Raw genomic sequence first — 61,720 nt, 5'->3', positions numbered from 1 at the left:
TGGAATGCCAGGGCCCGGGTTGCAAGTGTGACCTTTGTGATCCTGGAAGTTCACCCACTGGTGTCAGTAGTTTTTTATTTTTTGGTGTTTTAATTGTATTATTTTTTATCATTTTATTTTATTTTTTTACAATGTCACTGACTATGACTCTGTCCATTCAGAAAAGGAAGGAGCTGGTAAATTACATATTTACCGACCCCTTCCTGGTTCTCTATTGTGACACATCCCCTGCAGCAGCCGGCAGGAGAGGGGATGGAGCACAGTGTGTGTGTGTGGGGGGGGGGGGGGGGGACCAAGGAGTGCACAGGGGCTCAGAACACAAGTGAACTGGATAGGAGGAGTGGTGGGGGCAGCATACAGAGGAACCAATCTCCTCCATTTTCCTCCTGCAGCTACAGGAGGAAAAAGGAGGACAGTGATTTCTCTATATGCTGCCCCCACCGCCCCTCCTATCCAGGTGTACGGGGGAGCCGCACAGGCCCCCGAGAGCATGGGGCCCGGTTGCAATTGCAATCCCTGCAACCCCTGTAGTTACGCCCCCTGGCACATAGCACTTTATCCTGTCTTTCTAGTTGCTGCTGAACCTGAGCATCATGGTTAGACAGCACACAGCCCAATGCAATCCCTATGCAGGAATGAGGCAATATGACTTATGTTCTATGTCTTTGGGTCAAAAAAACATGCTGTTCTGGTGTGCACAAAAAAAAAAAGTAGGACCTGTTGCATTTTTGGCGTGTTCTGTAGCACAATAACGCATTGCATCATGCTGCAGCACATAAGAATCAGATACAGCTGAGGAAAAAAGATCAAGCACTGCAATGCATTTTAGGGAGGTTCACACTTTTGCGTGTCAGAGAACATGCGCAAACATTGCACATTTTCCTGACGTAGACAGAAAGGAGCTAAAATTTAGTAGAAATCTGTCTGACCATTAAAGCTAAGTTCACCCATGAATGCACTTTTTTATACATGTTTTTGTGCGTGCATTTGTTCTACACACACATAGGGCAACCCATTTATTTCAAATTGCAACAAAGGCGCCGAATTTGCTCATGTACCGTTTTGGGCGTTGAGCTTTGCGCATTTCTTATCTACGCTTTTTGATGTTAGTTGCACATTTGGAGGCATGCTTACCTTGTTTGGGGTGCCATTTATGAATGTCATCGCAAGTGACTTTTTGCATGTTTCATGTATGCATGCAAAAATAATTGCGCTTTTTGCGCACAAAACGCTCATTTTTGAATGCAGCCTAATTATAATTGGTGTGCCCATGCGTCTGCAGGTCAGGGAATTCTTTTCCACATTTCTCGCCCATAGGGCAGCCTATTAAAATTAATGGACTGCCCTACACATGACGTGTGGGAATGCGCCCGCGCTCCGTTGCACCTGTATGGTTTGAACCTGCAGCTCAGTCCATGTTCACAATGCACACAATGGTGCACGTTGTGAATTGTGATATGTGAATGAGCCATAAGTACCCATTTGCCTGCTATTTGGAGGTGATGGGAGGAGTAGGAGGGGGGGGGGGTCTGTTGTCCCGGAGTGATCTGGAGATTGGGTTTCAGCCGTAAAATAGCGTTGTGGTCAGAATGACACTGACAGCGGCTCAGCTATGTCAGGCAGCTGTTCACTGGCATTCCGAGAGGCCCTCAAATGTCATAAACATATGACAAAGACACCCAACGTCCAGCGCCCCGCGTCCAGCCTTCCCCGTCCACCGCGGCTGGTCGAAGCTCCTCCGGACCATGGCTGAAGAACAATCTTATTATGAGGAGAAGATCTCCAAGGATATTCTGACCAAAGAAATTGACTTAGTGGACCGGGACCCCAAGAAGATCAACCAGGACGTGGTGAAGGTCTGCCTTTCTTCCCCTGCTTGTGGTGTGCCTATAGGCGTAGACCCCTGGTGCCCAACCTGCAGCCTGAGGGCCACATGCGGCCCTTTAGTATATGATGTGTGGCCTTCGGACCTCAGCAGTTTTTAGTGGGAATATTAATTAGTGTAATAGCATTAGTAACATTTTTTATAAACATTTTTCAGACAGGAGATAGAGAGATACAAAGTAACTTTATATATAAACATTGATTAGACCGGCGATAGGGAGATACAAAGTAACATTGTTTATAAATATTGATCAGATTGGAAACAGAGAGATACAAAGTAACATTGTATATAAACATTATTTAGACCGGCGATAGATAGATAGATAATAAATACAAAGTAATTTTAGATACAAAGTTAGATAGATAAAGATACAAAGTAACTTTATTTATAAACATTGATCAGACAGGAGATAGAGAGATACAAAGTAACATTGTTTATAAATATTGATCAGACAGGAGACAGAGAGAAACAAGGTAACATTATTTATAAACATTGATCCGACAGGAGATCGAGAGATAAAAAAACAGCATTGGAGGAGATTTACTAAACTGGAGAATGCAAAATCTGATGCAGCTGTACATTGTAGCCAATCAGCTTTTAACTTCAGCTTGTTCAATTAAGCTTTGACAATAAAACCTGGAAGCTGATTGGTTTATATGCAGAGTAAATCAACCCCATTGCTTTTAAACATTGATCAGACCACAGATATAAAGATACAATGTACCATTTTTTATAAATGATGATCAGATCGGAGATAGAGAGATACAAAGTAACAATTTTTATAAACATTGATCAGACAGGAGATAGAGAGATACAAAATGACATTATTTATAAACATTGATAAGACCAGCGATAGGAAGATTCCCAAAGTAACATTGTTTATAAACATTGATCAGACGGAGATAGAGAGATACAAAGTAACATTTTTTATAAATATTGATCACAACAGCGATATGGAGATTCAAAGTAACATTGTTTATAAACATTGATCAGACAGGAGATAGGAAGAAAAAAGCAACATTGGGGGGGATTTACTAAAACTGGAGAATGCAAAATCTAATGCAGCTGTACAAGGAACTAGCGCTTCCTTCCAGAGTGGCCAATCAGCTTCTAACTTCAGCTTGTTCAATTAAGCTTTGACAATAAAACCTGGAAGCTGATTGGTTTATATGCAGAGCTGCACCAGATTTTACACTCTCCAGTTTTAGTAAATCAACCCCATTGTTTATAAACATTGATGAGACCAGAGATAAAAAGATACAATGTAACTTTGTTTATAAACATTGATCAGACCGGTGATAGAAAGATACAAAGTAACATTGTTTATCAACATTGATTAGATCAAAGATATAAAGATACAAAGTAATGTTGCTTATAAACATTGATCAGACCGGTGATAGAAAGATACAAAGTAACATTGGTATCTTTCTATTCACTCTGTTTTAGACCCCATTCAGACTAGCGCGACTTGTCTCGGTCGCTCGCCATTGATTAGCACAGGACCCGTTCTAATAGGAGCGACACAAGTCGCTCCGACTTAGAAAAAGGGTCCTGTACTACTTTGGGGCGACCTGGGAGCGACTTGCATTGACTTCCATTATGTGAAGTCCCTGCAAGTCGCGCCGAAGTCGCAGTGCACAGCACAGGTCGCCCCTCGAAGTCGGATCGCCTCAGTGTGAACTGGCTCTTAATCTCCTGCAAATCAAAGGGATGAGTTTTCATCTGGTGTCAGTTAAAGCCTTGGTGCCCAACATGCTGCCCCTTGGTATGTGATGTGCAGTCCTCGAATCTCAGCAGTCTGTAGTGGGAACATTGATTAGGGGAATAGCATTGATCCCTACCAGCCTCATGTAACATGTTCTCAATGTCGTATTGTCTTCTGCAGAATATCCCCAGCCAACAATGTATCCTTTACTCACTCTCTGACCCTCATCTCCTCTATTAGGTCTGCAGTTTCTGACAGTGCTCTCAAGCATTACATACTGTATATTGTGTGGCACTTTGGTGATGTCAGGGGCCGCATTTGAGGCCCCCTTTACCTCGTAGGTTGACAACTACTGGTTTAGACAGTGTAGAGAGGTCTGGCTTGGATGCTTCCTTCCCCCAAACAGTGCCTCCTGCCCTCCAAGCCATTCCAGATCACTCCAAAAACCAAGGTCCTTGGACAGTCTCCAGTATATCCTCAGGCCACCGTAGCCAAAGCCTTCCCTCGGGCTGTCGTCTGCTGTCCATGGGCACACTTGGGCTACATACCAGCGGAGGGCTTTGTAGTTCTCGCCCAGCCGCATCTCTGCCTGGACCAGCCTGCTTAACTCAGCTTTCCATTCCTTGTGCAGTTGTTTCCCCAACAAGAGGATTAGGACTTCATACTGCGACCAGTACCTTTCCTGGACGGAAGGGAGAATTTTTCCCTTCCGGTGCTGCTTACGGACTAGCGCTTCCTTCCAGAGTTGCCGGCAGGCAGAATCATACCATTCCAGCAGGACCTGCTCTGACACTGGTTCCCTGTGCTCAGGGGCGTACATAGAGTATTTGGCACCTGGGGCGGATCCTATATCTGGCACATAACCCCCCCCCCTGGTGGGCAGGCGATGCATCGCACATACTATGTGCTAGTATGTTTAACATACTAGCACATTATTAAAGACTTACCTTGAAACAAAGCCTTCCAGCAGCCTGCTGTCACCACTGCAGAGGCTTCCATCTTCATCTGGTCTTTCTTCCAGGTTTGCGGGCTGTGGCAGCTTAAATGGCCAAGCCACAATGAGTCACGGCCACGGCACAGAGCTCAGAAGGAATGGCACGAATATGTCGTTCCTTCAGAGTGCATGCGAGGTCACATCACCGGCTGCTGCTCACTTTAAATTACAATATGGTTTGTGTAGCAACTGTATATGCTATTTTTTTTTTTTTTATCTGGTATATGGTGATTAGGTACAATGTAACTGGTGTGGCGGTGATTACAGACACTGTAACTGGTGTGGTGATGATCGGGGACACTGTAACGGTTTGGTGATGATCAGGGACACTGTAACTGGTTTGGTGGTGATCAGGGAAGCTATAACTGGTGTGAAGGTGATTGGGGACACTGTAACTGGTGTGGAGGTGATCAGGGACACTGTAACTGGTGTGGAGGTGATCGGGGACACTGTAACTGGTGTGGTGGTGATTAGAGACACTGTAACTGGTGTGGTGATGATCGGGGACACTGTAACTCGTTTGGTGATGATCGGGGACACTAACTGGTTTGGTGGGGATCAGGGACACTATAACTGGTGTGAAGGTGATTGGGGACACTGTAACTGGTGTGGAGGTGATCAGGGACGCTGTAACTGGTGTGGAGGTGATCGGGGACACTGTAACTGGTGTGGAGGTGATCGGGGACACTGTAACTGGTGTGATGGTGATTAGGGACACTGTAACCGGTGTGGCGGTGATCTGGGACATTGTAACTGGTTTCAGGGTGATTAGAGACACTGTAACTGGTGTGATGGTGATTAGAGACACTGTAACTGGTGTGGCAGTGATCAGGGACACAGTATCTGGTGTGGCGGTGATGGAGGACACTGTGACTGGTGTGGCGGTGATCGGGGACACTGTGACTGGTGTGGTGATGATGATCAGGGACATTGTAACTGGTGTGGCAGTGAACAGGTACACTGGTACTGGGGTGGCGGTGATTAGGGACAATATGACTGGTGTGGCAGTGATTAGGTACACAGTAACTGCTGTGGCGGTGATTAGGGACAGTGTAACTGGTGTGGTGGTGATCAGAGACACTGTAACTGGTGTGGTGGTGATCAGGGACACTGTAACTGGTGTGGTGGTGATCAGGGACACTGTGACTGGTATGGTGGTGATCAGGGACACTGTGACTGGTACTGGTATGGTGGTGATCAGGGACACTGTGACTGGTACTGGTATGGTGGTGATCAGGGACACTGTGACTGGTGTGGTGGTGATCAAGGACACTGGTACTGGTGTGTTTTATGATTAGAGCAGAACCTGTTATAATTTATTGAATTTTTTTTTCTTTTTTACAGATAGCACAAAATATCTTAATTTTGCTTGTTTTTTTCAGAGTTACTAAATGAACACAATATAATCTTCTGGAAAGTAAAATATCTCTGAGATACATTTTGTGGTTCTGATTTTGAGCTTGTCGCTTCATTTGGACTTTTAACATGTTTTTTTTCTATTCATAGCCATGCAGTTGCTGAGATGATAACATATTTTTTCCCCTTTTATTGGTTGAACTAGATGAACCTTTTTCAACCAGACTATCTATTTAACAATGTAACTATGTTATATATGGGTTCAGAATAATGAATCTGGGGAAATAATGAATTTGGGGAAATAATGAATCTGGGGAAATAATGAATCTGGGGAAATAATGAATCTGGGGAAATAATGGCAGCGATGACCTTGGTGCAGCTGCAGAGCTTCTCTATGATTAGTGAGCTGCGCCAAACTAACAAGAACCCCTGAAAAGCTGAATGACCTGAACATTGCTGAATCAACCAGAAGAGCAAATGTAATGAAACCAGCACATGCAGTATTAATTTCATAGACTAAAAAAATTTCATCGACTAAATCAACACTATTTTAGTCGACTAAAATACAACTCAAACTAAAACAATTCAGATGACTAAAATATGACTAGCACTAAAATGACATTTTAGCCAAAAGACTATGACTAAAAGTAAATAGAAAATTTACATCAAAATGAACCCTCCTCTGCTGGCCATTTCTAAATCGCCAACACAATTCCATCCAGAGCCTGTAATAATCGCACATTAAAGTTTAACCACTTGCCGACCAGCCGCCGTAGTTTTACCTACCTGTACCTCGCTTCGAGGGACCACTAGCTGAGGAGTGCGTGCGCGACTATTCGCCACAGGGGAAGCTAATCAGCGTGTCCGGCGGCCGTGATTGCTGCCGGGCACCAGCGATCGCTCCCCGTGGAAACAGAACGGCGGTCTGCCATTTCCAGATCCTCACTCAGAGGAGGAAAAGTTATTGCAGTGGCGGCCCATCCATTGGGGGCGCAGGGGCACTGCCCCCCATCCATGCGTCCGGCCCCCTAATCTACATGCAGGGCGCCGGACGCATGGAGTTCAATGGGTTTTTTTTTTTTTCGAAGCACGTGATTAGAGCCAGAGGTTCTCACAGGTTTCAAACAAGGGTGGGCTTGGGGCACAGAGCATTGCGCCCCGAGCGCACCCAGTTGAATATTCGCTATTGTCACACGGATCCTCCTCCTGGCCAACTAGGAAGCGGGTCCTGAGACCCGTTTCCTGATTGGTCAAAAGGAGAAGTCATACCATTTGCCATGGAGGAGGAGGGAGGAGATGCAGGAGACTGACGGAGAAGAAGCCACCGCTGCTGCCGCTGCCTGCCCTCCCTCCTTCCACATGTCCAGGCTGGGTGAGTGAGCCGGTGACGGGGGGGGGGGGATTGGTGTTGTCCGGGGGGGGGTATGGTGTGGCCACCCCCCTCAGCCCATGGAGCACCAGCCGCCACTGAGTTATTGCATTCTCTTGATGTAATGCATGCATTTAAGTTTTACTTGGAAAGATTAGCTCAGATTCGTAAGTCCGAGAGCTTTTTTTATGCTGCCAGAAGGGCCCAAGAAGGGGTAGGCAGCACCTAAGTCTACGATTTCTTATTGGATTCGCCAGGTTATTACCCAGGCGTATGATTTAGAAGAAAAGGTTCCACCTTTTCCTGTAAAGGCACATTCTACCAGAGGAGTAGGCGCCCCCTGGGCACATCGCCATCAAGCCTCTAAGGCTCAGATTTGCAATGCCGCCACCTGGTGGTCAGTGCATACGTTCACTTGTTTCTATAGAGTGGATGTTGGGAACCCAGAAGGAACCTGCATTTGGCCCCAGTGTTCTGCAGGCAGCGGTGTAATCCTTTTTGTGGTTGGATGGCGGTATTTTTTTGGTGTCCCCCTCCCCTCAGATGCATTGCTTTGGGAAATCCCTTATGTTATGATTTATGGCTCTGTGTCCTGTGATGTACGAAAAGAAAAATAGATTTTTTAATACAGACTTACCTGTAAAATCCATTTCTTGAAGTACATCACAGTACACCGAGGTCCCTCCCCTCTTATATGGGGCCTTTATTGCTTGCTACAAAACGGAGGTACTTCCTGTGTGGGAGGGGTTATATAGGGGGACATCCTTTCTGATTGGTTGCCAGTGTCCTTCACCTGTAGGTGGCTATATAACTCATATCTTATGATTTATGGCTCTGTGTTCCGTGATGTACTTCAAGAAATGGATTTTACAGGTAAGTCTGTGACTCGGGGTTGATTTTTCATTGCAGGATCGGTAACCCCGAGTCACGCTCGGGGTGGATTGCAGAGAGCGCAGCGGAGCTTCTCTTACCTTATCCTGGCGATCCAGCGATGATCTCTCATTGCTGCGACCGCCAGCCGAGAGTCCCGCCGCTCCTCCGTCCCTCCGTCGGTACGATCACTTCCTAGTTCCGTTCCCTGCAGCAGCAATGCTGCATGGGAGCGGAACTAGGGAGGGAAATTCAAAAAAAAAAAAAAAAAACGTTGCACAAAACACACTTTATATTATATTATATATATATATATGCATATATATATATATATGCATGCATATATATATATATATATGCATGCATATATATATATATATATATATATATATATATATATATGCATATATATATATATACACCGGTATATATATATATATATATATATATATATGCGTATATATATATATATATATATATATATATATATATATGCATATATATATATATATATAATATGCACACACACACATATATATATATAAAATTATATTATTGATTCAATTATAATTCATGCGTTATATATTATATATATATATATATGTGTGTGTATATATATATATATATATATATATACACACACACACACACATATATCTATATATAATGCATGAATTATAATCTAATCAATAATATAATTTTATTATATATATTATATATTAAATAATAAAATAATATTATTGATTTGATTATAATTCATGCGTTTGTGTTTCAAATTTATCACATCTGGGATGTCTACTAGAGTCTTGTTTTGGTCAGGTTTAAGTCAGTAATTACTAAGAATTGTAGGCCTATAATACATAACGCCAAATTTCCATGAAAAGAATTGTACCGCTTTTGGTATGTAATTCCAGACATAATCATACCGCCAGGGAGGTTAAAAAATCAATTTTTTTCTTAGCGTCGCAATAAAAAAAAAAGTAAAATTATTTAAAAAAAAAAGAAAAACTTTTTATTTTTTAATAACTGCAATATTGTGTACCAAAAATATAAAATTAGTTGCATTTTAGACAGAACAAAGTTTAAAATTAAAAAAATATCATCTACAGTAACATTTTTTTTTTTGTTTGATTTTTCTTTAACAAAATCTGATCTAAGTGTTGTTCTGGTCATGGAATGCATAAAAAAAATAGAATAGTTTTTGCAAGACAATATCGCCAAATGAAAACATAATTTTTTCTATAAAAATGTATTACTATGTTATCTTACATAATGACCAATTACTGCTGAATAAACAGGCCTTTATGGGAAACTTAAAAAATTGCTCTGGTCTGGAGGGATGGGAACTGGACTGGAATTGCTATTTAATGAGGTTGACTCCCCCCCCCATTCCACCCACCACCATTAGATTGCTCCATTCTACACATTCCATTTTAACAGTTTTCAGAAACATGAGATGGGCTGTAGAGAGCCCTGCTATGTACAAAGCTCCTTCCTCCCATCATCCAGAAAGCTGATTGAATGTTTCTTCTGAAACTTTACACTGCGGTACTCAGGAGGTCCGACAGTTAGTGTTCTGTAAGTAAGTGCGAAGTTCTAGAACTTCATAAAGTTGATCAGAGTTATAGTAAAGGTCAGCTGGAGAGTCAAACCCAGGTCACAGATCCATCAGGGTCTCATCCATGAGTTCCCGGGTCTGTACACCTGCTGTGCCCATTATAAGGGGTTCCCACCATTCCTGTGCGGAGTTCACAGGTCTGTACACCTGCTGTGCCCATTATGAGGGGTTCCCACCATCCCTGTTCTGAGTTCCCGGGTCTGTACACGTGTTGTGCCCATTATAAGGGGTTCCCACCATCCCTGTGCTTAGTTCACAGGTCTGTACACCTGCTGTGCCCATTGTGAGGAGTTCCCACCATCCCTTCACTGATACATAGACTTCAAAATACAGATCAGCACTGAAAACACACCACAGCCTTCCTTTAAAGAGACCCTGCCACCAAACGATTCATTTCAACAGAAATCTTCCTATAAGAATATTATCACATTTACCTCATTTTTTACATATTATTTACCTTTAAAAAGCCTCCCTTATGTAGACATCTGCGGGCACCGCCAACTTGGAGGTGGTGTCAGCAGCCCCAGCAGTCTCAAGAGCTATCATTCAAGTGACACTCTATAGAATTCCCCTTCGCTCCTTCTACAGCAGCTACATAAAATGTTAGGTAGGGAGGTTGGGAGAGAGGTAGAGGAGCTGGGCCAGCACAGACAATAATTAGACACTCCCAGAAAAGGAGCTGTTATAAGGAATTGATGTTTCCTGGAATGCTCTTATTTTCTGGGAACCTTCAAGTTGATGACAGGGACTCTCTAATGATGTGTCTTACCAAGAAGCGTGTTTAAAGGGCCGCTTCCACTTTCAGCGGCTGTCCTACTGGGGATTCGTCATCTGTCAAATATCTGCATTTACTTAAATGGGAACATGTACATTGCAGCTAAGCGCTTGTTACGCGTATGATCTCACCCAGCTGGCCGTTCCAATAAAAGAGCCGCCAGCTGTCAGATGAGTGCGCCAGTCTCCGAGGACGTGGCCACTTATAACCAAGTGGGTCTGTTGACTCTATTAGGCCAAACACGCAGTCCGATTCCTTATATACAGTATTCCATCAGGAACCAGTTCCAGCCGGCTCCGTTCAGATAGATTCCTAAGCGCAAAGAATATTTCTGGCTATTAACCATTTGGCTCCCACAGCCATTTTTTTCCATTCTTGCACACATGTTAAACCGCACATTTTAGGCCGGAAGTTTAGTAACCCCCCCCCCCCCCCCCCTCCCCAAGTAGTATATATTGTATATTCTCAAAAAGAAAAAAAAAACAGAAAATAAAATGGTGGTTATAGTGGTTTCCTGACACCATAGGTGTGCGCAGAGGGTGTGCCAGGTGTGCCTGGGCACACCCTAATCACCCTGTGCAGTGCCGATTCCCCCTGCTTCCCGTCTCCCCTCAGCAGTGCTGCCAGCTTTCCTCCTCTCAGGAGCAGGGAAGGGGCTGGTAAATCTTTCACTAACCTTCCTTTACTGAATGAACACAGTGATTGATCTGTACCAATCGCTCCTGTCTAAATTCTTAACTGAAGCATAGTAATATATATAGCATAGTATATATTACCAAAGTATTGGGAAGCCTGCCTTTACACGCACCTGAACATCCCAGTCTTAGTCCATAGGGTTCAATATTGAGTTGACCCACCATTTCCTCCACTCAGGGCCGTCTTTTCCACTGGGCATGCCCGGCGGTTGCCCGGGGGCCCCACTTGCCAAGGGGCCCCACATGGATGGTAGCATGTCCCTGGTGGTCTAGGCCCCCCCCCCCCGTTCCGTTGTCCGCCGGCCCGGGCCCCCCCCCTTATTGCTTCCTCCCCTCCGGCGGCGGCCGTGGCTCGAGTCTGCACTGCAGTGCACACTGGTTGCTAAGGCCAGCCCGATTGGCATCTAGCAACCAGTGACGTGAGCAGAGCAGACCCAGGATGCACAGCGCCGCAGCGGAGGACTCGGAGGAGGATCCTCCTCCTTGTCGGCTCTTCCTCCTCACTCCTCTCCTCCGGCTCTGTCTCGACCCTAGAAGACTGGCTCCGCCTCCGCCTCCGCCTCCACCCACCTCCTCCCATGTGCAGCCATTGTAAAGGTAAGGCTGCCACAGCCTGCCAGGCTGATTGATTAAATTATATATTTTTTTAACTCTCTCATGGCAATGATGGGATCGAATCGATGACACAAGAGACAGACAACTACCTGTCCTGGCTGGAGAATATACCTTACTATATATTGGTCCCTGGCCTGTAATATGTATATAGTAAGGTATATATCCTCCAGGTAGTAGTTGTACTCTCTTGTAGTATAGTGTTCCCTGTAATGTGTATATAGTCTATATACATATTACAGGGAACACTATATACTACAAGAGAGTACAACTACTACTTGGAGTATATACACAGTATACCTTACTATATACATATTACAGGGACCAATATATACTAAAAGAGACAACTACCTGGAGGATATACCTTACTATATAAATATTACAGGGAACACTATATACTACAAGAGACTCTTGTAGTATATAGTGTTCCCTGTAATATGCATATAGAAAGGTATATACTCCAGATAGTTGTACTCTCTTGTAGTATATATTGGTTTCTGTAATATGTATATGGAAAGGTATATACTCCAGATAGTTGTACTCTCTTGTAGTATATATTGGTTTCTGTAATATGTATATGGAAAGGTATATACTCCAGGTAGTTGTACTCTCTTGTAGTATATATTGGTCCCTGTAATATGTATATAGTAAGGTATATCCTCCAGGTAGTAGTTGTACTCTCTTGTAGTATATAGTGTTCCCTGTAATGTGTATATATTCTATATACATATTACAGGGAACACTATATACTACAAGAGAGTACAACTACTACCTGGAGTATATACCTTACTATATACATATTACAGGGATAATTTGCATTTTTATTCTCGTGGGTGATTGTGTAGGCAGGGGGCCCCAGTGCACTGCATTGCCCAGGGGCCTATAAGGCTCTTAAGATGGCACTGAATCCACTCCAAACTCGCCCATCCATGTCTTTATGGACCTTGCTTTGTGCACTGGTCCAAATCATTTGGTGGAGGGGGGATTATGGTGTGGGGGTGTTTTTCAGGGGTTGGGTTTGGCCTCTTAGTTCCAGTGAAGGAAACTCTTAAGGTGTCAGCATACCAAGACATTTTGGACAATTTCATGCACCCAACTTTGTGGGAACAGTTTGGGGATGTCCCCTTCCTGTTCCAACATGACTGCGCAACAGTGCACAAAGCAAGGTCCATAAAGACATGGATGAGCAATGAGCAAGTTTGGGGTGGAGGAACTTGACTGGCCTGCACAGAGTCCTGACCTCAACCCGATAGAACACCTTTGGGATGAATTAGAGCAGAGACTGCGAGCCAGGCCTTCTCTCCAACATCAGTGCCGGACCTCACAAATGCGCTTCTAAAAGAATGGTGAAACATTCCCATAGACACACTCCTAAACCTTGTGGACAGCCTTCCCAGAAGAGTTGAAGCTGTTATAGCTGCAAAGGGTGGACCAACTCAATATTGAACCCTACGGACTAAGACTGGGATGCCATTAAAGTTCATGTGCGTGTAAAGGCAGGCGTCCCAATACTTTTGGTAATATAGTGTATCCTTACTGCAGAGAAACAAGGAGAACGCTGCTCCAGGTGAAGTGATTGGGCTCCATGAAGGGGTGCAAGCCCTGACTCGCTTCCATAAAACTGGTATCAAAGAAAGAAATGGCTGCCTAAACCTGAGTCCATTTATTGAAATTCCAAAGTGACCCACACTGGACAGAAGCAAATACAGATGGTTGACGCGTTTCACACAAGAATACTGTGCTTATTCATAATTGTCCGGTGCATTTTAGGGGCTCTGAATTCCTTTGTCAGGGATTTGCTTCCAGAAATGATTGAGGATAAAACTAGACAAAATGATTGCAAATAATAAATCTTCCAATCATAGGATCTTTCTTTTCTCCCCATGTCTCTCTTTCTCTCTCTCCCTGTCTCTCTTCTTCTCTTACTTTCTATCTCAGCATTCTCCCGGCCCTTTCTTTCTCTCTTTCTTTCTTTCTTTCTTTCTTTCTTTCTTTCTTTCTTTCTTTCTTTCTTTCTTTCTTGGTTAAATGGTTAAATACATTTTGAGCATACTCTTCTTTCTTTCTTTCTTTCTTTCTTTCTTTCTTTCTTTCTTTCTTTCTTTCTTTCTTTCTTTCTTTCTTTCTTTCTTTCTTTCTTTCTTTCTTTCTTTCTTTCTTTCTTTCTCCCTCTACGTCCCTCCAGCTTTTTCTATATCTTTCTTTCTCTCTCTTTCTTTTTCTCCCTGCCTCTCTCAGTCTCAGGTCTTTTGCAGACTCCATCAGGTTTTCTTCCAGAATGGTTCTGTATTTGGCTCCATCCATCTTCCCATCAATTTTAACCTTCTTCCCTGTCCCTGCTGAAGAAAAGCAGGCCCTAAGGTGGAGTCTGCTGGGCCCTTGATCCCTCTCTAATAATGTTAAACCAGATTAAGGTGATCAGAATATCGAAGTTGAGTCTGGTGACACCTTCCTGACCACACCTGCATTTAATGGGTGGGGCAAGGGAGGGGTTAATAGCCAAATGGTGTTTCTGGCCAGATTGTGCTAACAGTGGGAGGGACCTAAAAGAGGTATGGTTAAATACATTTTGAGCATTCTTTCTTTCTTTCTTTCTTTCTTTCTTTCTTTCTTTCTTTCTTTCTTTCTTTCTTTCTTTCTTTCTTTCTTTCTTTCTTTCTTTCTTTCTCCCTCTACGTCCCTCCAGCTTTTTCTATATCTTTCTTTCTCTCTCTTTCTTTTTCTCCCTGCCTCTCTTCATCTCTTACTTTCTATTTCAGCATCCATCCCCCCCCCCAGCTCTATATTTATTTTTCTTTATTTCTCGCTCTTTTTCTTTCTCCCCGTATCTCTCTTTTTCTCAAACTTTCTCCCTCTTCTTTCTTTCTTTCTTTCTTTCTTTCTTTCTTTCTTTCTTTCTTTCTTTCTTTCTTTCTTTCTTTCTTTCTTTCTTTCTTTCTTTCCTTGTTTCTTTCCTTGTTTCCTTCCCTTCTCTCTCTCTCTTCTTCTCTTTCTTTCTATCTCAGCATCCCCCCCCCCCCAGTTTGTTCTTTCTTTCTCTTCTCTCTCTTTCTTTCTTGATCTCTTTCTTTCTTCCCATGTCACTCTTTCATATACTTTCTCCCGCTGCATCCCTCCAGTTCTTTCTTTCTTTCTCTCTTTTTCTCCAAGTCTGTTTCTCTCTTTCTTTATTTCTCTACATCCCTGCAGCTCTTTCTTCTCTTCTCTTTCTCTCTCTCTCCTTTTTTCTCTCTCTCTCTTCCCCCCCCCCCCTTTCTTTTTCTCTTTTTTTTCTCCCTTGGCATCCCTCCAGCTTTTTCTTCTTTCCTCTCTTTCTCTGTCTCTCTCTTCCCTCTCTGTCTTCTCCTCTCTCTCCCCCCTCTCTCTCTTTCTCTTCCCCTCTCTCTCTCCCCCCTCTCTCTCTCCCTCTTCCCCATCTCTCTCTCTCCCTCTCTCTCTTCCCCCCTCTCTCTCTTCCTCTCTCTCTCTCTTCCCCCCCTCTGTCTCCCCCCCTCTCTCTCTCTCCCCCTCTGTCTCCCCCCCTCTCTCTCCCACTCTCTCTCTCTTCCCTCTCTCCCCCCTCTCTCTCTTCCCTCTTTCTTCCCTTTACCTCTCTCTCTCTCTCTCTTCCCACCCTCTATCTCTTACCTCCCTTTCTCTCTCCACTCCCCCCCTCTCTCTCCCCCCCCCCTCTCTCTCCTCTCTCTCCCCCCTCTCTCTCTTCCCTCCGCTCTCCTCTCTCACTCCTCCCTCTATCTCTCTCTTGCTCCCCCCTCTCTCTCTCTTCCCCCTTTCTCTTCCCCCTCTCTGTCTCTCTCTTTCCCCCCTCTCTCTCTCTCTCTCCACCCCCCCCCTCCTCTCTCTCTTTCTGTTTATATTATAGGGATGTATTCTGGCTTTGATGCTCATACAGGATTCCCCCATCTGGTAATGACATGATTATTTGCTGTGTATCGCATCCGATCTGATTGGCCCATCTCACCTCCTTCCACATCTTTGATTATCAGAACAATCCTGGTGATTGAGGCTGTGCCTGGCACAGGGCCATGATGGAGGCAGTATGACTACATTCCATCTGGATTGTACTGGGCCGGCGTTTTATCACTGCCAGGCGGACAGAACAGAAAGGTGCACCTGCAATCTAGAAGGGAGAACATTACATACAGATGTTTCCAATACAAATATACAGCAATAACCTACAGCAATAACCGTCCATCAACACAGGTTTTCCCTTACTGTTCCTCTGTGCCATAGAACAGCGAACCTGACGCCTTATACCGCAACGGCCATCAATCTGACGCCACTTACAAGTCACATCTGCTCCCGCTTGGAGCTACTCCCGAATTCAATGATTCATAAAAATAAATCTTAGAGTCTTTAATACCCAAATAAATTCTTTAGAATGCTGGGAAGTAGAAATGTGCGGTGGGGTGAAATTCTACCCTAATTTCTTCAAATTCTGAAGGTTTTGTTTTAAAAACAAAACTCATAAAACTGCATATAAGAGAGGAATTCCATATACAGTGCCTTACGAAAGTATTTGGCCCCCTTGAACTTTTCGACCTTTTGCCACATTTCAGGCTTCAAACAAAAAGATATAAAACTGTAATTTTTTGTGAAGAATCAACAACAAGTGGGACACAATCATGAAGTGGAACGAAATTTATTGGATATTTCAAACTTTTTTAACAAATAAAAAACTGAAAATTGGGCGTGCAAAATTATTCAGCCCCCTTAAGTTAATACTTTGTAGCGCCACCTTTTGCTGCGATTACAGCTGTAAGTCGCTTGGGGTATGTCTCTATCAGTTTTGCACATCGAGAGACTGAAATTTTTGCCCATTCCTCCTTGCAAAACAGTTCGAGCTCAGTGAGGTTGGATGGAGAGCGTTTGTGAACAGCAGTTTTCAGTTCTTTCCACAGATTCTCGATTGGATTCAGGGGTGGGACTTTGACTTGGCCATTCTAACACCTGGATATGTTTATTTGTGAACCATTCCATTGTAGATTTTGCTTTATGTTTTGGATCATTGTCTTGTTGGAAGACAAATAAATCTCCGTCCCAGTCTCAGGTCTTTTGCAGACTCCCATCAGGTTTTCTTCCAGAATGGTTCTGTATTTGGCTCCATCCATCTTCCCATCAATTTAACCATCTTCCCTGTCCCTGCTGAAGAAAAGCAGGCCCTAAGGTGGAGTCTGCTGGGCCCTTGATCCCTCTCTAATAATGTTAAACCAGATTAAGGTGATCAGAATATCGAAGTTGAGTCTGGTGACACCTTCCTGACCACACCTGCATTTAATGGGTGGGGCAAGGGAGGGGGTTAATAGCCAAATGGTGTTTCTGGCCAGATTGTGCTAACAGTGGGAGGGACCTAAAAGAGGTATGGTTAAATACATTTTGAGCATACTCTTCTCTGGGTCAGGAGTGCATAATGCACAGGGTGCAGGGGCCAGGAGTAAGTGAAACACAAATTAAAAGATCAGGAGTAGGTATTACACAGAGTGAAGAGGTCAGGAATAAGTAATGCAAAGGATGCAGGGTTCAGGAGTAACTAATTCACAGAGTGAAGAGGTCAGGAGTAAGTAATGCACAGGATGCAGGGTTCAGGACAGAGGCGTAACTAGAACCTTCAGGGCCCTGATGCAAGAAACCATGAAGGGCCCCCCAGACCCCTGGCCGGGGGCCCTTACCTTCAAGCCCAGGGCTCTTCCCACTAATCCTGGGGCTCTTTACACTTGTTGCATGGCCTTTTATTACGGTCCCGCAGCAGGATTCTTTCACAAGTTCTGAAGTGGGCCCCCTTCCTGCAATCTTGTGGGCCCCCTTCCTGCAATCTTGGGGCCTCCCCACAGTGGTGCAATGCCAGGGTCCAGTTGCAAGTGTGACCTTTGCGATCCTGGAAGTTCACCCACTGGTTTGCTACCGGGCCCCCTGGAGCATGGGGCCCGGTAGCGATTGCAACCCCTGCAACCCCTGTAGTTACGCCCCTGGTTCAGGAGTAACTAATGCACAGAGTGAAAAGGTCAGGAGTAAGTAATGCACAGGATGCAGAGTTCAGGAGTAACTAATGCACAGAGTGAAGAGGTCAGGAGTAAGTAATGCACAGGATGCAGGGGTCATGAGTAACTAATGCACAGAGTGAAGAGGTCAGGAGTAAGTAATGCACAGGATGCAGGGGTCAGGAGTAACTAATGCACGGAGTGAAGAGGTCAGGAGTAAGTAATGCACAGAGTACAGAGGTTATGAGTAATTAATGCAAGGAGTGAAGAGGTCAAAAGTAGGCAAAGCATATACCTCCCACGTATCTCCCAAGTAAAATGTTGCCAGGCAGATTATACCACAGCCCATAAACCAGGGACACCATCAGATGCCAACTGAGGACAATTCCGGGGAAACTTTTTCCCCAGGGACAACTGTCTGAAATCAGGTCTGCCTCCGGCAACCAGGGACATCTGGTCACTCTATACTAGATTATATTTGACTTTTGTTTGTTGAAATTGAATGTATAGGTGATCAGTTTATGTGATTTTTCTCTTTCAGGTAGATTTTGAAGATGTCATTGCAGAACCGTACGGCGTTCACAGCTTCGATGGCGTCTGGAAAGCCAGTTACACCACGTTCACCATCACAAAGTACTGGTGTTACCGGCTGCTCTCGGCTCTGATTGGCATACCCCTGTCCATCATCTGGGGGGTCCTCTTCGCTCTGATCTCCTTCTGTCACATCTGGACGGTGGTGCCGTGTGTCAAGAGCTACCTGATCGAGATCCAGTGCGTCAGCAGGACGTTTTCTCTCTGCATCCGCACCTTCTGCGACCCGATTTTTGAAGCCTTGGGAAAGGTCTTCAGCGCCATCAAAGTTACCCTGCAGAAAAACTGACTGCCGTGCAAACTGCACCGCGAAGACCAGAGATCGCACCAGATGGAGGGGACAGCAAAAACTGCAAAGATTCATTCAGATTTTCATTTTATAAGCTTTTTTTTAACCATTTTCCACTAATAAGCTTTTGAGAGAAAAAAAAATGTTCCTATAGCTTTTCTCTGTCTTTTTGTGTAATTTGAGTGAAAAATCAAAAAATATGGAATTTGTTTAATTTGATTGTTTTTTAAAGTTTTTCCACTCACCTGTCAGCCTGCCGATCAGGCATTTCACCTCTTTTTGAAAAATATAATCTTATCAAATTGCTTCTATTGTGTCTACCTATGAGCGGAACTGATTTGCATTCATACTGATATTTCCTTCAGGGTCCATTTTTGAGGGGTCTGTGCTGGGGGTGAGAGATAGTCCCAAGGGGTCTGTACTGGGGAGGAGAGATTTTACTAGGGGGGATGACTGGTCTGAGGGGTCTGTACTGGGGGGGGTCTGTCATTTGTCCTGGGGTGTCTGTACTGGGCGTGGGTGAGTGACCTGAATGTTCTGAGCTGTCTGTACTTGGGAGGGAAGTCAGCCCGGGGAGGGGGGGGGGGGTCACTGGGGTGGGATGACTATTCTGAGGGGTCTGTACTGGGGGGGTGACTACTCTTGGGGGTCTGTACTGAGGAGAGAAGTCTGTACTCAGGGGTTGTTACTGGGGAGGGGAGTCTATACTGGGGAGTGACTGTTCTGAAAGGTCTGTACTGGGGGGGGTGTCTACTCTCAGGGGTCTGTACTGAGGAGAGAAGTCTGTACGGGGGGGGGGGGGGGGGGGACTGTTCTCAGGGGTTGTTACTGGGGAGGGGAGTCTATACTGGGAAGTGACTGTTCTGAGGAGGAGTGACAGTTTTGAGGGCTCTGTACTGGGGAAGGGAGTCTGTACTGGGGGGATAACTGTTCTGAGGGGTCTGTACTGGGGAGGGTGTTCAGTCCTGGGAGGGGGTCTGTACTGGGAAGGGGTGACTATCCTGAGGGGCCTGTACTGGGGGGGTGACTGTTCTGAGGGGTCTGTAGTGAGGAGGAGTCTGTACTTGGTAGGGAATTCTGTACTGGGGGTAGACTATTCCAAGGGGTTGTTACTGGGGAGGGGAGTTTATACTAGGGAATTACTGTCCTGAGGGGCCTGTACTGGGGAGGGAAGTCTGTACTGGGGAAGGGAGATTTTTCTGAGGGGTCTGTACTTGGCCGGGGGGGGGGGGGGGGGTTGTCATCAGTCCAGGGGGTCTGTACTGGGGAACGGAGTCTGTACTAGGGGGTTAATGTTCTGAGGGGTCTGTGCTGGGAAGGAAAGTATGTACTGGTGGATACTGTTCTGAGGGGTCTGTACTGGGGAGGGGAGCCTGTACTAGGGGGTAACTATTCTGAGGGGTTTGTACTGGAGAGGGAAGTCTGTACTGGGGGGGCTGTTTTTAGGGGTCTGTACTGGTGAGGGGAGTCTCTCCCGGGGGGATCTCTACTGGGGAGGGGTAATTGTCCTGAGGGGTCTATACTGTGTGTGTGTGTGGGGAGGGGGCGTCTGTACTGGGGGAGAATGTTCTGAGGGGTCTATACTGGGGAGGGGAGATTGTACTGGAGGTAGGTGACTGTCCTAAGGGGCAGGGTCTGTACTGTGGAGGGGGTTTCTGTACTGATGGGTGACTGTCATATGGAGTCTGTACTAAGTGGGGGGTGTTTAAATTGGGGATCTGTACTGGGATGCTGTGTGGTGGGGGCGGGGCTGTACTGAGGGGTCTGTGCTGGATTTGTATTTGAGGGTGACTGTCCTGAGTGGGCTGTACTGGTGTGCTGTGGCGGAGGGGGGGGGCCTAGAGGGGAGATTTAGAGATATTAGAGGATATGGCTTTGGGGGGGGGGGGTAAAAAAACTGTGGCATATGTGTGCTGTGTATAGGGGGAGAAGGCTCAGGTTTGATATAACCACGCCTAATTCCCATCGTTAGTGCAATTTGACTCAAAATTTGGTGCGCCAATTTATGACTTCGGGACATTTTTTTAGGAGGGTGTCCAAAACAATTATTGGCCCTGAGTGTAACCTAGGTACACCACTGGTTACCGCAATGCAAAAATACACACACACACTACTAATGCCAACCTGGCCTATGATAGCTATTGCCCCCTCTATACCCTCTATGATGGGTAGTCTCTGGTTTCAGGACATTGAAGTGGGACAGGTATGGAGATCTAAAAAGTCGAATCAGAACGTCCGACCTTTCTACCTGTCCGAAATCAGTGACCTAAAAAGTAATGAAGCTAGAGGATCACAATGACAGCTAGAGCTCCGGTATTCTCAACAGGAGAGGTCAGCAACAGACAGGGGAGGACTGGGCCAAGGGGTAGGGGAGCAATTGCCCCCTGGGCCGCTCTGATTCCCCATATAAAGGCTGCACTGCTTCTGCCACAGACATGTCTAAAGGATTCCCGGTGGAGGGAAGTAAAAAATCACCGCCACTGACCTACTGAGTGCGGGATGAAGAAAAGGACAGAGCGCAGACCTACCCCCAGCATGGATGGTGTAAACTGTGTCTGAGCAGAGGCCAGTTCCATGCCCCACTGGAGGCTCTTCTCCAGTGGTGGGATTCAGCCGGTTCGCACCGGTTCTATGGAACCGGTTGCAAACTTTCTGCAAGTTCGCAGAACCGGCTGAATCCCTCTAAGCTGGCGGCCAGGGAGCAGCAGAGCAGTGCGCCCGACCCGCCCATTCTGTGACAATAGCGAATGAAAATTCGCTATTGTCACATGGATCCTCCTCCTGGCCAATCAGGGAGTGGGTCCTCCTGCTTCCTGATTGGCCAAAAGGCAAACGCCGTGCCATTGGCCGAGGAGGCGGGAGGACTGAGGAGACGCGGGGAGCAGGCGACCGAAGAGAAGCTGCTGTGATGACCGTCCGTGAGGTAAGTAAAGGGGTCTCGCGGGAGGAACGCTGGCACTCTGCAATGATTGCGGGCAATGCTGTGGGCAATCTGCAATGATCATTGGGGGCAATGCTGTGGCGCTCTGCAATGGTTGGGGGCAATGCTGTGGACACTCTGCAATTATTGGGGGCAATGCTGTGGGCGCTCTGCAATGATCATTGGGGGCAATGCTGTGGGCACTCTGCAATGATCATTGGGGGCAATGCTGTGGCGCTCTGCAATTATTGGGGGCAATGCTGTGGGCACTCTGCAATTATTGGGGGCAATGCTGTGGTGCTTTGCAATTATTGGGGGCAATGCTGTGGGCACTCTGCAATGATTGTGGGCAATGCTGTGGCACTCTGCAATGATTGGGGGCATTGCTGTGGGCACTCTGCAATGATTGGGGGCAATGCTGTGGTGCTCTGCAATTATTGGGGGCAATGCTGTGGGCACTCTGCAATTATTGGGGGCAATGCTGTGGGCACTCTGCAATGATTGGGGGCAATGCTGTGGCCACTCTGCAATGATTGGGGGCAATGCTGTGGACACTCTGCAATGATTGGGGCAATGCTGTGGGCACGCTGGTCTCTATGCATTGAAAGGGAGGCACGCTGCTCTGGTCACTGTGCATTGAAAGGGGGGGCACACTGGTCTCTCTGCATTGAAAGGGGGCACGCTGGTCTCTCTGCATTGAAAGGGGACACGCTGGTCTCTCTGCATTGAAAGGGGGCACGCTGGTCTCTCTGCATTAAAAGGGGGCACGCTGGTCATTCTGCTGGGAAAGTCGGAGCTGGTTACTAAAATGTTTGAATCCCACCACTGCTCTTCTCCCCTGGCCAGCCCAAACCGAGCTGTCCCAGCTCCCTCCAACCACTCCCTGCTGGCCAGGTCGGAAACCCTCGTCCAACATCAGTGCCTGGCCTCACAAATGCGCTTCTGGAAGAATGGTCAAAAATTCCCATAGACACACTCCTAAACTTTGTGGACAGCCTTCAGAAGAGTTGAAGCTGTTATAGCTGCAAAGGGTGGGCCAACTCAATATTGAACCCTACGGACTAAGACTGGGATGCCATTAAAGTTCATGTGTGTGTAACGGCAGGCGTCCCAATACTTTTGGTAATATAATGTAAATATTTCAGGAAGCCAGGGTGGTTAATCATTGATGAATAGCGGTATGGGCATGCTGAGTGAGCAGCCAGCAGATCGTTCGTTTCCAAAGCAAACAGTTTTGGAAGTCGCCCCCCGCTGAGCCACCACAATCTGCACAAACGCTTTTATGGAGCCGCCGCTTGCTGCAGCTTAATTATAAATAGCATCACAAAGGAGACGGCGGTGAGTTCCCAGCCAAGAAATAAACTCATTTCCAAATGTAATCATCTGCAAGACAAGAACATTTAGGGGCTGGGATAATGGGGGGGGGGGGGGATGTCCCAGGTGTAGTGATTTTATAATGGGGGGGGCTGTATGACAAGCGGCACCTTCCTCATCATATGGGTGCCTTTTGTTTTCCCCCTGGTCAGTCCGGCACTTTTCACAATCAGTGCAGCAAGATCCTATAACGTCACTGTGCAATTCTGGGTCTGTGTGAATCCCGGCTGGTGGACCCGGCATCATGCAGTGACAATGAGACGTGGTGGCTGCCAGGGCTGGTGCTAGATTATTTTGCGCCCTAGGCAAGACTCAAGAATACCCCCATATGATAGGTAGTGCCCCCTCTAGGCCTCCCTATGATGGGTTGTGCCCCCTTTATACCCCCCCCCATGATGGGTTGTGCCCCCTATAAACCCCCCTATTATAGGTAGTGCCCCTCTATATCCCCTAGATGGGTAGTGCCCCCTCTACACCCCCCTGATATAGGTAGTGCCCCTCTATAGCCCCCTATGATAGGTAGTTTCCCTCTAATGCCCGCTATGATGGGAAGTGATCCCCCTATATCCCCCTATGATAGGTAGTGCCCCCTCTATACCCCCTATGATAAGTAGTGCTCCTCTATACCCCCTATGATAGATAGTGATCCCTCTATACCCCCCAATGATGTGTAGTGCCCCCCTTATACCCCCTATGATAGGTAGTGCCCCTCTATACCCCCCTATGATAGGTAGTTCTCCCCATAATAGGTAGTGCCCCCTCTAGACCCCTATGATGAGTAGTACTGCCTCTAGACCCCTATGATGGGTAGTACTGCCTCTAGACCCCCATGTGATATGTAGTGCCCCTCTATACCCCCTATAATAGATAGTGCTTCCTTAATACCCCATGATGAGTAGTGCCCCCTATATACCCCCTCATGATGGGTAGTGCCCTCTCTATGCCACCTATGATGGGTAGTGCCCTTTCCATACCCCCTATGATGGGTAGTGCCCCCTCTATACCACCCCATTAGAAGTAGAGCCCCTCTATGCACCCCTATGATAGGTAATCCCCACTCTATACCCCCTATGATAGGTAGTGCCCCCTCTATACTCCCCTATGATAGGTAGTGCCCCCTCTATACCCCTATGATGGGTAGTGCCCCCTCTATACCCCCTCATGGTAGGTAGTGCCCCCTCTAGACCCCCTATGATGAACAGTGTCCCCTCTATCTCTATACCCCTATAATGGGTATTGCCCCCTCTATACCCTCCTATGATAGATAGTGCCCCTCTATACCCCCAGACAAGCTGGGTTGCACCATGAGCAGACCTCATTAGCAGAGAACAATATAGATTTATCTGCAATCCTTCTGGTAAGCAGACAGGAAACAAAACTTTACTCTCTCTTTCTAGCACCTACATAGGAGGGTGCTACAATAAAAATAATAAACTATTTATTACTATTATTATTATTATTTATTCTATTTTATTAAATTATTTTTTTAATTTATTTTTATCTTATTTTTATTATTAATATTATGTAGTAATAATAATAACCATAATAATAATAATAAATAGTTTATTATTATTATTTATTCTATTTCATTTATTTATATATTATATATATATATATATATATATATATATATATATATATATATATATGTATATATATATATATATAATTATTATCAATATTAAGATTACTACTCCTTTTTTTATTATTAAATTATTATTATTTAATTATTATTATATAAAAATTAGAAAAAATAATAATACAATAACATATAAAATAGAATAAATAATAATAATGTATTATTATTATTATTATTACATATTAATAGTAAAAATAAGTTACAATTATTAATAAAATAAGTAAATACATAAAATAAACATTGAATAAAAATAATAATAATGCAATATTTATTATTATATTATTATTCTTATTTGTTCTTATTTGTTTATTTTACTATTTATTTTTATCATATATATATATATATATATTATATTAATATTAAATATTATTATTATTATTATTATGATTATTACTTTTTTATTTTATTTTGTCTAATTTTTATTAGTATTATTATTATTATTATTATTATTATTAATTTAATATTATTATTATTATAGAGTAATAGTAAAAAAAATATATAAAATAATAATAAACTAAATAATACATAAAATAAACATTAATAATAATAATAATAATAATCTATTTATTTATTTTTCTTATTTTTATTACTAGTATGTAATTATTATTATTTATTTATATTTTCTTGATACTTATTTTTGTTCTTTTTTAAACATATCCCTTTTATTCAGGAAACTTACAGAGAGCGTAAACTCCTCTGTGTTCCAGGGACATTTGGCGTGCTCTGCCTCTCTCTGCATCTGATCGATGACTCAGATCCACGTGTACCCATGGGTCAATAAGTGGGACCAGAGACTGGGAGACCCGTATATTTTCAGGGTCCGTATTATCCACCCACAGGACACAAACCACATGAGACAGGAAAATCATTATGTGCCGTAATGCAAATATACTGTGGCGAGCGATCATTGACGTCAGACGTGGCCGCGCTGTGTACGGTGAGGGGGGGATCGCTGTCTCTGGTGTTGATATAAATCAGATGTTCCATTTCATGAAATATAATTATTTCAGGGCCGATCTGAGAATTTTCAGCTTCCAGTATTCCCACAGCAATAAGGAATGTGTCAGCAATCAGGGGGCCCGGTATGGTAAAGGGCAGTCGGCCATATTGTACGCTGGCTAATGTTGTAGATCAGGGGTCTCCAAACCTTATAAACAAAGGACTAGTGTACTGTCCTCCAGACTTTAGGGGGGCCGGACTGTGACCGGTGGGAGAAGAAAATGTCCTGACATCAGTGGGAGTAAATAATGCATCTTTGGTATTAGGAGGAGGAATAGTGCCTCATCATTGGTGTCAGAAACAGGAATTATGTCCCAATGTTGGTGTCGGTGGAATAGAGTCCCATTGTTGGTGTCATATAGGGGGTATGGAGGGGGCACTACCTATCACCTGCCGGCACTGGGGAGCTACAGTTCATTGAGGGAACCATGAATGCCAACATGTACTGTGACATACTGAAGCAGAGCATGATCCCCTCCCTTCAGAGACTGGGCCGAAGGGCAATATTCCAACATGATAATGACCCCAAACACACCTCCAAGAGGACCACTGCCTTGCTAAAGAAGCTGAGGGTAAAGGTGACGAAGTGGCAATGCATGTCTCCAGACCTAAACACTACTGAGCATCTGTGGGGCATCCTCAAATGAAAGGTGGAGGAGCGCAATGTCTCTAACATCCACCAGCTCCGTGATGACGTCATGGAGGAGCGGAAGCAGAGCATGAGCATGATCCCCTCCCTTCGGAGACTGGGCCGCAGGGCAGTATTCCAACATGATAACGACCCCAAACATGACCACTGTCTTGCTAAAGAAGTCCCATTGTTGGTGTCATATAGGGGGTATAGAGGGGGCACTACCTATCACCTGCCGGCACTGGGGAGCTACAGTTCATTGAGGGAACCATGGATGCCAACATGTACTGTGACATACTGAAGCAGAGCATGACCCCCTCCCTTCAGAGACTGGGCCGCAGGGCAGTATTTCAACATGATAACGACCCCAAACACACCTCCAAGATTACCACTGCCTTGCTAAAGAAGCTGAGGGTAAAGGTGATGGACTGGCCAAGCATGTCTCCAGACCTAAAACCTATTGAGCATCTGTGGGGCATCCTCAAATGGAAGGTGGAGGACCGCAAGGTCTCTAACATCCACCAGCTCCGTGATGTCGTCATGGAGGAGTGGAAGAGGACTCCAGTGGTAACCTGTGAAGCTCTGGTGAACTCCATGCCCAAGAGGGTTAAGGCAGTGCTGGAAAATAATGATGGCCACACAAAATATTGACACTTTGGGCCCAAATTGGACATTGTCACTAAGGGGTGTACTTACTTTTGTGAGATACTGTATATGTATTTAAATGATTTCCTGGAGTTCAGATTTCTAGGAACCTACAGATGGTGTTGCTCCGTGGAAGGTGTAGGATGTCATAGTTGGCATTCTATGGCTGTATTGCTGGAAGAAAAATTAATTATCACCTCCTGCCGTTGTCACATCAGCGATGACATCAATAAACGCACTGTCAGCGATTTTCCAGGTTATTGAGTTTGTAGAGGAATCTGACTTAATGGATCATGAACAGAACCGGAATGGAAATACATAAACTGGCCCAGACAAGCCGCCCGCCTGCCATGCTCTGCTTGCACATCGTGAGAGTCCTTCAAATAAAGGAACCATCCCGCTAAGACATAAAATGATTCATTTACAGTGCAAATGTCATTTCTTACTTTTGTTTTTTTGTACAGAACCCTCTGTCAACTTGTTACTTTGGTCTATGGTCTCACCCCATTTCCTGTCCTAGAGACAGGGGGGTCACAGATACAGGAAGTGAAGGAAAAACCCCACAGTGGGGACAGAGAAAGCAGAAAAAACATTTTTAATAACTTGAGCTCCGGAAGATTTATCCCCCCTTCATGACCAGGCCATTTTTTTGCTTTTTGGCACTGTTTTACTTTAAGTGACAATTGCGTGGTTACACAACACTGTACCCAAAAAAATTGATGTCCTTTTTTTCCCCCACAAATAGAGCTTTCTTTTAGTGGTATTTGATCACCTGTCCGATTTTTTTTTTTTCCAATATAGACAAAAAAAAAACAGACAATTTTTGAAAAAAAAAAAACAATATTTTTTTTATTTCTGCTATAAAACACATCCAATGAAAAAAAAAAATGAAAAAAATCAAATTTCTTCATCAGATTAGGCCAGTATGTATTCTGCTACAAATTTTTGGTAAAAAAAAAAAATCCCAATAGTCGTATAATAACCACTTTACCACCGGAGGATTTTGCTGTCTTACATCTGGGCCACTTTTTGCGATTCGGCACTGTGCGACTTTAACTGACAATTGCGCGGTCATGCAATGCCGTACCCAAACGAATTTACATCCTTTTTTTCCCACAAACAGAACTTTCTTTTGGTGGTATTTGATCACCTGTGCGATTTTTACTTTTTGCGCTATAAACAAAAAAAGAGCGTAAATTTTGAAAAAATAACAATATTTTTCCCCTTTTTTTTATACGAAATTCCCCCCCCCCAAAAAAATGTAAAAATCAAAATTTTTTTTAAATTTTTGGCCAATTTGTTTTCTGCTACCTATGTTTGGTAAAAAAAATCACAATAAGCGTATTTTGATTGGTTTGCGCAAAAGTTATTGCATTTACTAACTAAGGGAAAGATTTCTGTCATTTTTGGTGTTTTTTTTTTTAACGAGTAATGGCGGCGATCTGCGATTTTTTTTGCGGGACTGTGACATTGCGGCGGACAGATTGGACCCTTGACTGACATTTTTGACACTTTTGGGGGTACCAGTGACATTACTGCAGTAATCAGTGCTATACATATGCACTGTTACTGTAAAAATGACACTGGCAGGGAAGGGGTTAATTTTATTGGAGAGGGAGGGGTTAATGTGTGCCTGGTGCTTACTGACGTGTGTGGGGGGAGGTGACTGAGTGACACAGGGACAGATCGCAGGGTTCAGCTATGCTGAACCCTGCAATCTGACCCTGCCTGTCACTTAGGAGATCCGCCCGTTTTGTTTACACAGGCGGGCAGATCTCCAGACTCGATTCCCCTACGATCGGGGAAGAGCAGCGGCGATCGCCGCTGCTTCTCCCCTGGCCCGACTCCCGCTGTGACTGAATACAGCGGGAGCGAGCCTCCGGCGGCGTGCGCGCGCCGCCGAGAAAGCGAAGTGTCTGGCGACGTAGTTCTACGTCGCCAGACGATAACGAACCACTTTGCCGCAGTAGAGCTCCAGTGAGCAGTGGCAAAGTGGTTAAATGGTCTGTGAAAAGTTATAAAGGTAGACAAACTAGGGGACATACTGAATTTTTTTTTTTTTAATTCTAGTAATGGGGGCATTAAGCGACTTATAGCGGAACTGCGGTGGACAATCTGACACTAGCTGACACTTTGTGGGGACCAGTGACGCTAATACAGTGATCAGTGCTAAAAATATGCACTGTCACTGTACTAATGACACTGGCTGGGAAGGGGTTAAACATCTGGGGCGATCAAAAGATTAAAGTGTTGGTCCACTCTAAAACTAAAATCCCTGCATCTATAGACCTCCACGTTCCAATACTAACCTATCCAGCCCTGTAAAGAAAAAATCAGTATATACTGTATACCTTTTTTGAAGCCGATCCGATCCGGTCTCCAGCGGCGGAAGCTTTGCAGAGGATACAGCCGATAACGGCTGGGAAATGAATAGGAAGTGACGTCACTCATAGACTTACTATGGAGGTTCCCTTGCTGGCTGTGTCCACAGTAAGTCCACAGATACTTAATGGACACTGTTAATATGGTTTGGATTGCTTCAAGTGGGTTCTGTGTTTACACTTATTATAATGTGTATTGTACTTCAGTGTCAGAGACAGACAGTCTGTCACTGGTGGACTTTTCCTATTGTCTGTGTATTGAGGTGTGATGTGTATTCTGGTAAACATGTCTGTCCCATTGTTAATTGTTAATGAACTCACATATTGTTTCTGTCCAGATGGCTAGATAATTAGTTCAGGTTAATTATATTTCTGTATACAATTTCATCTGCATATGATAATGTAATCAGGCAACTCCTGACCTGTGTGTGGTAATCTGATCAGAAGAGGGATGTCCATGTTGTATTTAAACTGTGTGCATTGTTCAATAAAGCAGAAGGTTCCAGGACAAGCTAAGTTGTCTGCTAGCTTTGTATGGGGGGCGGCTGGAATATTTGATATCTGTGTTAAAGACTGAAGGAAGCCGTACACTGACAGAAGCCCACAAGCACAGTGTGGGTCGTGGTTCCGTTACATTTTTCCCTCACTGTATCTGTCTAGGGATCCCACAATGTCGGCACCCCAAGCCTTTGGGTCTGGGCACTGGTATTGCAGGTAAGGGTACCCGGTTTCCTACTGTGTATGTGTGAGTCGTGCTGCGCTTTCTGAATGGTCCCGCAATCTTCTGGGACACACACAGGTCCCAGAAGGCAGCGGGGGATGGAGGAGGGGCCGACATAAGGTAGATCGCCATGCAGTGACCTTACCAGGAAGTGGGAACGGGGTACCTGTCGAAACCAGGTGCCCGCTCCCCCAAAAAAGTGCCAAACGTGTTAGTGGAAGGTGCAAACAAGTGGAGCTTACCTTTTTGGGCTGGAGCTCCGCTATAAGTACGTAGGATTGCCAACCTCCTTCTGAAAATGCTAGTTGCTTGGATGTGTTTTAATTTACTGCCAGGGAATACCAATTCCCCAGTCTGTATAATCACCCCAGGTCCATCACTCACTAAGCATTGAAGCCTTTGGGTCAGCATGACAAGAGGCACTTAAGGAGGGTTTACCAATGGCAGCCTTGGTCTCTCGGTTCTCTATATATGGACTCGGCTGTGCACATTCCCCGGCCTCCTGGTATGGGGCCCAATTATTTCAGAGCAGTATTTCTGCTTTTACCTTTTCTACGAGTTTTCCTTTCGAGTTGTCAGGGGACGGCGGAGGATCCATGGCTTCATACACAAAAACATAAACCACTAATAATTCACACAGCAGGCCGGTCTGAAAGAACTGAGTTTATTAAAGATATATATCTGAAATCTCCACTTCTCTGTACAGAAAGGATAATAAAACTCTGCAATAAAACATTTCACACAAAAAGTGGATTCTACAAAAAAGTCTTATATACAGGGTGTCATCGGCCACCCCAGGGATCATACAGAAGGTGGGAGATCGATGGTCCTGCATTGTACGTGGTGACGTCGGTGATAGTGGGAGGGGCCCACGCAACCGATTAATGGGGCCGCATCATTCAGCCCACTTCCTCTGAGCCCAGGTCATCTTGGGGGTTATTTATCACCCTTCCCTTCACCTTACACAGTGGCCGCAGGTTTTTTTTTTTTTTTTCTGCCCCTCCCTTAACCTTACACAGCATCTGTAGAGGGTTATTTCCCTTCCTCTTAACCTTCCACAGGGGGTTATTTTACCACCTCTCCCGTACCCTTACACATCGCCCATGGGGGTGTTATTTTTCTGCCCCTCCCTGAACCTTACACAGCGTCTGTAGGGGGTTATTTTACCTCTCCTCCCTTAACCTGACATAGCGTCTGTAGGATGTTATCCCCCCCCTTAACCTTACACATTGGCTACAGGGGGGTTATTTTATTGCCCCCCCCTTAACTTTACACAGCGTCTGTAGAACCTTACCCAGTGGCCCTAGGGGGCTATGTTTCCACCCCCCCCCCCTTAACCTTGCACAGTGCCCTTAGGGTTTTTTTTCCACCTCCCCTCTTAACTTTGCCCAGTGGCCCCAGGGGGTTATGTTTCCACCCCCCACCACCTTAACCTTACCCAGTGGCCCCAGGGGGTTATTTTTTACTGCCCCCTCCCTTACCTCATACAGCGTAGGTAGGGGGATATTTCCCTCCCCCTTAACCTTCCACAGGGGGTTAGTATGCCACCTCTCCCATACCCTTACACATCGCCCATGGGGGGTTATTTTTTTTGCCCCTCCTTTAACCTTACACAGCGTCTGTGGGGGTTATTTTATCGCTCCCTCCCTTCACCTTACATAGTGGCCGCAGAGGGTTATTTTACCTCCCCTCCCTTAACCTTACATAGCGTCTGTAGGATGTTATCCCCCGCCCCCTTAACCTTACACATTGGCCATAGGGGGTTATTTTATTGCCCCCCCTTAACCTTACACAGCTTCTGTAGGGGGTTAATTTTTTGTCCCCCCCCCCCCCCCAACCTTACACAGCATTTGTAGGGTTTTTTTTTTTTTTACTGCCTCTCCCGTAACCTTACACAGTGGCCCCAGGGTTTTTTTTTTCCACCCCCTTAGCCTTGCCTAGTGGCCCTAGGAGTTTATGTTTCCATCCCCCACCACCTTAACCTTACCCAGTGGAACCAGGGGGTATTTTTTCACCCCCCCCTTAAACTTACACAGTGGCCACAGGGGGCTATTTTACCCCCTCTCCCGTAATCTTACACAGTGGCCCCAGGGTGTTATTTTAGTGCTTCTCCCTTAACCAGTCACAGCGGCTGCAGGGGGTTATTCACATGCAGCAGCAAAAATGCTACCCCCTGAGATGTTCTGCAGGCAGTACCGCTGCCAAACATAAACCATTCAAGTGACCATGGCTGCGTCGAAACCGCCTACAATGCACAGGATTGTGGTATTACATGTGTTTATGGGCACGAGGGAGGCACAGCTGAAGCGTACAGAATCAATGATAGGCTGAACTACGCGAAGGCTGTTCAGGAATATACACTATATTACTGAAAGTATTGGGACGCCTGCCTTTACACACACATAAAATGTAAAAGGCATCCCAGTCTTAGTCCGTAGGGTCCAATACTGAGTTGGCCCACCCTTTGCAGCTATAACAGCTTCAACTCTTCTGGGAAGGCTGTCCACAAGGTTTAGGAGTGTGTCTATGGGAATGTTTCACCATTCTTCCAGAAGCGCATTTGTGAGGTTAGGCAATGATGTTGGACGAGAAGGCCTGGCTCGCAGTCTCCGCTCTAATTCATCCCAAAGGTGTTCTATCGGTTTGAGGTGCAGGCAAGTCAAGTTCTTTCACTCCAAACTCGCTCATCCATGTATTTATGGACCTTACTTTGTGCACTGGTCCAAATACTTTGGTGGAGAGGGGATTATGGTGTGGGGTTGTTTTTGAGGGGTTGGGCTTGACCCCCTTAGTTCCAGTGAAGGGAACTCTTAAGGCGTCGGCATACCAAGACATTTTGGACAGTTTTATGCTCCCAACTTTGTGGGAACAGTTTGGGGATGGCCCCTTCATGTTCCAACATGACTGCACACCAGTGCACAAAGCAACGTCCATAAAGACATGGATGAGTGAGTTTGGGGTGGAGGAACTTGACTGGCCAGCACAGAGTCCTGACCTCAACCCCGATAGAACACCTTTGGGATGAATTTGAGCGGAGACTGCGAGCCAGGCCTTCTCTCCAACATCAGTGCCTGACCTCACAAATGCGCTTCTGGAAGAATGGTCAAACATTCCCATAGACACACTCCTAAACCTTGTGGACAGCCTTCCCAGAAGAGTTGAAGCTGTTATAGCTGCAAAGGGTGGGCCAACTCAATATTGAACCCTACGGGCTAGGCTGGATACACACTATACAACTTGTTTGATTTACTTTTACCTATATAGTGCAAGGGTCTGCCTGAATGCTTACAAACTGAAAGTGTTTCGGTTTGACCTCATATTATATGGTTTTGGTAAATCTAAAGGAAAAAATCTAAAGATAATTGTATAGTGTGTATCCAGCTTAAGACTGGGATGCCATTAAAGTTCATGTGCGTGTAAAGGCAGGCGTCCCAATACTTTTGGTAATGTCGTGTATGTCCCAAATGCAGGAATTCTGCGTATGTCCCTGAAGGCCCTCAACGCAAACACTGCTCAGGGCAGTCCACAGCGGCCACGTATTTCAGCCTGTCATTGATTCTAACAGGCTGCTGGCGGTGGGCTTTTTTTTAAGGCTGTAGGAGCCAAACCGGCGTGTGCATGAGCCCTACATGAGTATAACCTTAGCCTTATTCTGCAGGGGAGGCTACCAAAAGGACCCTTACCATAATAAAGCGTTTTATGAAATTTTAGTAAATGGCTTTTCATATACCTTAAACATAAAACATTTTTGTTTAATACATTTTTTTTTTTTGCGGTACATTAACGGGGACGGACAAACCCAACGAGCGTCTGAAGGAAACATGTGGAGGCCATCCGAAGCGGTCACATTTCAGCGCTTCCTTATTACAAGAAGATAATAAATGATACATTGTCCTTCCCCGTCATTAATAGTTACAAACTCCATTCATTTGAGAATCCTCCCCCAGCGCTTTGCTCACTGACCCTCTTTAATTGATTTCATGGGGAAACATAAAAATCATTCCAGCGTGCCGCGGCTCTACGCAAATATGGGGTTTATAGAACAAACATATTGTTTTAATGTAGTGCAATTTGTTTGATTTATTATTAATCGGTATTCGGCCCCCCAAGGGGTCTGCGTGTGATATTCACCGCGGAATTAAGACTGCGGTTTTCATTTCTAGACATGCATTTCTTAAAGCTGAAATCCGGGATCAATAAATATCATTTAAACCCATTCATCACGTGGATTCTTCTAGAATCTCAATGAGATTTGTGTATTTCTTCCAGATCTGTGCAGTAATCCAGTGTGAGACTTCCTGTAATAAAGACCGCTCACTGCTGCTCTCTCTCCTTGTGCAGGGAGACTGGTCTTGTCTCCGCCCCCTCCTGTCGTTTTCTGCAGGAAGCCTGTAGTGGGTGGAGTCTGCTGGGCCCCTCCCACATCTCTGCCCTCTCTAATTGTGCAGGGTGACTGGTCTTCTCTCTTCCCCTCCTCCTGTAGTTTTTTTTCAGTGGGTGGGGCCTGCTAGGCCCCTCCCACAGCCCTGCTCTCTGCCCTGACTACGTATTGCACAGTGATGATGTCACTGCTACTTTTTCAAGGCAATATCCGGGTCTTTAATGGAATTAGATGCACACAAAGTGGATTTATATAATTTGTGCTATGTTAAAAAAAAAAGAAAAGAGGTTAAAGTGATTATGAGGGCAAGTTTAATAGAACCCCCCCCCCCCCAAAAAAAAAAAAAAAACATAGTAACATTTAGTTGATCCAGGGAATATCCAATTGCCTCTCGGGGGATCAGGAAGGAATTTTTTTCCCCTGCTGTAGCAAACTGGATTATGCTTTGCTGAGGTTTTTTTTGCCTTCCTCTGGATTCACTGGGGGTATAGGATTGTGTATAAGCCCCGGTTCACACTAGGGCGACCTGTGAGGCGACCTGGTCGCCTCACAGGTCGCCTCCCATAGGAAAGCTGCGGACCCGTTCTAATAGGAGCGACACAAGTCGCTCCGACCTAGAAAAAGGGTCCGGAGCTTCTTTGGGGCGACCAGGAGGCGACCGCCATAGACTTCAATGTTATGAAGTCCGCTCTCGGAGGTCGCCCCTGAAAGTAGCGTCGCTCCTATGTGAACCGGCGCTTAAGGGTTTTTAATTTTTCTCCCCCCTTTATTGGTAGAACTAGATGGACTTGTGTCTTTTTTCAACCAGACTATGTACAAAAAAAAGTGGTCTTCTTTACACACAGAGTGGTGGCTTTGCCCCACTCAGGGGAGGACTGGGCCAGGGGGCAGGGGGGCAATTGCCCTCTGGGCTGCTCTGATGCCCTCTAAAAAGACTGCACTGCTTCTGCCACAGACATGCCTAGAGGATTCCTGGTGAAGAGAAGTAAAATGTCCCCACCGCTGACCTACTGAGTGCGGGATGAAGACAAGGACAGAGCTCAGGCCTCCACCCAGCATGGATGGTGTACACTATGTCTGAGCAGAAGCCATTTCCATGCCCAACTGGAGACTCTCCTCCCCCAGGCAGCCCCGGCCGAGCTGTCCCAGCTGCCCCTAACTGCCCGCTGATGGCCAGGTCAGGAACCCGGATTCAGCCAGTAAGAAAAGAGTACCTGGAGCGGAGCTTCAGCCTAGAATGGGGGTCAAGAGGAGGCCTGGAGGATGGGGGGGGGGGGGGGGGGTGGGAGGGGGGCCAAGTCGCTGCACCATGGGCCTCTGGTTTGTACTTGCCCCCTGGGTCGAAAGTTGCCAGTTGGCGCCTGTAGATGGACTTGTGTCTTTTTTCAACAAGACTAACTATGTAACTATGTACAAAAAATGTGGTCTACTTTACACAGAGAGCCGTGGCTTGGCCCCACCCCCTCTCTTTCTTGGCTCACTGACTGTGATTGACAACCAATGAAGATGGAGAGCCGAGGTTGATCGTTATGGTGCTCAGGTATTAGGGGGGCTGCTGCACAGAGGAGGTTTTTTACCCTCATACATAGCATCATGAAGGTAAAAACCTTGAGCCTTTAGAACCACTTTAATGCCTCATGCACACTGGACATTTTTTCTGTTGCTCCTAGGGGCGTATGACGGATTTGTTTTCTACCTCTAAACACCCCTGCATGATAACCTATGTATGTACAGGTAGGTCCATATATATATATTTGGACACAGGCACAATTTTCATACTTTTGGCTCTGTATGCCACCAGAATAAAAGTAAAACAAAACGATCCGATTGAATTTGAAATGCAGACTTTCAACTTTAATTCAAGGGGTTGAACATAAATATCAAGTACAAATGTTGGGAACTGCAACTATTTTATACACCGTCCCCCCATTTTAAGGGGCTCAAATGTAATTGGACAAATGAATATAATCATAAATAAAATGTTCATTTTTAATATTTTGTTGAGAATCCTTTATTGAAAACGACTGCCTATAGTCTGGAACCCATGGACATTACCAAAGACTGGGTCTCTTCCTTTCGGATGCTTTGCCAGGCTCTAACTGCAGCTGTCTTCAGTTGTTCTTTGTTTGTGGGTCTTTCTGCCTTTAGTTTTTAGCAAGTGAAATTAATGCTCATTTGGGTTGAGATCAGATGATTGATTCGGCCATTGCTGAATATTCCACTTCTTTTCCTGCAAAAGCTCCTGGGTTGCTTTTGCAGTGTGTTTTGGGTCATTGTCCATCTGTACTGTAAAGTACCGTCCAATCAACTTTGCTGCATTTGGCTGAATCTGAGCTGACAGTATATCTCTAAACAATGCAGAATAAATCCGACTGCTTCTGTCTTCTGTCACATCATCAATAAACACCAATGACCCAGTGCCACTGGAAGCCATGCCGGCCCATGCCTTCACACTGCCTCCACCATGTTTTACAGATGACCAGTGGCGGCCGGTGTGTTGGGGGCGCCGGACGCATGGAGTACAATGGGATTTTTTTTTTTTTTTTTTTTTAGCCATGTGATTAGAGCCAGAGGCTCTCACAGGCTAAAAAAAAGGGTGGACCCCAGGCGCAGAGCAGTGCGTTCCAAGCACACCCATTGTGTGACAATAGCGAATGAAAATTCGCTATTGTCACACGGATCCTCCTCCTGGCCAATCAGGAAGCGCGTCCGATACGCGCTTCCTGATTGGCCAAAAGGCAAACCCCATGCCATTGGCTGGGGAGGAGGTGGGAGTCGGGAGGACAGAGGACTCGCCGCCACGCCGGAGAAGCCGTGAGCAGCCGCTGCCAGGCCCGCTCCTCGGAGAACATCGGGCGGTGTGCGGCGGGGATGTGATCGGAGGGATTATCGGGTGGTATGTGGCACGGATCCGATACTGGGCGGCGTACGGAGAGGAACCCGATCCCCAGGGTGTAGAGCTGTGAGCACTGGACACCCCTGACACCGTGGCAAGTCCCGGGACCCGCACTGCTCAACTCCCCGGACTGTATAGAGATGGATGTGTCCGGTATAGAGAGATCACCGCACCGCCGATCTACCGGATCCCTCTGTGTGTGTTTATGGGGGGATCTAATACCAACCGATCGCCGGGATCGGACTGGTGGGGTGTCCGGTGTGCGCTGTGTGCCACCTCCCCCTCCCCCTCTCTGCTAGACGTAGCCGGCTCCCCTCCCTGCACGTGAGCCGGACGGAGGGAGCGGGGAGCTGCAGAGGAGCCGGGACTGGGATCGGTGGGATATTCTTCAGGCTTATGAATGGTTTGCACCTTGTGGCGAACCCTCTGTATTTGCTCTTGTGAAGTTTTCTCTTGATTGTAGACTTTGACAATGATACGCCCACCTCCTGGAGAGTGTCCTTCACTTGTCTGAATGTTGTGAATGGGTTTTTCTTTACCATAGAGAGGATCCTGCGATCATCCACCACTGTTGTCTTCCGTGGACGTCCAGGCCTTTTTATGTTGCTGAGCTCACCAGTGCGTTCTTCTTTCCTCTGAATGTACCGAACTGTTGATTTCTAAACTCCTAATGTTGCTGCTATCTCTCTGATGGATTTGTTTAGTTTTTGAAGCTTTACAATAGCCGGTTTCACTTGCATGGACAGCTCCTTTGAACGCATTATGTTGGTTCACAGCAATAGATTCCAAATGCAAATACCACACTTAGAATCAACTCCAGACCTTTTACCTACCTAAATTGATTCCATTGTCCAATTACTTTTGATCCTTTGAAAAGGGGGGGGGGGTTGGCTATTCTTAAGAGCTGTAATTCCTAAACCCTTCCTCTGATTTGGATGTACATACCCTCAAATTAAGGTTAATAAATCAAGTTAATTAAACCTGAGGGTGTGCACTTTCAGCCCATATCCATTATATAGCTATAGCTTGAATATGTTTTGGTAAATACCTTAAAAAACTGAAATTGTGCCGGTATCCAAATATATATGGACCGAACTACATGCACACATAGGTGTATGGAGAAGTTTACAGACAGGAAGTTTAGAGGCAGACAAAAAAGCCCCCACTGCCAGTGCGTTAAGGAGCAGCGAGTTTTGGCAGAAAAAACTCTTGACGCGTGCGTAAACGTATCTAAACGTGTCTGAAAGCACGTTACCGCTAGGTGCGTTTATAAATGATTATTCTGGTCAATGAAATGAATTAACGCCAAACCGCTTGACGCGACTAAACACACGCATTTACAAGCAGCAAGCATTTATTTTTTTTTGCCAAAACATTGCTGCCAGGAGGAAAGGCGTCTAGGAGACTTAGCAAAATGTCCTGTGTGCATGACGCCTAAAGTCAGCAGCCCAAATACATAGGCATAGCTCCCAACTGTCCCTGATTTTGAGGGATTGTCCCTTATTCGGAACAAAGTCTCTCTGTCCCTTTGTCCCTCCTCATTTGTCCCTCATTTTGGTCTGATCTACATAGTTGTATATAAAATGCACTACTTATCTATCAAAAAGTCCTGCCCATTGCTAAACTTTTCATCCAATTTCTAAATTGCTGCATTTGTAAATTCCAAAAGCCGATATAACGGAATAGTAGTGGTAAAAAAGCACTGATTTAACCAATCATTTTTTTTGTAGAATTATCCTTTAGGGGGGCGGGGCAGGGGGTGTGTCCTATGTCTACGTACTTTTGCTAATAGGTGTCCCTCATTCACATCTCAGAAAGTTGGGAGGTATGCTGTAGTTGTTGACTTTTAAAATCAGTTACCTACCATCCCAAGGAGTCCATCGCAAATCCAAGATGGCGGCGTTGGGGTTCCACAAGAAGAACTGACTGTAGGACCCTCAGCGTTGTCATCTTTGGATTTGGGAGATGGCTGTGCCTTCCCAGAGGAATCAAAGCCAGCTCCCCACTGGGGAATGCGTGATCCCGTGGCACTTTCAGGCCATTCCCGCGCCGCCCCCGCCCCCCTGGAACACGTGACGTGTCCCAGTAGGTTGTGGGCCTAGGTGAGAATTTTAGAAATAGAAGTGGGTAGCTGTCAGAGAAAGGTATCCGCTCCCAGAAATAAAAACCCAATTTAGGAATACTATGGAGGGAACAGAAGGAGGAGCAGAACTTTCACTTTTATGTGAAGTTAAATTAAGTTTTTGTGCCCGGAGTTCAGCTTTAACAGGGACCTGTGGCAAGAAAAATAAGGAGATTATCATTTGTTTGTGGAAATGCTAGTTCCCTGGCTTTCATGCGATGGAATGTGTAAAATTAACAGATTCTGCTTGCCAAAAGTTCCAACATGTCACTGAAATGCGTTGGAGGCCATTGGGAAGGCAAAATGATAGTGGTTGTTGGTGATCACCGATGATTAGAGGACAATTTCAACAAATTTTGGCCAATGTGGAGTCTGTAATTTTGAAGCAGACTCAAGCTTAGCAGATATGGCCACCAGGGCCGTCTTTACCACAGAGCAAAAGGGGCAGCTGCCCTGGGCCCAGTCATTGTTGTGGGGCCCAAGGCAGCTTCCCCTAGAGCCTGCACTACCCGCAAAAAAGTAGATTCGGGAGGGCCCAAGAAAATGTTTGCCCAGGGATCAATCAATAAAAAAGATGGCCCTGATGGCCACCCATCCCTGGTCATGCCGATTCTTTGACTTCAGTACTCTTGCAGTGAAATCAGAATACATGAGGCCAGATGAACTAAGATTGGCAGTTGTTGAGGAATGTGAATTTTCGCACATGGCGTCTCATTTTGGCACATCACATAAAGTTCATTTGGCACATAGTAGAACGTATAACTGCCCTACAAAATCATCCTCTTAGCACATTACTGCACACCCCTATTGCACCAAATATTGGCAACTATGTAGCAATTGTACTATGATTGATTTGGTGCAGATTGTGCAATTTGGGATTTTCTTACATTTTTCACACCCGTCTATTTGAACTATTATTGGCTTTCTCCAAAGAAGCAGGTATCCATGCACCAAATATTTGGCACAGCGACAATAGTATAACTGGCCCATGGTCTGCATATACTGTACAGGTCAGTCACCCGGGATCTATTAAAGTCAATATACCCAAATCTGTTGTTTTAATTCCAGATGGAGCCTGGTGGCTTTAGTCATCCTTTGGATCCTTATTTGCTCTAACAGCAAGATCTCCCTTCCATAATTTATGACGATGTTCCTGTCCACCTGGGAGTGTTCTGTCCAACTTTGTGTGATCCTGTTGCATTCTACATAATAATCAATATATAAAAATCCAGCAAGGATGGTGGAAACCCCTCATAATGGACACAGCTGTTGTGCCGGCCCAAAAACTCAGTAAATTGATGTTGGGAACCCCTCATAATGGGCACAGTGATGGTGGGAACTCCTCATAATGGGCACAGCAGGTGTACAGACCCAGGAACTCAGCACAAAGATGGTGGGAACCCCTCATAATGGGCACAGCAGGTGTACAAACCCAGGAACTCAGCAGAAGGGATGGTTGGAACCCTCATAATGGACGCAGCAGGTGTACAGACCCTGTAACTCAGTACAGGGATGGTGGGAACCTCTCATAATAGGCACAGCAGGTGTACTGACCAGTGAACTCAGGACAGGGATGGTGGGAACCCCTCATAATGGGCATAGCAGGTTTAACCTCTTCCCGCCCGCGCTATAGCCGAAAGATGGGTACAGCGCGGGCTCTAATTTCCGGGAGGCCGTCTTTATACGGCCTCCCAGTGACAGGCTCTCCGCGAGCGCGCATCGGGGAAAATCTGTGTCGGCCGTGTCCCTTGGACACAGCCAATCACAGATCGTGGTGAATGGCCAATCACAGCGGCCATTTACCACGTGATCAGACCGTGCAATGAGAGATGATCTCAAATGTAAACATATGAGATCATCTCTCATCGCCAGCGCTCCTTCCTCACACAGAGACTGCGTGTGAGGAAGAGCAGAGCCGATCAGCGGTTAGGGGACACAGAAAAATGTAATCAGGGCACTGATCACAAGTGCCCTGATTACACAAGAGGTAAATAAAATACAATAAGTGCCCACCATCAGTGCCCACCATCAGTGCCCACAATCAGTGCCCATAGTGCTGCCAGTCAGTGCCTGCTCATCTAGGCACTGATGGGCACTGACTAGCAGCACTATTGCCACCCGTCAGTGTCCATCAGTGCCACCCATCAGTGCCCAGCAGTGCCACCTCTCAGTGCCCATCAGTGCCGCCCCTCAGTGCCCAGCAGTGCCACCTATCAGTGCTCATCAGTGCCGCCTATCAGTGCCACCTATCAGTGCGGCATATTAGTACCTCCTCATCAGTGCCACCTCATCAGTGCCCATAAGTGCCACCTCATCAGTGCCCATCAGTGCAGTCTATCAGTGCCCATCAGTGTCGCCTCATCGGCGCACATCAGTGAAGGAGAAAAATGTATTTATTTTCAAAATTTACTCGCAGAAAATAAGAAAAACTTTTTTTTTTCCAAAATTTTCTGTCTTTTTTCTTTTTTTTTTTGTAAGAAATAAAAAACCCAGAGGTGATTAAATACCACCAAAAGAAAGCTCTATTTGTGTGAAAAAAATTATAAAAATTTAATATGGGTACAGTGTAGCATTACCGCGCAATTGTCATTCAAAGCGTGAGAGCGCTGAAAGCTAAAAATTGGCCTGGGCAGGAAGGGGGTGAAAGTGCCCAGTAGGTAAGTGGTTAAAGACCTGAAATCTCAGCACAGGGATAGTGGGAATCCCTCATAATAGGCACAGCAGGTTTACAGACTTGAAAACTCAGTACAGGGATGGTGGGAGCCCCTCATAATGGGCACAGCCGGTGTACAGAGTTAGGAACTCACAGGATCCTCACCAATAGAGTCCCACCAGCCAGTAGGAGCCAGCCCTTTTAGAAGTTTATAATGCTGAATTAATATGATCGCTGCGATTGGCTGCTACAGTGATCATATGATCATGGGCCCACTGCACTGGCTCCCAGTTGTAAACAGTGCATGGGAGACATGCACACTTGGTGCTCCCAGTACAAACAAGTTGCGCCGGCTGTACGCATAAATGTAGCAGCTGGGTGTTAAAGCCCACCACAGTGATACCAAATACAGTATATGTATAATGTGCATATGGCCAGTCAAGGGGCTAAGTCTCCAGCAGCATCCACCCGATATATGGACACCAAAATAATTAAATGAGAAGCCCAGTCTGCACAGGAAAAGAGAAGTCTGACATTTTATAACTTGGCAGGGCAGTCGGCTGTATGTTGACTGCCATGTTGGGCTAATGAAGACATACAAGTGACAGATGGTGATATTGTTTGATGGCGCTACCAGAGCAGACATCAGATGTGTGCTGGGAAATCTCATCACCAACAGCTCTGCTTTATTTGAAATGGTTCCAATTTTGATAAGATTCTGAGACGTCTGCATATTCATACATGAACGTTAATAAAGACTTCTCATCATGGTGGTCAGGTTTTATAGTCCATATAATTTAGGTGCAGCAATAATGGATAAAGCAAAACCCAACCTGAGTCTAGCTATGGATCCATTACAGTGGGTCTAGCATCAGAAATATTTTATCACATTATCTTTATGCTCTGTACTGCGTGAATGTAACCCTCCCAGGTATTTTTGACTTATTCCAGAGTTCACAGGACTCCTCCGGAAAATGCCTTCATCTGCTCTTTCTTGGGTCTACAATTTATATGATATTATGACAAATGCAACAGAATAACTGGGAACACCTCAAGGTGGACAGAACACTGAAAACAACCAGGTAGGTGGGATCAGACCACAGGTGAGTAGTATCAGATCCCAGGTGGGTGGGTGGGTGGGATCAGACCCTAGGTGGGTGGAATCAGATCCAAGGTTGGTGGGATCAGACCCAAGAACTGTGATCATTGAAGATGTTCTGCAACACCATAGTGTGTGCAACCCGTAAACAAACAAGAGGTTCCCCTATGGTGTGGGACTGTGAATGCCACTAGACACTAACACCAGAGTAAGATATAGTAAACTTTATTATACAAAAAAGCAAGAAGACATACAAAAAACTATATGTTACAGTTGTAAATGAACGAAGAGGCTGGTTAAAAATGCATGCAATGACAGATCATATACCAATCAACGTTGAAGACACTCAGGTACACATGGTGGAGTGAACCGGAAAATGACCCTACGCGTTTCGGGTATCATACTTCTTTAGACACCCATACTTTTGACACTCCAGATACTGGTTGGATACTCATACTTCACCTCATATGACCCTCTGTCATTACAACTACTTACCCTCTACAGGTAGTATGACTCTCAAACTCAATTAATGGGCACCATCAGTATCTACATTCATTACTCACACACATCTCCTTTCTTTGTACCATTCTTTTCTTTATTCATTTAGGCTGACAATAGTTTGCTTACACAAACCAGTAAGGCTTCCTTTGGAGCGGTCCTTGTTGAGCAATTTTGGATCATCGTGGGCCTTTAGTGCAGCTACTATTCCTTATTTTTCTTTATATTTGCCCTTGATGGGTTATACTGGAACTGGGCATTCCTCTCTCATCAGTAACTCTTACCGTTTTTAACGACAGATCATTCCACTCTCCTATGAAGACTTCGAGGGTAGGTACTTATCACTAGAATACCTTTAATGAAAACTTGTCATATGCCTTTCTATATTCTATTAAGCTTTTCAATCTTCACAGACACATTGAGTGTTTGGAACTTTGGTTGAACCCTGAGGAAGGGTATGATACCTGAAACGCGTAGGTTCATTTTCCGGTTTACTTCACCATGTGTACCTGAGTGTCTTCAACGTTGATTGGTATATGATCTGTCATTGCATGCATTTTTAACCAGCCTCTTCGTTCATTTACAATTGTAACATATAGTTTTTTTGTATGTCTTCTTGCTTTTTTGTATAATAAAGTTTACTATATCTTACTCTGGTGTTAGTGTCTAGTGGCATTCACAGTCCCACACCATAGGGGATCTTCTTGTTTACATACCAATTGGGATGATGGCCCCTAGCACTAGGTACTAGGTGCTGGGATTACATTTTTCTCTACAACCCGTAAACAATGACTTCCTTGTCAATGGAATGATCCTTGCCGCCATAAACATAGTGGTTTTGACGAAGGATCTCTCACTTTTGCAATTATATGCCCAACCTAAACAATCAATATAGCAATAAACCCGATTTTCTAAAGTGCATAATCACCGCGCCCACCACACTGGCTTCCATCCCACCAGGTCTGAGACAAGGGGTGTGGACAACAGGGAGAGTCACCCCAGGCACCGCACCCTCACATAGGGAGGGTGGGGGACATGCATGTTCAAGATCTGTGGTGGGCAGCTAGCAGATTGTGGAATCACTTCTACCGTGCCCCACACACAAAAAGGCCATTCTTTACCCCCCTTAACGTCAACTGCCCACAGCTGACATGAAAAACACATCATGCTCGCGCAACTGCCCATCCACCCCCAGTTGTTAGAAAGCAAACACACACACAGAGACCCCTGTATGCTTACTATGGGCAAACAAGGCACAATCAGTCAGAGATGCCCATCTATATCATGCATTAGCAGTGGGGGGGGGAGCACCGTTTCCCATCTTCGCATTGGACGCTGGACGACCCTGTCCCGGCACAGTCGACACAAGTCTACAAACTTTGGTTGAAGCAGAAGTGAACTTTCAAATCATTTTAGACTTTATTATAAAGGTTATAAGTCCCCGAGTCATACATTCTTATAGTGGCTACAGCGCCCAGAACAACCATCTCATATGAGATCTGCGCCGTGTCATTCAGTGCTGTCGGTGGCTGTCAACGAACAATAAATAAAAGCAATGAATTTTACAAAGCAGGTGAATTGAAAACTGGTGATATCGGTGGTGTGAGGACTACATATGTAAAGGAGTTTGTGCAATGTTAGAGACGTGACTGAGCAATTACGGGTGAATTTTTATACGTCCTATACATGGTGACATATAATGATGGAAATTGACAGCAGACAGGATGGTGCAGGGATATGTTTTTTAAATTGCTCATTGGCACTGAACATCTGAGAAATGTTACTTTAATAATAAATGACCATATATTTGGTTGGCACCTGACACTAGGACAAACTAGGACATATAAAAGGCAGTCTTTTTGTGGTCAATGCACTAGAAAGGAACTGGTCAATTATAAAGTCATCTTGGATGATTCACTGGGAAATAGCCAGAAAGCTAAGACCAGATGATGTAATTTCTCTGAACCCTAGTGCAAGAAGCCATCTTGTCCATACTCTCGGGCAGACTTTCTCAACCAGGTTTTCTTGGAACCCTAGGGTTGCCCCAGAGGTTGGTAAGGGTCCCTAAGCAATGGACAACCTCTGCCCCACCTGACACCATTGGTCTTTTTAGGTATCTGTGAGGTGGGAATTCGTCCCAGTGACCCGAAATGTAAGGAGAATTCTTCCCAGTGACCATAACACTAAAGTACAGGGAGCTGTAGATGAGTCCTTGAGCCCAGAAAGTTATCTCCAGGATTCCTCCATGTTAAAAAGGTTGAGAAAGGCTGCCCTAGGGACTCGTGACATCACTAAGAACGTATTGTGTCAATTCCTGAGGAACCAATGATAGCCTATTAGCAAAATAGTGACGTAGATAAGCCCAACTGAGGTCACTTCATTAGAAAACTTATTTGAACTGTCAACCCTCTAGGGCACACATGTCAAACACAAGGCCCGTGGGCCGAATCTGGCACTCTAGGGCTTATCAATTGGCCCTCACTTCCAGTTCTGCAGCCGCAACATGGTGAAACTCCATTCTACAACCTCCGGCTCTGGCCCTCTGCTCTCGGCTGTCACTTGCAAACACAGCAGCTCCCGGAAGTAACAGATCCCTGCACACATTAATGGCAGAGACAGATCTCCAGAAGCTGAGAGAGAGAAAGACCTCTTTGAAAGGCGGGGCAGAGATGCCTACACAGGTAGGTACTAGAGCCAGGCCAGGTAGGAGAGAGAGATGCAAGAAAGCTTTGGGGGGGGGGGGGGGGTTGCACACTGTGCATAGTGCACCCCTTAACCCTACACTCTGTACCTAATGCACTCCTGAACTCTGCACTCTGTATGTAGCACACCCTAGATACAACTGGCCCTTTGAGGGTAATCATACTGCTCATGCGGCCCTTTGATGAAATTGAGTTTGACACCCCTGCTCTAGGGTGGCCTTTCTCAACCAGGGTTAGGGTTCCTTGGAACCCTAGGATTCCTCAAGAGGTTGTTAAAGGTTCCTTGAGCAATGAGCAACTTCTGCCTCTTCCCAATCACCCCAGATGTAAGAATCATTCTTCCCAGTGACTATAACATTAATGTACTGGGAGCTGTAGATGAGCCATTGAGCCCAGAAAGTTATCTCAAGGGTTCCTGCATGTTAATAAAACCATATTGTGTCAATTCCCAAAGAACCAGTGATTGCCTTATAGCGAACTATTGATGTACAAGTGAAGTCACTTCACTGGAAAAGGTACTTGAGCTGTCAAACCTCTAGGGCCACCTTTCTCAACCAGAGTTACTCCAAAGGTTGCTAGGGGTTTCTAGAACTATGGACACTGGTGGATCTTGATCTGCAACCTATATTGACCATCAATGTAAAGGGGGCAATTTTCCACTGAAACCCAATGTAAAGGGGTCACTTCTATGCTAACGTAACGTAAGAGGGGAACTTTTTAATGGACCAATAATGCAAAAGGGTACTTCTCCAGTGGCCACTAGCATAAGTGAATCCTTTTTTGGCAATTTTTTAATTATTTCTGATAACAGTTACTGATCACACTAATGGCACTTTTCCACTGCAAGTACCGGCTCGGCTCTACTCGGCCCTGCTTGGCCCTGCTTGGCCCGGTTTGCTTTTCCACTGCTGGTACCGCATGGTACAGTGCTGGAACGGTTCGGTACGGTACAGTATGGTTTGCTTTTCCACTAAAGTAGTACTAAAGTTAAGTGGGTGGGATAACAACGGGGTGGGTGGGATTCTCTGACCAATCAGTGGCTAGTAGTGACTGCATGCAAAGGATTGTGGGATATGGTACCAGGTATGGTACCTCTTGGAACCACAATCGAGTAGGTACTGTTTTTGAGAGCCGTACCGTTCGGTTCCATGCAGTGGAAAAGCGCCGCCGTACCGTACCGTACCAAACCGTTCCTACACTGTACCATGCAGTGGAAAAGCACAAAAGCGAGCCAAACCGTTCGGTTCCATGCAGTGGAAAAGCGCCATAAAATACTATGACAGGGGTCTACAAATGTTTTAAAGAAAGGGCCAGTTTACTGTCCTTCAGTAGGGCTGGATTGTGCCCAGTGGGAGTAAACAATGCCCGTTCTTTGCTGTTAGGGGGAGAAAATAGTTGGTGCCAATGGGAGGAATAGTGCCCCATTGCTGGTATCAGTGGCAGGAATAATGCCTCAAAGGCCAGATAAAGGCAAGCAAAAGGCAGCAGTTTGGAGACCAATATACTTTGATATCAATTTTAGCAGGGGCTCTATTGGAACTTGTCCCTATGAACATTTTTCCAAGGGTTCCTTCAGGGTTAAAGGGTTGAGAAAGAATGCTCCGGTGATGTAACTCAACCAATCAAGCTGCAAAAAACTAGAAATCTGTTGTGTGAATATTTTACCAATAAATCCAAAGTTCAGCCCATTAATTTTTTTTAAACCTGTGATGTCACTGCTGCCTCAGATACAAGTCCACCAAGCTAAACAGTTTCCTTTACCTTGGGCAGGCCACCATACATTTGAATGATTAACTGCATTCTTAAAATGCCTTGGATCCTTTAATATGTCCGGTCAGTTCAAGCAAATTTGCAAATATATCCTTTTCACGTTTCCCTTTCTCCATCTGTCCCCTGAGAGCTGTTCCAGAATTTCTTACATTTCTGCCAGTTCAACTTTCCTGCCTGATGGCTGAAGAACACAGGAGTAGTTGGATAAGAAACGGATCCCTGGGATCCTTTTTAGATGTGCATGCTTGTAGCTGACAGTCTCTTATATGCTATCAAATTATAACATCTGCTTCAATTGTAATATATTAAGCTTCTTTTCTAAGTGTAGTGTTAACCAAAAAGTATTTTTTGATGTCACATTTGTAAATGCTTGATTAACTATATCAGCCTTTCTCAACCAGGATTTATTGGAGCCCTAGGGTTCCTGCAGAGGTTGCTATGGGTGCCTTGAGAAATGACCAATTTCTGCCTCTTGGGTAACCACTGACATCAATCATCTTTTTAGCTTAAGCCTCGTACACACGCACCGATTGTTGGCCGTAAATTTTCGGCCAACGTCCGATCGGCCGATTGTCGGCTTGTTAGTACGATGCTTCCGACAACCGACTGCGACTTTTCGGCCGAACAAAATCTGGTGTGCATGCTATAAAATTTTTGTTGGCCGTCAACAGAACGGCCGATTGTTTGTCAGTCAGTACAGATTTCGGCCGACAAAAATCAGATGAGCAAGACTGGGCATGCTCAGAGAAGAAAAAACACACGGAAAGTAAACCATCACGTGACATCACTTCTGAAGTTGGCCGAAAAAATTAGTGTGCAGTCTAGAGCACATTTCAACCAACACAACAACACTGGACAAAAGTCGGCCGATCGGTCGGCCAACAGTCGGTGCGTGTGTACGAGGCTTTACTCTAATGGGGGATATGCTGAATTAACACAAGGAGCAATACTTCCCGCCATGACCATTAAGCTAAAGTACAGTGAGCCTAGATGTAGCAATTACTAGTAGGGGTTCCCTGAGACTGGTTAGGTATTTCAAGGGCTTCTCCATTGTTAAAAAGGTTGAGAAAGGCTGTTTCAATTATACTGTTTTCATTAACTCCAAAGCAATGATTCTTATCCTCTTCATACTTGTTAGCAGAAGCATAACTAGAACCTTCAGGGCCCGGTGTCAGAAACCATGAAGGTCCCTTTCCATTGGTCCAGGAGCCCTTTCCATTGGCCCAGGGCCCTTCCCACTGTTCCGGGGGTCCTTTACTCCCGTCAAAGGCCCTTTTTAAGCCCTGGTTCACACTGCTGGGACTTATCATACGACTTGCAACACATAGAGGGGGGATTTACTAAAACTGGTTCACACAGATTTTGGTGCAGCTATGCATAGAAACCAATCAGTGTGCACCAGTTTTAGTAAATCTCCCCGATGAAGTCAAAACACATTCAATTCAAGGGGTGCCAGCTTAATGAATGTGACAACATTGCTGCAATTTAAACGCTATAGACTGCAATGCTAAATCACAAAAGTGGCAAGCAAATCGCAAGGAAGTGGCAAGAAGGTTGCACAACTTTGGGGTCTCAGCAGTGTGAACTGAGGTCCTTTTACATGTTCTGCAGTGGCCCCCTACTCTCCATCTTGGGCCCCCCCCCACGGTGGCAGAATGCCAGATTGGGACCTTTGTGACCCTGGTAGTTCCGCCATTGCCTGTTTGCATTCTGGGACCCTTCGGATATCCAAAGCCTGGAAACCAAGAATATCTAGCAGCTATTACCAATGGGCAACGGGAATTCTCAAGGTCCATGCACATCTAAAGGAAGCCTGGAAAACTTTCTTTTTACACCTGGATACCTTGTGTCTCCTCTCCAGTCGCCCATGGCTTCTTTGTGTTTCCTGCAGGGATTTCAGGGACCTCCTGCTATGTATAAAAGAAGAAACTTATTCTCAAGACTGCAAACTGTTGGCATTGATTGAAACATTTAAAAGAAGCCACATAACAGTCACATGTACTGTTCATCCAGAAGGTGCACTTCTCTATACATTCTACTCTTTAAGTCTCCTGTCTTGCCTCTCCTCTTAGGAATGGAGTCATCATCAACTTGACAACAAGGAGGAAAATCCAGTGTCCCCAAGGCTTTGTCCTCTTTTGTGTCCACCATCATCACCACCTGGAAAACCCAACCTAGTACAAAGTTGGGTGGAAGTGGGTCACACTGTCGATGGCTGTGTGATGCTCTTTTGGCTGGAGCTCTTCCGACTTAAGACGAATGTTGAGGAGTTGCTCTTCCTGCTGGCGCTTAGGTCGCTGCCCTGCTGCTTGGACTTCAGGTACTGTGCCGAGCAGCAGAGAAAACGCTGTAAGAGGTCGTGGAAAAGGTGTCCGGTGAACAGCATGTAGATCCAGGGGTTGCAGCAGCTGTTCAGGCTCCCCAGGAGCATGGCGATGATGAACAAGGAGGCTGCGAGAAACAAAGAAAGAGAATACGTTTGGTTAAAGTAAGAGAGGCAAGGCACATAGTCAGAATATTAGGTGGTATATAGATATAACGCCACAAATGAACAGAAAGAATACTGAGGGGACCTGGCTTTCCAATCATGTTACGGTAGCACTAGCCGCCTCCCACCCCCCAACCCCCCCCCCCCCCCCCCCGCCCGCAGAAGTCCAGTCGCTGCTTATTTTGGCCTTTTTTCGACAACTCAAAGCATATACAGCCAGGCACACAGAATTTTAAGCATTCTTCGTTTGGCACAATAATCAGTCTTATTGGAATTGTTGTTGGAACAGGAACTTGGGTAGGGATGGGGGGCATGAGTACCCCAAAATTGTAGAACTTGAAGACTGCTTCTGGCTGCTCTGTACAAAAATGTAGGTTGTATTGTACAACCTCTGGCTGCACTGTATATTCTTTTGGCTGTCTTGTACAGCTCCCGGCTGTACTGAGCACACTTTAGCAGTATTGCACAACTCCTGGCTGCACTGCACTTGCTTGTAGGATAAAATACCCCACAGTCACTCTCTGTATAGCAGGATCAATTACCCACTCAGTTTCAGAATGGTTGGGCTTCCTCCCACCAACTCCCTGCAGTCTCTGATCCAGGCTCTCTTTGGTAGGCCCCCACAGCTAAGCCTAGCTTGGACCTGGATGACTTCAAAGGCTCCACCGGCATCCTGCACAGGGGTCTCCTCCTGAAGGACTGGACCCAGGAACTCTGCACCTTGGCTGCCAGGCCTCAAAATAATTATGCCCCCCCCCCTTTCCTTCTGGGTAGACCTTCCCAGGGATTGGCTGGAGTTCCATAAATATTCAGGCTATTTGTCTCTCACTCCCACTATACTTCTAGAAGTCTTTAGAAATTAAATTAAATTTACTGGTGCACATTATATATGATTGACGTAGGGAAAAACAAATTTTCCAATGACAACACGGACACAAGGACATTTGTCCTTCCAGTGAAACTACCAATGCAGGGAATTTTTTATTTTAGTGACACCACAGATGCAGGTGCATTTCTACCCAAAACCCTGCTCACCCATAGTGCAGTGACCGTGTTTTAAAAATGTTTTGAAGTTTATTGTTTTTTTTTTTGGGGGGGGGGGGGTTGCAGGTAGCTGGTCTTGCCTAGGGTGCAGAATAGTCTAGCACCGGCCCTGGTCAAAGTCAACAATCAAGAGAAGACTTCACCAGAGTGAATACAGAGGGTTCACCACAAGATGTAAACCATTGGTGAGCCTCAAAAACAGGAAGGCCAGATTAGAGTTTGCCAAACATCTAAAAAAGCCTTCACAGTTCTGGAACAACATCCTATGGGCAGATGAGACCAACATCAACTTGTACCAGAGTGATGGGAAGAGAAGAGTATGGAGAAGGAAAGGAACTGCTCATGATCCAAAGCATACCACCTCATCAGTGAAGCATGGTGGTGGTAGTGTCATGGCGTGGGCATGTATGGCTGCCAATGGAACTGGTTCTCTTGTATTTATTGATGATGTGACTGCTGACAAAAGCAGCAGGATGAATTCTGAAGTGTTTCGGGCAATATTATCGGCTCATATTCAGCCAAATGCTTCAGAACTCATTGGACGGCGCTTCACAGTGCAGATGGACAATGACCCGAAGCATACTGCGGAAGCAACCAAAGAGTTTTTTAAGGGAAAGAAGTGGAATGTTATGCAATGGCCAAGTCAATCTCCTGACCTGAATCCGATTGAGCATGCATTTCACTTGCTGAAGATAAAACTGAAGGGACAATGCCCCAAGAACAAGCAGGAACTGAAGACAGTTGCAGTAGAGGCCTGGCAGAGCATCACCAGGGATGAAACCCAGCGTCTGGTGATGTCTATGCGTTCCAGACTTCAGGCTGTAATTGACTGCAAAGGATTTGCAACCAAGCATTAAAAAGTGAAAGTTTGATTTATGATTGTTAATCTGTCCCATTACTTTTGGTCCCTTAAAAAGTGGGAGGCACATATACAAACTGTTGTAATTCCTACACCTTTCACCTGATTTGGATCAAATACCCTCAAATTAAAGCTGAAAGTCTGCAGTTAAACCACATCTTGTTTGTTTCATTTCAAATCCATTGTGGTGGTGTATAGAGCCAAAAAGATTAGAATTGTGTCGATGCCCCAATATTTATGGACCTAACTATCTCCTACTCTGTCCAACAACCTACAAAGCCATCCACGACTCTACCCAGAGATATATCACCAAACCCATCTCAAAACACCAACCAATTGGTCCTCTCCATTCCTCCCAAGACCTCCTGCACTCTATCTCCCTTGTCACCTCTTCCCATGCTTGCCTCCAGAACTCCTCCAAAGCCTCTCTAGAACTCCTTATCCCAATCTAATAAATTATCTCCTACTCTGTCTTACAATATACAAAGCCACCCACAACTTTGCCCCAAGATATATCACCAACCTCATCTCAAAACACAAACTGTCCTTTCCATTCTTCCCAAGACCTCCTGCTCTCTATCTCCGTCATCACCTCCTCCCATGTTTGCCTCTAGGACTTCTCCAAAGCTTCTCTGGAACTCCTTATCCCAATCTATTCAACTAGCTCGTACTCCGTCCAACAACCTACAAAGCCATCCACAACTCTGCCCAGAGATATATCACCAACCCCATCTCAAAACACCAACCAAACCGTCCTCTCCATTCCTCCCAAGGCCTCCTGCTCTCTATCTCCCTTGTCACCCTCTCCCATGTTTGCCTCCAGAACTCCTCCAAAGCCTCTCTGGAACTCCTTATCCCAATCTATTTAACAATCTCGTACTCTGTCCAACAACATACAAAGCCATCCACAACTCTGCCCTAAAATATATTACCAACCTCATCTCAAAATACCAACCAAACCATCCTCTCCATTCCTCCTAAAACCTCCTGCTCTCTATCTCTCTTGTCACCTCCTCCCATGCTTGCCTCCAGGACTTCTCCGGAGCCTTTCTGGATCTCCTTACCCCAATCTATCCAACTTTTTCCTACTCTGTTCACCTTTAGGAGATCCCTAAAAACCCATTTGTTAAGGGAGGCCTATGCTACCTCAAATAAAATGTACTTTAACTCTCTCCATCAGCTTTTGTATCACTTGACTTTCCCTTTTAGATGGGAAGTTGTAACCAGCAGGGCCCTCTGATACCGTTTGGTTCAAATTGTATTGTAACGGAACTGTCTCACTCCATTCTGTAAAGCGTTGGCCCTTTATAAAAACCTGTATAATCCTGTATAATATTAATAATAATAATATTAATTGTGAGATGGTCTAAACAGTCCAACAGTTCTATGACCAGCTCCACTCAATGGAATATAATTTTTTTTTCTTTTAAATCAGCATACAGAATACAAAAGGCTGTCACAGGTACAAAACATGACATAGGAATAAGATCTACATTCAATCTAGAGAATAACAAGAGAGCGTAACGCTCGCGGAAACATGTCCAAGGTCAGCTATCTGCAGAGATTCTTCCTAGAAATACAACCCTCCAGGGGAAGATATGAATATAAAGAGCACATAATATTTGCAGTTATTGTTGCTCCGGGGCTTTGTATTTGCAAACAAAGATTAGAAGGCATTAATGAATGGTGATAATAAATCTGCACGTGGATTAGACTGTATGATATGCTGTTTGCAGGAGGATTTATGTGCGTCGTGTACATGTGCGGTCCTCCATTATCGTGGGGCCATCATAAAAACCGTACGTCAGGCCCAAAGGTGGATTCAAACCTGAACAATGAAAGTTTGTATCTGATTAGCTGCCCTGGGAAAGCAATAACATTTCTTATCTTATGAGATCCAGGAAATGCAGGGCACAGGCGCTCCTCAGATAATCCTATGGCCCCTAATGTGAAAAGGTTAAAAGCGTAAAATGTTACATAAACAACAGTTGGCTTGGCTACACACGTGAGCTCTAAAATCAACTTGTGATTTGGCCCTGCATGGGTCACGGTTCGCTTAAATGCCCCCTTGTATATACTCAGCCCCTTTTACTCCCTGCCATTCCATTCATCCAACAGAGCAGCCTTGCTCAACCTTTTCTTACGTGGGGGAACCTTTTCAGGTTTCATAATTTCCCTGCTAATAATTGCTATATCTACAGCTTAAAGTAGTTGTAAAGACTCAAGGTTTTTTACTCAAGGTAAAAAACCTTCTGTGTGCAGCAGCCCCCCTAATACTTAAATGAGCCTAATCTTCCTCCAGCCCTGTGATCGGGAGCCTCGGCTCTCCCGGGTCTCTCCCTTTCTCATTGGCTGAGACAGTCAATAACAGCCAGTGAGCCAATGAGGAGAGCGGGCGCAGGGCTGAGCCGCACTCTTGTGTGTGAATAGACACACAGAGCGAGGATCTGGAGCCAGCCTGCTCGGGTGCCCTCATAACAAGCTGCTTGCTATAGGGCAGGGGTGTCCAAACTATGGCCCTCCAGTTGTTCAGGAACTACAATTCCCATCATGCCTAGTTATGTCTGTGAATGTCAGAGATTTACAATGCCTCATGGGACATGTAGTTCCGCAACAGCTGGAGGGCCGTAGTTTGGACAACCCTGCTATAGGGGCACTAGGCAGGAGTGAGGGGCCAGGAACGCTGGCAGGGGACCCAAGGAGAGGAGGATCGGGGCTGCTCTGTGCAACGCCACACTAGGCAGGAGGGAGGGGCCAGGAACGCTGGCAGGGGACCCAAGAAGAGGAGGATCGGGGGTGCTCTGTGCAACACCACTGCACTGAGCCGGTAAGTATGGCAGGTTTGTTCTTGAAAAACAAAACTAAAAAACTTTAATATCACTTTAAAGTACAATGGTGTGTTGGTCTGTTGGAAGGGTGCATCTTACATTGGTGGTCAGTAGAGATGAGCTTGGGTTCAGTCTAAACCCAGAAATAAGCTGCCATTATTGGGCCAATGAGCTGTGAACTGGAGATTCCCCAAAGGGGTGGGGATGACATAATTTACCCAATATGGACACATGACCAACCATATTAGGTTGGTGATCTTGACCTAATATGGCCATGTGCCCATATTAGGCCAATAAGTTTTGATTTCGAAGAACTTGGGTTCAGACCAAACCTATAAGCTCATCAAGAGTGGTCAGTTATTTCCCTCTTACAGATAACTAATAAGATAATTGAGATCAATAATTACAATCTAAGTGGTGCAATTTGCACATTGCTCAAGGAACCACTAGAGACATTTCGAGGAAACCTAAGGTTCCGTAGAACCCTGGTTGAGAAAGACTGCATTAGAGGGATGTGAAGATATGGAGAACATATCGCTTATTACTCTTCTCCCCACAACCAAAGGTGCTTGAGCAGCCCATTGTCACCACTAGAGGGGCAACTGGAGGGTCCTTGGAGTTCTGTAAGCCTCAACTAAAGTAATTCAGAGCTAAAACTGGGCTCTATGACTTGAATCCTACAGGCAAAAAGGTCAGAAGAGAGGACAAAGGAAGGTCAGTATGAGCAGCTTGAAGAATTTAAAGGAACCTGTTGCCTTGCCCTCCATAAGCAAAGCACAGGCCCACTTTAAATTGCATACAAAGACGAGAAGACCTGGCTGGAAATCGGAACTCCTCATTCATCCCAAAGGTGTTCAGTAGGGCTGATGTGAGGACTCTGTGCTGGACACTCCAGTTCCTCCACAGCAAGCTGGTCAAACCATGTCTTTATGGAGCTGGCTTTGTGAACAGGGACAAAAAAAAAGCCTTCCCGAAACTGTTTCCACAAATTTGGAAGCTCACAATTATCTAAAATTTCATTGTATATTGAAGCAATAAGATCACTGGAAACACCTGAAGTCCATCATGTGGAGGGGGATCTATAGACTTTTGGTCAAATATATGGGTAGGTGTCCACAAGCTTAGGCCTGTTCAAGACAGCAGCACAAAGGACACATATTAATGGCAAGCAATCAAAAATAATCTGTTCATTGTAAATTGATATTTGATTGGTTACTATGGATTACTGCACTGTGCACAACCCTTTTTATCTCCATAAGATAACAATCTACAACAGCACTCTACATTGACACTCCCTTGTCAGTGCCCTATAGATGGCAGTGCCTTTCTACACACGGAGGTTTGAGCACTTTTTTTTTTCAATCTCCAAAGTGCCAACAGGGAGTTCCGAGAAAGCGTTAAATGGAAGAGAACTGTACAGCGCACGATTTCCGCATATAAATATGTAACCACATAATTAATAACAATAAAGCAGACCGCTGTCTAATATGCATGTACAGAGAAGGACAAATGAGGAGCATAATAAACTAGAATTAGGTGACAAAGTGGTGGCTGGTAACTGATTTTTAGACGCATTTAGAGAACACGTATGGAAAGCATAAAATCCATGACCCAGATAATCATTAAAACTAGTGTATAGGGTGTGTTACTCTCGTGCGATTAATATGTGTATCTGCCAATAAACAAGCGCAGCACCAGTTACCTACCAATCAATGAAACTAAAGTTCTATATCAGAACTCTGAACAGAGTGAAAGAAAAACTGAGTTCCAGTGTTAACAAAGGTTATTAAATGAAAGTGCATCCTAAGTCAGGATTAGTTGGGGTTAGCTGGCTGAGGGCAGGGGAGGACTGGGCCAGGGGGCAGGGAGGCAATTGCCCCCTGGGCTGTTCTGATGCCCTGTAAAAAGGCTGCACCACTTCTGCCACAGACATGCCTAAAGGATTCCTGGAGAAGAGAAATAAAAAGTCCTCACCGCTGACCTACTCAGTGTGGGATGAAGACAAGGACAGAACGCAGCCAAAGCATGGATGGTATAAACTGTGTCTGAGCAAAGGCCGGTTCCATGACCCACTGGAGGCTCTCCTCCCCCAGCCAGCCCCAACCAAGCTGTCCCAGCTCCCCCCAATCATCCCCTGCTGGCCAGGTTGGGAACCCAGATTTGGCCAGTGAGTAGAGAGTACCTGGAGCAGAGGTTTTGCCTGGAATGGGTGTCAGGAGGGGGGCCGAGTCGCTGCACCATGGGCCTCTGGCTTGTATTTGCCCCCTGGGCCAAAAGTTGCCAGTCAGCCCCTGGCTGAGGGAGTTAGTGGTGGAGTGGTGAGGAGTTAGTTGGTTGAGGGAATTAGTAGTGGAGTGGTGAGGGGTTAGTTGGCTGAGAGAGTAGTGGTGGATGGAGTAGTGAGGGGTTAGTTGGCTGAGGGAGTTAGTGGTGGAGTGGTGAGGGGTTAGTTGGCTGAGGGAGTTAGTGGTGGAGTTGTGAGGAATTAGTTGGTTGAGGGAGTTAGTGGTGGAGTGGTGAGGGGTTAGCTGGTTGGTGAAGTTAGTGGTGGAGTGGTGAGGGGTTAGTTGGCTAAGGGAGTTAGTGGTGTAGTGGTGAGGGGTTTGTTAGCTGAGGGAGTTAGTGGTGGGGTGGGGTGGTGAGGGGTTAGAGGGTTGGGGGAGTTAGTGGTGGAATGGTGAGGGGTTAGTTTGTTGGGGGAGTTAGTGGTGGAGTGGTGAAGGGTTAGCTGGTTGGGGTAGTTAGTGGAGAAGTGGTGAGGGGTTAGTTGGTTAAGGGAGTTAGTGGTGGAGTGGTGAGGGGTTAGTTGGCTGAGAGAGTAGTGGTGGATGGAGTAGTGAGGGGTTAGTTGGCTGAGGGAGTTAGTGGTGGAGTGGTGAGGGGTTAGTTGGCTGAGGGAGTTAGTGGTGGAGTTGTGAGGAATTAGTTGGTTGAGGGAGTTAGTGGTGGAGTGGTGAGGGGTTAGCTGGTTGGTGAAGTTAGTGGTGGAGTGGTGAGGGGTTAGTTGGCTAAGGGAGTTAGTGGTGTAGTGGTGAGGGGTTTGTTAGCTGAGGGAGTTAGTGGTGGGGTGGGGTGGTGAGGGGTTAGAGGGTTGGGGGAGTTAGTGGTGGAATGGTGAGGGGTTAGTTTGTTGGGGGAGTTAGTGGTGGAGTGGTGAAGGGTTAGCTGGTTGGGGTAGTTAGTGGAGAAGTGGTGAGGGGTTAGTTGGTTAAGGGAGTTAGTGGTGGAGTGGTGAGGGGTCAAGTTTTTATTACTTGTCAATGACATGTGAAAGTATTCCAATTGGGCAAAAAGGCAAAAAAGTAATATATACTGTATTACGCTCACCTATATAAACTACAGGACATTTTATAAGGGACACATCTAAAAAAAAAAAAAAAAAAAAAAAAGCTGCAGGTAACATGAATCAGGGCTTTGCCCATTGGCTGCCGTCCTCCCCTTAAACAGGATATCAAACACAACGTCCAATCTTATAAAGATCTTACGACTTCCGTGAGTTCCCCGACCACCTAACAATATCATGGGTAATAAGTCAAACAATGTAACTGAATAGGAGCTGATAATAAATGACTGATAAGGTGTGTGAGGCTCAGAGCCAGGGTTGTTTGGAAAGTGGTAGGCTTTAAATAGAACTCAGAATAGATGTCCTGTTTCCCACGAAAGGGCTGGGTGGGTGATTCTAGATATTCGGCAAAGATAGGCAAGAATTGGGCAACAAGCTATGCTCTCCCCCCTTCCCCGCTATTATTTGCGTATCCAAATAAAAAAGGCGACATGGCATAATAGATTATTCTTCCACGCTGATAAAATGTAACTCAAGTTTTATTGGGATAAAAAAACAATCACAGTCCAGCTGAACTAAATACATTGTATTTTAAAAAGCAGATCCTTAAATATAAAATGCTCAAACCAGAGTAGACATTCAACTATGTATCAGATACAGGCTCGCCAAATATCGGTGACTTCTAGCTTCAGGACTAATTAACCACTTAAGCCCCGGAAGATTTGGCTGCTGAAAGACCAGGGGGTATTTTGCAATTCAGCACTGCGTGACTTTAACGGACAATTGTGCGGTCGTGCGACGCTGTACCTAAACTAATTTGACATCCTTTTTTTCCCACAAACAGAGCTTTCTTTTGGTGGTATTTGATCACCTGTGCGATTTTTTGATCATAAACAAAAAAATATATACAAATATATATATATACAAATATAAACAAAAAAAGAGCGTCAATTTTGCAAAAATAGCAATATTTTTCAAATTTTTTTATATGAAATTCCCCCCAAAAAAATGTAAAAATCTAAATTTTTTAACATTTTCGGCCAATTTGTTTTATGCTACATATGTTTGGTAAAAAAAAATCGCAAAAAGCGTATTTTGATTGGTTTGCGCAAAAGTTATCGCGTTTACTAACAAAGGGAAAGATTTTTGTCATTTTTGTTGTTTTTTTTTAATGCGTAATGGCGGCGATCTGCGATTTTTTTTGCGGTACAGCAACATTGCGGTGGACAGATCGGACCCTTGACTGACATTTTTGACACTTTTGGGGTTACCAGTGACATTTCTACAGTAATCAGTAATTTGGCTGCTGAAAGACCAGGGGGTATTTTGCAATTCAGCACTGCGTGACTTTAACGGACAATTGTGCGGTCGTGCGACGCTGTACCTAAACAAATTTGACATCCTTTTTTTCCCACAAACAGAGCTTTCTTTTGGTGGTATTTGATCACCTGTGCGATTTTTTGATCATGCGCTATAAACAAAAAAAGAGCGTCAATTTTGCAAAAATAACAATATTTTTCAAATTTTTTTATATGAAATTCCCCCCAAAAAAATGTAAAAATCAAAATTTTTTAACATTTTCGGCCAATTTGTTTTATGCTACATATGTTTGGTAAAAAAAAATCGCAAAAAGCGTATTTTGATTGGTTTGCGCAAAAGTTATCGCGTTTACTAACAAAGGGAAAGATTTTTGTCATTTTTGTTGTTTTTTTTTAACGCGTAATGGCGGCGATCTGCGATTTTTTTTGCGGTACAGCAACATTGCGGTGGACAGATCGGACCCTTGACTGACATTTTTGACACTTTTGGGGTTACCAGTGACATTTCTACAGTAATCAGTGCTATACATATGCACTGTTACTGTAAAATTACACTGGCAGTGAAGGGGTTAACTTTATTTGAGAGGGAGGGGCTGTGTGTGTCCCTAGGGGCGTGATTCTAACTGTGATTGGCTGTGGCTTGAGCTGTAGGAACAATGATCAACGGTCCTACATAGTAGAACCGTATGATCATTGTTTCTACACAAGGGGAGAATGACAGGCGGCTTGTTTACATTAGCCGCCTGCCTTTCTCCCTCTCCCCCGACGATCGCTGAGTGACCGGTGGACATCGGGTCCGCCGGTCACACGCGCGGGGGGGTCCGTGACCGCGCGCTCGCGCGCCGGCGGCGCGCGCTCGCTCCCCAGAGCCTCACAGGCTAGTGACGTATATATACGTCACACTGCCTGTGAGGGGCTGACCGCCGCAGTATATGTACTTGCGGCGGTCGGCAAGTGGTTAAATCAAAAGAAAGAGAAAAATAGAGCCGCGTGTAAAGTTTAAAACTTTCTTACAGTTCTTTTAATATGGATCTCAACAGATAAGTTGAGAACCATTTTTAGATGATTCCTCCATATAGATGATTCCTCATTCTATTTCCAAGAAGTATATCCACCGCGGACCCTTGGATACCTCAAAGTTGCATTTGGTTTAACGACTATGATGGGAACATGACCAACAATATTCTTCAAATTCTTATCTAAGACGCCAATGATTCCTTAATAAAGCTTTCCATTTTACTCAATGGCTTCCATAATGTGTCACCAGTTTGACATCACTTTGGTTTCTTGTTGGTCTCAATAGTTACTCCTTCATCACCTTACAAGCTTTATTGAATCCTGCACTAATAACTTTGTGACTTAACCCTAGACACAAAGTTATTTGAATAAGATGCAATTGAGCTCGTAAGGTGACAAAGGAAGAATTACTGAGACCAACACAAGAGGGTTAAAAACAAAAATATATTAAACAGCTGAGTCATTATGGATGCAACTGACCTCAATTAAAGTGTAACTAAAGGCAAGACTTATTTTTTTTAGTTTTGGATAGAATGGGGAGGGATTAGACCCCTTGTTTTTACTGCAATCTGCGCCCCGGTTAAGGAGACTCACCCTCTCTATTTGTCCTGTTTACCATTATCATTGAAAGTGAAAGTAAAGCTGCCAAAGATGGATCGGCCTCCAATTTTGTGCCCTTCCCTTTCACTGCCACTTAGTATTTGGGACAGATAG

General features: G+C 45.2%; 2 protein-coding genes across 2 annotated transcripts in view; one reads left to right on the top strand and one right to left on the bottom strand.

Annotated features, from left to right (window-relative positions):
* Nucleotides 1–1,636: 1,636 nt before the first annotated feature.
* CAV3 (caveolin 3) lies at nucleotides 1,637–18,743 on the top strand. Its single transcript, XM_082265761.1, has 2 exons — nucleotides 1,637–1,856; nucleotides 18,399–18,743. Exons 1-2 carry the CDS (start codon nucleotides 1,746–1,748, stop codon nucleotides 18,735–18,737), a joined length of 450 nt encoding a protein of 149 aa, XP_082121887.1. The 5' UTR covers nucleotides 1,637–1,745; the 3' UTR covers nucleotides 18,738–18,743.
* Nucleotides 18,744–49,811: 31,068 nt separating this feature from the next.
* Nucleotides 49,812–61,720, bottom strand: part of OXTR (oxytocin receptor) — an 81,069-nt gene continuing 69,160 nt past the window's right edge. The window contains exon 2 of the mRNA XM_082264833.1: nucleotides 49,812–50,619. Within this exon, the coding sequence (XP_082120959.1) occupies nucleotides 50,369–50,619 (251 nt within the window). The 3' untranslated portion in view covers nucleotides 49,812–50,368. The remainder of the gene's footprint in view (nucleotides 50,620–61,720) is intronic.

Source organism: Pelophylax lessonae, assembly GCF_965119305.1.
Source record: "Pelophylax lessonae genome assembly, chromosome: 8".
In the NCBI taxonomy this organism is placed as follows: Eukaryota; Metazoa; Chordata; class Amphibia; order Anura; family Ranidae; genus Pelophylax; species Pelophylax lessonae.
This window is presented reverse-complemented; position numbering and strand designations above follow the sequence as displayed.

Bases quoted from the DNA above. Each gene is read 5' to 3' on its own strand.
- CAV3 (XM_082265761.1), top strand. From the start codon at position 1,746: ATGGCTGAAGAACAATCTTATTATGAGGAGAAGATCTCCAAGGATATT. The intron at 1,857-18,398 runs GTCTGCCTTTCT...TTTCTCTTTCAG, and splicing joins TCAACCAGGACGTGGTGAAG to GTAGATTTTGAAGATGTCAT.